Source organism: Chironomus tepperi, unplaced genomic scaffold (assembly GCF_022539635.2).
Source record: "Chironomus tepperi strain 1889 unplaced genomic scaffold, CSIRO-AGI_Ctep_v1 contig_257, whole genome shotgun sequence".
NCBI classification, from domain to species: domain Eukaryota; kingdom Metazoa; phylum Arthropoda; class Insecta; order Diptera; family Chironomidae; genus Chironomus; species Chironomus tepperi.
In genome coordinates, this window is record NW_027226379.1 from 871,090 (window position 1) to 942,352 (window position 71,263).

Genomic DNA, 71,263 nt, shown 5'->3' on the forward strand with positions numbered 1-71,263 from the left:
GAGGAGGCAAAAATACGTCAGAACTAGTCGCCAAGTGGACATTAACTTGCTTTTAATTGATTATGACGTATTTTTATCCACTCAGGCTTAATAAAATGTTTAAATTATATAGTAATAGAAAAGCCGCGGTGGCCTAGTGGCTAGAGTGTCGACATAATGACTCTAACGACCCTAGTTCGATCCCTGTGAAAGTCTAGTCGAATTCGGGTATTTTTTCGCATTATCAAGTTTTCCAACTCCCTTTGTGTGATTAGCACAAATTATGTTAAATATCCTCAGTTCCTCAGTCCCTGGGTCATGCAACTGTGTAGAACTGGAAGAAACCCAAAACGTCATTCATGACAAATCATCAAAATAATAAAATAATACTTTAATTACTAATTTAATACATCGTATACCTATGTATATAAAACGAATGCATCATCTCCTTTAATCAGTATCAAATCTTCTTTAAATTAGTGAACAATTAACTTCAAGTCTACTTAAAAAAAAAATGATTGTCAAAATCTTCATTTTAGCTGTCGCTTTTGTAGCTTATTCTAAAGCTTTTATAGCTTATTCTCTTAGTTTACCATCATTTGGAGATTTGGATAAAGATTCTCCGAAAGAAGTTGAATTTACGCAGTTTGGGAACTACAGTATGTAATTAAATCACCTTAACAGGCAAAGAACATGCATTCATGGTACAAAAATACCACTACAGTGCCTTAAAGCTGTCTCTTTGCCTGGATTGTTAACATCTTCAAAATGAATTTATCTTAAAGGTGGACAAACCGAAGAAGGCACTCAATATCAGAAGAACTATTACTTGTCAGAATCCTTCAAATCATCATGGAATGAAGCTAAAGAAATTTGTAAAGCATATGACATGGAACTAGCATCATTTGAAACATACGATGAATATCAAAGTTTTCTAAATAAAACAGATGTAATTGAATATTTTGCTGGTTTTGATGAACATTACGTTCATGTTGATGAGATGCCATCGATCCCTAATTTAAACCCAGAATGGAATTTGATAAGTTCAAATGAAGATCTTCCATACAACATGCATATTAATAGTGGAGAATCAAATTTTGATCATAAGAAGAAACAATGCTTATCAATAGGAAGAGCAAATTATACTTTAAGCATTGGATACAATGATATCAGCTGTGATGACATTAAAACTAACTTTTTATGCCAAAAAATGTCTAAAATGAATCTTTGATTTGATATCTAATAAAAATTAAACGAATTAGACAAAGAATTGTGTTTTCTATAGTTTTACAGTCCGTAGAACTGCAATGAGTCCTTGGTTGCTACATGGTGAACCAGACGTGACAATGTGACATCGCTAAAGTACAACCTGATGACTTTTATACCAATTAGCCTTCCTTTTCAGGATCAATCCGGTCAATCGATCCTTTTGCCTCTTTTCTCAGAGTCAAGTCGACTTAATGCCGAATTTAGGATTGATTTAGTGATTTGTGCAATTCTAATGGAATACTGTGAATCAGTTCTCGAACTAGACTCGATTCCATGTGAAATCCGAGTCGACTTCGAGTTCTGTATCAAGGTTTTATGCTCGTTTATGGTTTGCCAATTGAAAACATTACTTATGAGCAACGATGCAAAATTGCTGGGAATTAGAAACTGGCACATGTTATCTAGAGACCAATCCAGCTACCAATGAAATCTAAATGCGGCAATTGGCCTCCGTGCGCATTCGCCAATGAAGTTAGTAAGTAAGTAATTGAAAACTTAGTAAAATTCAAATTATCATCACTTCCTGGTCTTGTGTACCCAAATTCTCTAACTTCACACTTCCACCATTCCCCCCAACATTATCAATTTCCATCCAAACACAGCAGCAAATAGAATAAAAATTTCACATAACCATTACATTGAATACACAATAAAAAGTAGCGGAATCAAGGAAGGAAAACATTCCTATCAAATTTAACGATGTTTTTCTTCCAAATATTTGAATTGATTTGCTTCTTTATATATGCAGACAGTAAATACCTGTCAGTAAAAATGTTCATCTTACCCCCTAAAATTCACATACACTTCCCCATCCCCAGACATAACATTGAATGCAAAGAATCTCATAACATTTTCGATTCCTAATCTAACTTCCGTTTTTTATTGAAAAAAATTATCCAATTTGAAAAAAAAGGGGGAAGAATGACGACAAAAATTGTAAGGAACTCACACATCGATTTGAATTTTTATTTTTATTGCATGTGAAATTGATATTTGCTACCGTATCGATAACGATTTTATGTTGGGCATGCCGTTTTCGTGTGTTTCGTATTGGAATCGCAATAAAAAATCAAACTACTAATACAAAATAACGATACTGTGAGAAAAGCCAGGGAAAATCATTTAAATTGTTATTGGATAAATTCCTTTTGTGTCAAATAAAAGGTTCCATAAATTTTCCAATTGACTTCTTCGTGTGCTTACTATTCCGTTCCTTGATTTTTTTTATATATATATGCTTAAATATCGATATAAATGCGATGATGCTGGAGGGGAGATGTGTGATGATTTTATTTTAGGAATTGAGGGATTTGTTGAATGCTGGCTTAGTTAGGTTACTGTAAAGTCAACTGTAGGTTATAGGCTCTAGTAGGCGTAACTTTAACTTGACAATTTTGCATGCTGTTGCTTGCTAATGATCGATTTAAAGACTAAACCTGTTGCTAGCTTTAATAATTTCCTTTCCAGTCTCTGTGTTATCTAAATCAGCTCATGGAAAGAAGCTGTTGATAGAGATAGCGGCAAAAACAAGCAATAGACCCAATCTAAGGAGACGAGTTAAGGAGGTCATGAATCGCAATTGATCTGTACGACGAACAAAGTAAGTAAATAAGTTAAATTAAGCAAATTACTAAGCATTGTTTGTTAGATCTAATCTGGGACAGGTACCTGCGTCATAGTCAGAAATATTTGACTTCCGCGTGGAAAAAGGAATGCATTTTTTTAATTAATAATAAATCCAATACCAACTCACATCCTGGAGTAGCAACAACTACAGAAAATCTAAAAGTGTATCAATAAATCCCCACTGGAACCAACAACATTGAAATCGTTCCTCCAACTTAATAATTTTCTTCCTTTCACATAAAGCAAGCATTCTTATGCTAATTTTACAGCTTCTGATGTCGTGCTGTGTAAATTTTATTGTTTGAAATTTTTTTTGCACCATCTTGACTAGTAAAGGTTGAAAAATCGAGAAAAAAACAAAACATCGGAAACAGAAATGTCTAAAGATTTATCGGAAATACCTAACTCCTACCATTATATCAATATTTATTGACCTTCTCACGTCCTCTTTTGCTGAATTTCTTTAGAAAATTAATTTTGATATCAAAAAAAGGAGATTAAAAGTAGTTCGATGAGGAAGAATTCTTCCATCATGTCCATCGTTCCGCTCTTTCTCAATCGATTAATTTCCATATTTTAATTAGTTTTTTTTCTCAATTTCTTGACTTTGTCACTTTGTCTTATTGAGAGAGCAAGACCCAGAAAAGTGTAAAGATGAGGAAAAAAGAGGAAGAAATTTTTTTTTCAATTAAAACTTTTTCACTCTTTTTAATTAAAAAGGCAAAAGAGAAGCACAAAAAGAAAGTATGACAGTGAAAAACTAGCATTGATGTGGTCACACGTGACTGAAAGAAGCGCATTTTGATGATATTGGATGTTGATGGAATGTTAGGAGCAATTATTGGCTTTATTTCTAAACATTCTGCCAAGCTTGCCTACACTGGAGCTTGAACTTCTTGATATTGACAGTCTTACTTGATTTGGTTTGAACCAGTGGTCGCCAACCTGCGAACCGCGGCACATTTCTGGAGCTTGATCACTCAAGGTATTCAGCGTAAAGCGACAGCTTGGTTCAACTTTAAACAGTCTGGAGCTTGATGCCTCAAACATTCGCCAAATCAACCAGATATTACCGCTGGAGCTTGATCCCTCAAACATTCGCCAAGCAAATATTATTTGACCTTACATTTTTATCTGGAGCTTGATCCCTCAAACATTCGCCAAGCGAAGCTTGAATCTACCAGACTGACGGGCTTGAGCCTCAAACATTCGCCAAGCGAAGCAGACTGACGCTCGTCTGGAGCTTGGATCCTTCAAACGATTCGCCAAGCGAAGTTTGGCCTACCCGCTGGAGCTTGAGACCCTCAAACATTCGCCAAGCGAAGCTCGATATCCCACTGGAGCTTGATCCCTCAAACATTCGCCAAGCGAAGCTTCCTACCCGCTGGAGCCTGATCCCTCAAACATTCGCCAAGCGAAGCACCTACCCGCTGGAGCCTGATCCCTCAAACATTCGCCAAGCGAAGCTTGGCCTACCCGCGAGACTTTTTATGGGACGGTGTGAATATATCCGCATTGGGTTTCTACCCGATACACTAGTTGGGAATTAGAAACTGTCAGGAGCTATCTAGAGACAGATCCAGCTTCCAACAAAATCTAAATCGTACGCCTTCGCCAAGAAAGTAAGTAAGTAAGTAATTGAAAATCACGTAAAATTAAAATTATCGTCACTTCCTGTAGCCAAAAATAATTTGTCTACCCAAATTCTCTAACTTCTCACTTCCACCATTCCCCCCAACATTATCAATTTCATCCAAACACAGCAGCAAATAGAATAAAAATTTCACATAACCATGGACATTGAATACACAAATAAAAAGTAGCGGAATCAAGGAAGGAAAACATTCCTATCAAATTTAACGATGTTTTTCTTCCAAATATTTGAATTTATTTGCTTCTTTATGTATGCAGACAGTAAATACCTGTCAGTAACAATGTTCATCTTACCCCCTAAAATTCACATACATCCCCCCATCCCCAGACAACACATTGAATGCAAAGAATCTCATAACATTTTCGATTCCTAATCTAACTTCCGTTTTTTATTGAAAAAAATTATCCAATTTGAAAAAAAAGGGGGAAGAATGACGACAAAAATTGTAAGGAACTCACACATCGATTTGAATTTTTATTTTTATTGCATGTGAAATTGATATTTGCTACCGTATCGATAACGATTTTATGTTGGGCATGCCGTTTTTCGTGTGTTTCGTATTAGAATCGCAATAAAAAATCAAACTACTAATACAAAATAACGATACTGTGAGAAAAGCCAGGGAAAATCATTTAAATTGTTATTGGATAAATTCCTTTTGTGTCAAATAAAAGGTTCCATAAATTTTCCAATTGACTTCTTCGTGTGCTTACTATTGCTTCCTTGATTTTTTTTATATGTATATGCTTAAATATCGATATAAATGCGATGATGCTGGAGGGGAGATGTGTGATGATTTTATGTAGGGAATTGCGGGATTTGTTGAATGTTTGCTTATTAAGGTTGCTAGAGAAGTCGATTGTAGGTTGTAGGGTCTAAGAGGTGCAACTTCAGCTTAATGTTTTTGCTTACTATTGCTAGCTAATGGTCGATTTAAAGACTAAACCTGTTGCTAGCTTTAATAATTTCCTTCCAGGTCTCTGTGTAATCTAAATCAGCTCATGGAAAGAAGCTGTTGATAGAGTTAGCGGCAGAAACCATCAACAGACCCAATCTAAGGAGTCGTGTTATGGAGGTCATGGATCGCAATTGATCTGTACGACGCACAAAGCAAGTTAATATGTTAAATTGGGCAAATTACTAAGCTTTGTTTGTTAGACCTAATCTGGGACAGGTACTAGCGTCATAGTCAGAAATATTAGACTTCCGCGTGGAAAAAGGAATGCACTTTTTTAATTAATAATAAATCCAATACCAACTCACATCCTAGATTAGCAACAACTACAGCAAATCTAAAAGTGTATCAATAAATCCCCACTGGAATCAACAACATTGAAATCGTTCCTCCAACTTAATAATTTTTCTTCCTTTCACATAAAGCAAGCATTCTTATGCTAATTTTACAGCTTCTGATGTCGTGCTGTGTAAATTTTATTGTTTGAATATTTTTTCACCATCTTGACTAGTAAAGGTTGAAAAATCGAGAAAAAAACAAAACATCGGAAACAGAACCCGCTGGATGTCTAAAGATTTATCGGAAATACCTAACTCCTACCATTATTCAATATTTATTGACCTTCTCACGTCCTCTTTTGCTGAATTTCTTTAGAAAATTAATTTTGATATCAAAAAAAGGAGATTAAAAGTAGTTCGATGAGAAAGAATTCTTTCATCATGTCCATCGTTCCGCTCTTTCTCAATCGATTAATTTCCATATTTTAATTAGTTTTTTTTCTCAATTTCTTGACTTTGTCACTTTGTCTTATTGAGAGAGCAAGACCCAGAAAAGTGTAAAGATGGAAAAAAAGAGGAAGAAATTTTTTTTCAATTAAAACTTTTTCACTCTTTTTAATTAAAAAGGCAAAAGAGAAGCACAAAAAGAAAGTATGACAGTGAAAAACTAGCATTGATGTGGTCACACGTGACTGAAAGAAGCGCATTTTGATGATATTGGATGTTGATGGAATGTTAGGAGCAATTATTGGCTTTATTTCTAAATTTCTGGTATCTTGAACTTCTTGATATTGACAGTCTTACTTGATTTGGTTTGAACCAGTGGTGGGCAACCTGTGAACCGCGGCACATTTCTTAAGCTTATCACCAAGGTATGCAGCGTAAAATAACAGATTGGTTCAACTTTAAACAGTCATCAGTTTAAGTTGAATTACGAGTTTCACCTAAATCAACCAGATATTACTAAAATGAAGATGTGATCTGCCATTTGAGTGTTTGACAGCTGCAGGATTGTAATCAAATATTATTTGACCTTACATTTTTATCTGGAAAGTATACAACGTAAGGATTAGGAGGAATGATAATGAATCTGAAACCAGACCGACGTTACTATAGCCTGCAACCAGATTCGATCAAATTCGATCTCAGACCAGACTGACGCTCGTCTGTGGTTGGATTCTTCGCGATTTCTTCGAAGTTTTAGTTTCGACAAATTCTCGAGACCGAGACCGAACCAGAGAATTTCCAGGGTAGTCTCGATATCCGCATCGGCATCAGGAACCCTTACACAGTAAAAATCCCCACGCATGATCCTCATGTAGAAAATTTCAATTTAAATTTAGCAATCTTTCTAGTGACATAGCGATGTCCCAGCAACTCCGTTAAGACATTAGTTTAGTTATAAACATGAAATTTCATATAAAGCTCCTAATCATAACATTTATAATGAATTGTGGACATTATAGCTATTCATACTTCCAACAAATCGTAGTTTGTTCCATTCAAGACTAACTTCAAAGACAGTAACCCAAATTTACATCCATTTTTCCTTAAAATATCGGCTAATAAAATTCACATCGCGTTTCAACTTTACCCAGAAAGGATTTCTCATGCTATCATCATCGATCGAGTGTCAAAGTAATTAATATTCCGAAAAATAATTCCAATTTTCCATGATTTCTCACGTTTACCAATTAATATTTTTTTTTTTTTCGCTCATTTCTTATGCTGATGATTTATTAGCATTTTTCTGAACTTCCTTTTTCGTGATTTGACTTTTTTTTTTCTTCTTATTTCTTTATAAACAAAAATATGAATATTCTATTGATACATAAAGGACGATATTTGCATAGTTTGTGAAATTGTTAATTAAGAAAGTTGAAAAAAGGGGGAAAGATTTGGTTATGAATGTGGAAGTTTCCTGATTTTTTTTGGGATATCGATTGATGTTGATGCATTTTGGGATGTTAGAAGCTGTTGAGATTAGAATTATTATGGAGAGAAGCTATTGATAATGATAGGATTGTCAGAGCTTGAAGTCGATATGGTTGAAGTCGACTCGGTGTTTTCTGGTGGACTCGACTCGACTTCGAGCTCTAAGCATTGCATTTTTCATCGGTAATTGGCAAACAGAAGCCAACGATAAACCCAGCATTAAGAGACGTCTAAATGGTCCTATATGATCACAATTGATTCAATAGAGCAGCTTCAGTTGATTCTCCTTAACTTCATATCTGAAATATGATAAAAATTTAAAGATATTTTTTGTTTAAAAATTAATTTTTTTTTTTTTTTTTATTGATACTTTTACGCCAAATCTGGCACTGTTCTTATATATAACATTGTGACGACAAGTTTCAATGATTAAAATAATCTTTGAAGACATACGGATTTTTAACCGTAATTTAAAATTTAAAAAAACATATTGAAAATTAGCGGAAGTTCAAAATTTAAAATTTAAGTTCAAAATTTTTGTAAACATAAGTAAAATAATATTTAACAATTAAATATGTGAATTAGTGAAAACAATTAAACCTGTACAGCATATCCTGGTCAAATGTATTTAATTAGTCATTTATTATTTATTCATATTTATTTACTATAATGTGCTAATAATCGTTGCATATTATTGCTTAATTGCAGTCTTACGAATGTGAATATTAATATGAAGAATTAAAGCACATTTAGCCTTGAAAAATTTCGCACACAAATCACACTGAAATGATTCTTTCGGATGGACAATTCTCATATGATTGTATAAAGCCATTTTATCTCTGCAAAATTTTGGACATTTTTCGCATTTTAGTGGATTTTTCATTATTGCAAACTTTTTGTCTTGACGTTCATGAGACTTTTGATGTTTTTGGATGTGATTCTTGATATCAGTTGCAAAATCACATCGTTGACATTGAAATGATTTAACACGATTTTTAATGTGTATTCTTTGATGTTTTTTTAGATTTGATTTAGATTGAATTTCTTCCCGCAAATTTCACATGCAAAGTTTCTAACATTTTCATGAACATTATTCTTATGATAGTTAAGCATTGTTTTGAATGAAAACATTTTGTTGCATATTTCACATTTAAATTGCTTGTTATGAATTTTTTCGTGGTTGCTTAAAATTTTTTTGGATTTAAATTGTTTATCACAAATTTTGCAATTGAAGTTTTTGCCACTAGCATGGAAGTTTTTTAGATGAGAATTCATGCAACGATATTTTAGCATTTTATGACAAATTTGACATTCAACTAATGGAAGATGACATCCCATGTGACCACAAAGTTCACTTTTTGTTTTAAAAATCTTTCCATCAAAATCGCACTCAAACTTCTCAATTTGTCCATGAGGATGTTTCTTCTTCATGTAATATTCCAAATATTGTTTTTTGAAAAATCGTCCATTGCATATTCCACAGTTAATGAGATCAAATTCAGTCGGATGAATATTCTTCATGTGCTGATTCAAATTTCCTTCTGAGCTGAATTTCTTCCCACAAAACTTGCAAATATTCTTTCCATTTTTACAGCTTTTCCTTTCATTTAATGAAATTTCTTCAAATAATTCTAGCTCATCGTTACCTAGTTGATGCTTAATATCCTTTACAATCACTTGACAGTCTTTTATTTCCGGTGACTTTTGAGCTTCTTTAATTTTGTCTGCTTTTGGTTTGACTTTAAAAAAATTTGTAATTTTTGCGGACATTTTTATTGGAACTTTCTGAGATCTTACTGAGATGTTTAACTGATGATGATTAATATTTCATAAGAATTGCGAGGACATTTAAATGCTTCAATTTAGTAAACTTAAAATGAGGTTATTTCAGGTGCCTAGAACAAAAAAAAGAAACTTTTGGAAGAAGCTTAACATCTTTTACGATCTAATTAGTGATGGATAGAGTTTCAAGGAAAGATTTAATGCATTTTTGTTCTATTTTTATTATTTTCATTTAGATTTTTGATTATTTTAAATATTTTAAGTTAATTACTTGCATTTTTACGAATGTGATTATTGATATGTTGGACTAAGTTACGCTTATTTTTGATTAATTTTGCACATAAATCACACTGAAATGATTCTTTATGATGGACATATCTCATGTGGTTATATAAACTTTCTTTGTCTTTGCAAAATGTTGAACATTTTTCACATTTAAATGGATTTTTCATCGATGCAAACTTTTTGTCTTGATTTTCGTGAAATTTTAGATGGAATTTGAAACTATTTTTATAATCAGTTGCATAATCACATCGATGACATTGAAGTGATTTAGAACGATTTTTTTGGTGAATCTTTTGATGTAATTTTAAATTCGACTTTTCATTGAATTTCTTACCACAAATTTCACATTCAAAGCTTCCTGGATTTTCATGAATATTCTTCTTATGATCCTTAAGATTTGACTTGTGTAAAAACATTTTATTGCATATTTCACATTTAAATTGCTTGTTATGAGTTTTTTCGTGTATACCTAAATAATATTTGGATTTAGAATGTTTATCACAAATTTTACATTGGAATTGATTCTTAGATGCATGGACATTTGTCATATGAAAATCAATGGAACTAAATTTAAACATTTTATGACAAATTTGACATTCAACCAATGGAAAATGAGACTTCATGTGTTTACAAAGTTCACTTTTTGTTTTAAAAATCTTTCCATCAAAATCGCACTCAAACTTCTCAATTTGTCCATCAGGATGTTTATTTTTCACATGAGCTTCCATGTAGTGTTTTTTAAAAAAATTTCGATTGCATATTTCACAATTAAAAAGATTCAATTCATTCGGATGAATATTCTTCATGTGTTGCTTTAAATAAAATTTCGAACATAATTCTTTTCTACAATACTTGCAAAAAATTCTTTCTTTGTTGTCTTTCTTTTCATTTATTGAAATTTCTTCAAATAATTCTAGTTCATTACCAAATTGATGTTTAATATCCTTTAAAATCACTTTGCACTCTTGAATTTTTGGTATCTTGGAATTTAGATCTTCTTCGTCAATTTTTGACTTTTTTCCTTCGATTTTGAAAAAGTCTGTAATTTTTGCTGACATTTTTTAATGGTTTTATCGGGAACTAAGTTTGATGAGTTACTGATGATGTTTGAACTTAAAAAATTATTTTTAAGTATTTTATAATATTGACTTAATAACTTTAAATGAGATTTTCAGGTAAAATTTGAGAATTTTGACAATGTGCAACTTGTGTGCAACATGCAGAGCTATGAATCTTCAAAAAGACAACAAATAAATGACTTATAATTCCCAAAGATTCATACAATTCCATCCAAAACTATTAACACTAATTAGTCAATCCAATAAATCATAATCCATCAATTCACAACTACAAACATTCAATATCAATCAATAATTTTCTAAAAGGATTGTCCTAAAGTCATTCAACATCCTGAAATTCAACGCCGAATATTATATTCCATCATCTCCCCTTTCAAGTGCTTATCCCTAACATTATAAAAATTCAAAGAACTTCTTAAATCCTTAAAGGAAAAAAGCCACGCATTAAAAATTCACGATTTATTCTGTTTGCTCAAATCATTATCAAAAGACATGAAATAAAAAAAAGGAACTGCCTGAATGGGAGAAAGTAGGATAATTTAAATAATTAAGGTATTACGGCGTATTATGGTTAATTAATAATTAAACCTAATTTAAAGATTTATCGAAGTGATTTTTATCAACAAGACCTCAAGAAAGATTTTCATTCCTCGTTTCTATATTTAGAGCATTTTTGAAGAAAAATGGAACTTATAACTTCACTTTGACTGGATGGTTGGGTGGTTGGATGGGTGAGGTGTGAGATATCTTATTGCATGCTTTGACAGCTTAAAACAATCTCTTAATGCTATAATTAATAATTTTTGTCAAAAATTTCAATTTAATTACAAATCTCTTTGAGAATTTTCTTTCGTCATATGTTTGAATTTGTCTTGACCGTTAAATTTCAAAAATGTTTTGTCCGATAATTTTTCATACAACTTTTCACTGTTTTTTCATACAATTTTTAGTTCAATTTCATAAAATTTTTTGCACCGGTAAATTTGAATTTTTCAAAATCGTTATCCGATTAGCACAAATTACTTTGGCATCCTGTCAAATTATTCACTGTCATATGGTGTCCAAGTGACGAGATTCATGTTAACTGCCATTAAAATAGCTCCTTGGATGCCTTCTCGCCACCAGTTGACTGGTCTTGTGCGGATTGAGGTAGGAGTTTTAATTTTAAAAAAACCGTTGCTAGGCATAAATGCGCTCTAGTCCCTCCATAACACGATGACTTTCAACATTATTTTTTTGCCATTTCTTTCATTATTTCTTTTTGAGGGGAGTTGGGAAATTAAAATAAATTTTTTTCATCATGCTTCCTTAACTTTTGTGTCTTTTGCCTATTTTTTTTGCTCTTCTTCTGAATCATTTAGGATAATCTCACAAAATTAAAAGTTTTTCTGGCTTTTCATTTTATTTTTTCAGAAAAAGGATTTTTTTTACCATTCTTAAAATGCGATTCAATTGAGGCTTAAATTTTTTGGGAATTTTTGAAAATAATTCAATGGGGTGAAAATTTTCAAATGGCTTTAATTCAAGCCGTATGCTGATGATTTTCACATTTTTAAAAATCATAAATAATGTTGATGAAAAGGAAATAATTCTACGGAACAGGAAATGGAAAGCGGTCAAGTGGACATAATTGATGCAGATAATTGGCCGTCAATTATTATGAAAAAATGTATTTTGAATTATGACAAAAGATACCCGACGAGCACAATGATAGTCACTTTGGAGCTACTATGACGTTGCATCGACTGTCGTTACATTCCTATCGCACACTAACTGCTGTTTTCCTTAACAGACAAAAAGAACCCTTTTTGGTACTGTAGTATCATTACTGTTCATTGACTGTTAGGGTAGAATGTTGGGTTTCCTGAAGTCTCCAATTCTACAAATCTGGAGACTGAGACTGGGAAGTCCTTATCGCAACAGTCACATCATGTGTGCAATTGTGTGTACATATGCCCAGCTCATCTCATACGATTGACTCGAACTGATGGACTCGAGCAGGAACTGCAATGATATCAACATTCTGAATGAGTTTCGTCATTATGCCATGATTCATTCTCATTTCTTCTTTTACAGGGCCATAAAATGCTAATAATGCTCTATGATTACCGTTTATCAATACTAAATATTAAGTGCAATCATCTAACCAAAACCAGACACTCCAAATTACCGTACTATACTTACTTGACTAATATAGAAAGTACAGTAAGTACAACACAATATTTTGGAGTGTCTGACACTTCTCTTCTACTTCTAAAAAAAAAACTTTCATCCATGATATCTCCGAGTGAACAAAAAGACCTTTAGAACTAGTCATTAACTAGACAATAATTTGCCTTTAACTAGGTATACCGTATTTTTCAGAGATCGAAGTCGCTTAAGTCGGCTTAGCCGATTATTAGCCGCCGCCGACTAAAAAATCAATGGCTTCAATCTCTGGTATTTTTGTCCACTCAATATCATTTAATCGATATTTCCCCCCAGCTCCTAACCTCACTTCTTAATGTCATAGATTGTCAACTTACTATTAAAAATACCGTAATGATTGCTCCTTAAAAGCATACAACAAAAAGGAAGTTAAAACTGAAATTGATATTCAATCTCTTGAGATTCATTCGAAATTAAAAAAGTCATTAAAAAGTTGGTCGCTACCTAAAAAATCATTTACTTCCTTTTTTATTTCCATTAAATCATCCTCCCTACAAAAAAAAATCCATACATAAAATTCACGACCAAAACTTTGTTTTTATGTCTAATTTCCCATTCCATTTACCATGTTAAAGATTGCTTTAATCAAAAGTCGACAAATCGTAGCTCATTTGAATTTTTATCAACTTCCCGAAAGATTTTTTAGCGATTAATTTAATTAAGAAACTTTTTAATTCTATGTTTACCTTTTTTTTATTCGTTCCTTTCCCGTGTACCGTAAGACGAACAGCACAGCACAAAATCTTTTAATGTAATTTTTCCCTCTCTTTTTCGTCTTTCGTTCGTATTTGCACGAGTCTACCGGAACGTGGAAAAGTAGAAAGAAGAGCAAAGTAGAAAGTCAATAAAGGAAAGATGTAACGATGTGAAGGATTTCAATGAAGGAGCGTGATGGAAATTTTCTTGAATTTTGCTGATACAAGGAATTGAGAATTTTTAATTCGATTTGAATTTCTTATTGGAACATCATGGGAAAATTAAGGAGGATTTAATTAATTATTGATGAATTCTTCGTATTTAAGTTGACTTTAAAGGATTAAATTTGAAGGATTGCAAGAATTTATAGCTAATTTTGCACGATTTTTGTGGATTTTTGAGGATTTTTGAGGATCATGTACGAGACTCTGTCCTTTTGGAATCTGATGAAGTGGAAACGCATCAAAGCCCTTTTTGTAGGCTACAGTCAGTAATGTCATCAAAAGAGTGGCTCTGATGCAATTTTTACCTGTGGGTTAAGTCTCAATGATCTGAATAGTTAAAGGATTTCTTGCCAGAGCGACAGTCATCTTCGTTTGGAAGCAATAAGGTCACTAATTGGTGTTATTAATGTATTCCTTTTTTCATTTGGGTCTCTCATATTGCATGCCAACTTTATAATTTGATGTACATCATTTGCATCTGATTCGGGTTCAGGATATTCAAAATTCTTGAACGGGTTTGAACCATTCCTAGGGTTCGGTTAAAAACTGTAGATTTGCGCATATAAAACGTAGGAAACATAGAGCTCGAAGTCGACTAGGATTTTTTATGGAGTAGAGTCAATTTTTCATACTGTTTAATACAAAATTCGAGCTCTAAGTAATTTAAACCTGCCGCTTTTGGACGAATTTTCAACTAATTTTGAATGACATGCTGCAGAACATCTGATTTTTCTCAGGAACATCCAGCCATAACTCATTATGGACTCTTTTTCTAATTTAAAAATGTTTTGTTGTAAGCACTGATGCACTAGCTACCACATACTATTATTCCCATCCTAACTAATCAACCATTAAATTACGCATCAAAATATTTTCTTCATTTAGGATTTTGGCGCCAAAAATAATTCCAACAATCATCAAAATCATCAAAAGAATCTTCCCGTTCCACTCCTTTTTCGATTTTATTCTCATCAATAATTGCTCATAATGAATTCGGTTCCTTTCGATTAAGAAATATGAACAACAAAAATAAAGACATCATCATCAATAAAGAAAGGAAGAAAAAGGCAATCCAAAGAGTTTTTCATATCCATCATAATAAATATCATTCATCTATTGTTTGTAGTATGAGAAATAGAGCACATACAATAGAAACTATTAGAAGTAAGGGATTTGGGAGGTGTTTATTATGCTTGGATATAAGTAAGAGGTACATAATACATTAAATGTGTGTTTCTAGCACATACACATGAAAATTTGCTTTCCCTTCCCAAAAAATAGATAGAGTTAAACTTATGATAGAGCTGGCATATCATTCTTAATGTACCAATATTTGTTCAGACGATATTTGAACTGCAAATAGCTTTTAATGGGATAAAATTTCATATTTTTTCTCTTCTCCGGTGCTCCGGTTATGATATAAATCCATCATAAAGGGGATGCGATGCGATGACACATAAGGAATGGGTTAAATTACTTAAGAGCATTCCGTTTCATTCCTCAGTCCTTTAAGAATGGCTACCTAAAGGTTGAATGTCTTTAGATGCGGTAAAATGAAAAGACAAGGCAATTTCCCCATTTTTTACATGAATCAAAGCGTAAAAACAATCAGAAAAACACTTCAGGGTACTTTTGAATATTAATTACCTCACCCTCGAAGTTTTTATGTCTTGTAAGGAAGCATTTCTCGCTTCACTTTCACCCATAGTCCGTCAAAAACAAATAATAAAGTCATATTTTTTCAATTACTTCGCTTATTCATTGTTTTCAAAAAAACGCAATTTTCATGCAAAAGTAATGAAAAAATAATTTTTTTTCGTGCCTTAATTCTGAGGAGACAGTGTTGCTGTTGTTTGACTGTCTGCATGACGGTCTGTATGAAGAATTAATGCTGTTCTACTAGAGTAGCCGGTGGTGATAAATCTCAATGTTTGGCTGTCGAGTAGGAAAAAAACAGGATCCTAATTGCCTTCAGGAGCCGATTTCTCTGGTGGTGGTTAGGTATGGTACGATATAGCTACATCACTGGTATGGTACAGGTATACCATACCACTTTACCATACTTGGTGTATCACTGTAAAGTACCAATGATTAAAATTTACTTTACCGTAAAACTAGAGGGACAAATCGGCTTTAGGATTCAAGTAAACCAGCTTTTCATGAGTCCAGTTGTTAACATGGCGACACAACATTGCCCTGACAATTATATTCATCACTCTTGACCAGCTATAGCATCTTATGTTGCCTAATTCCCAATTTACATCATTAAACTACTAAAACTTAAGTAGCAGAAGCATCTAATCTTCTGAAAAATCATTAAGATGACAGTAGGATTCGAACCTGGGAGCTCAAATTGAACACAAACCTTCGTGTCTCCAACCTTACCCAATCAGCTATCAAAGCACATTTTCTTCTTAAACTACCTTAAAAGAATGCGCATCTTAACCTCCTTAATAACAAAAATTTATTACCAATTTTTACTGCGGTAGCTTCTTCACAGCATCTGTCACCTCTCGGCAATATTGGATAGCAGTATAATGAAAGTGATTTTCTCGAACGACGTAATTTACATTCAGTGCCAAAAAAAAAATTCCACATTTCAAGAGATTTTTTTTATTCCACTTCGTATTTTTTATGAACACCTCATTAAGTCCCCAACCCCTCAGTCGTTCCAATTTCAAGCATAACAGTAGAAAATACCCCTCAGCGTAACGATTCTATTCTCTGTATTTTTGTGAGTTTTTAAAAAAAACTGTGTAATTTATATTTACACTCGGAAAGATGGATCAACGGGAATGAATGAATGAAGTAGAAAGAATAATGGAGAATTTCAATCTCACACGTCAGTGGCGCTTTGAATAACAAATTGCAATTTCCGGAAGGCCTTATCACTGTCACTGACATTTTACATGCTACTTACTTTTACCTTATTAAATTGAGAATATCACCACAGCTTAGACTTTTCTATTAAATCTCTTGTTCCTGATTGTTTGTAATGAAATTTTTATTGAGACAGATTTCATGATGCTGATAATTTTTTTTTTTTTGAACAAATATCATTTTAATGCAAATGAATTGAGGATAACATTTCACTAGGGAGAGAATGTGGATGTGCATTGGTAATTGATGCTGCAATAAATTCAATCATTTTCATCGTTTCGAGGACTTTTTTCTTATGTATTATTATTATGTTTTCCTTATGAGATACTTGAGAAATGAGTTGAGCATGAAATGGATAAATGGAGTAAGATTAAAGTTTGGATGCGCATTTATGGAATTGTAGTTTGCTTAACTTTTAATGATCTAAATTCTAGAAGTTCAAATACCTAGTTCAAATTATTGAAAAATTGAAAATTCATCTTAATTTACCGGATTTTTCAAATTCAAAAAAATTCTGAAGCTCAAAACCAAAATGGCGGAAATTTCCTCCACTTCGAAAAGTTTTTTGCCATTTATTCATTCAAATTACATTAAAAACTGATTATTTTAGTGAATTCTTTCAGAAAAAGATGGCAAGCATCAACAAAACTCACCTTAACCTCCCAAAACTTCACTATTTCATTCCTACATCCAAAACAACATTCCATCAACTCCACTCCACACTCAAAATTCCGGCTAAATCTCATAAGTTCCTTTTAAAAAGACAAAATAATGACATTACAAATTTATTTATTTATTGGCGCGCGTACATTAAACGCGAAAGGGCTGTGCTGAATTAAAAAAACGAAAAAAATTGGGATTTATGCCAAAGCAATTTTTAATGGTTTATGATTTTATTGTTCGACATTGTTATTCATTTGCCTCTCGCTATCAACAAATTGGCTCGTCTTCTTACTCAATTTCTATCATTTCTTATTTATATTTATATTTGACTTTATATTCTTATGTCTTTCCGGAATGGAAAAAGGAAATTTTAATGGAATGAAAAATATGTCTAAGGAATTGTTACAATGAATTGCTGGCTTCTTTGGATTTTTATTGGATAGGATAAGTGCTGTGGTTGTGTTAGGTGTTGATGTTCATTATTAGGCATGACTAGGCTGTTCTTTGTTGGAATACACAAGAGAAAAAGCGTCTTGATGCTCCAAGAGCAGCATGGTGTAGGACAGTAATGAAGCTTGTATCAGTTAGGTATCATAATTGAGAATTTTCACAAGCTTTGTGATTCGGCCAGGAATAGAGTCAGATTGAAAGCATTTTGTTGCAACTTAGTGAGTTTCTTGAATCCCACTAGCAACTGTACCCACTATAAACGGTCTAAAGGGTGCTGTACAACAGATCGTTAATCGCAGTGCCTCCAGCACTTAAGATTGGACCTTTAAACATTATATATACACCCAAAGACCATAACTAGCACTAAGGGACTCATTGAACACATCATGTCAATTTCAGCCATCATAACCGCGACCAATTCATAATAAAATTCTTTTCCACATCCATTCACCCTCTCAACTCCTTCAAATGTCTTCAGCATCACATTGTTGAATCTCAACAGCAATAAAAACTAGGAAAAAAAATATTACTATAAGATTACAATAAATTTAATTGTTTCACTATAAATTCAAATTTTTATTCAACAACCCATTCATTTTTATCGCTTTTATCGCTCTCATCGCCCCTCCTTTTTATGTCTCATGAGATGGAACTGAACAGAAAAATTGACGATAATTGTTAATTTAATTTTTCCTCATCATTTTTATAATTTTTATTATAGTTAAAAAAAATCTTTTGTGTCGTGTAAATTGTGTTGCGATTAAATGAAGCGATTCCGTTTTTTTCTTTTTTAAGGATGAAAATAACAATTTGACTATGGATAATAATTATCAAGTATACAAATGACAAAATGATGATTTTTTATCTTATATCTCATTCCTTTAAGTCATAAGCAATTGTGTGATTAAATGAAACTGTTGTTCGAGTCACAATTGTCATAATTTTTATGATGATGAGACTTTTAATAAGAATTCAACTAAAAAATTCATGATGCATCATCATCATCATCATCTCACTGAATTTTCATTATTTTACGGTAATAATCACATCACAGAAAATTTAAAAATTGTTTTCTCTTTTGTTGATGTTAAAGATGAGGATGGAAAGTTCAAGTGGTCAGGATGGGATGGTTAAAGCGCATTTTATGGAAGTGCTATCATGATGAGGCTCCATTTGTAGATATGAAAGAGCTTGAAATTCATATAAATTCTTTATTACTGCCTTATCCTACTTTTGTCATTATCGTCGTGTGGATACTTTATCCTAATCATTGAATATTAATTCTTTTGATTGGACAACTTGACATAATAATTAGTTCTTCACTAGACCAGTGTAGAGTATCCTTTAGTTGTCGAATTTTGTATGGGCTCGAGTCGACTAAAGTCAACATTTCCATACAAAATTCGAATCACTTCGAACTCTGCTTTTATTTGTGTGGCACACCTTGATCAAAACCGCACACGCCAAATCGAGGTATTTCTAAAAACATTAACACACTAGTGTGTCGAGGCACACAGTTTGTCCATCACTGAACTAAAACTAACGAATTATGACTTTTTTCCATAATTTGTCATTTTTACACCTCAGGTTTAGTTGTTAACTACAGTTAACTAGGCATTATGTCAAGTAGTTTACTTGGTTCTAGTGAAAAGGGGAATATTTGGAGGTTAAGTATTAAGGGTCGAGTACTTTTTTCAAAATTATTGAGTACTAAAATGTACGAAACATTGATTTTGACTAAATTATGCATCAATTCCTTTTACGCTCCAACCTGTGAAGACAATTTCAGGATCTAACGGAATTAAGTTTTAATCAAGTAACTGTTTTCATCAAATTCCTCGTACGACTGCCAAGCCGGTGAAACTGTTTCCTGATTAAAATGTGCCAATAGCAACCTTCACGGTGCCGTGAAGTCACTTGAACTTCAGTTTTATATTTTTCCGTCGAAACGATGAACTACCGATGCTTTGTTGTACTTAAGATAATTTAAAATTAGAGGTTAGTTTCATTTATAATTCCATTATTGTCTACTTACCTCTACCTAAAATCTCTTGTCGATTCCAAGCTCTATTTATAACTAATTCAATGTGTAACTCTTTTAGATATCAACTCCAGACACTTAGTCAATCCAAATACTAACCCTCAAGCAACCACCAAACCCAAGAAAAATCCAAAAATAAAAGCAAAAAAAAAAAGTCGCGAAAAATATGTTTTGATGACGAAAAAAAGAAAAAAAGAAACAAGAAGTTACATTGAGGGGTAACAATAATAACACAGCATAAAATAAGTGAAATGATATCTCCGGATGGCAACATAGTAGCAGTAGCAGCATACGGATCAATTCACACAAGCGTCAAGTATCGTATCATCATCATTATTATAATAACGAATGATGGGTTCAAAGGACACACACAGCTACAGCTAGATGGAAAAAAAAAAGTATGACAGATTTTCTTTATGATTTTATTATTGCTCTCATCTTCGTCCAAAAAAAGTACCGCCAAAAATGTAAAGCCATTTTTTAATATTAAAAAAATACATTTTCATAGGATGTTGATGATGATTATCCATTTAAGCATCCAGGATTGCTCTCCTTTACACACAACGATAATTCATTTTTTATTATTTTATGTTCGTTGAATGTGCTGTAATTAAGGGGTTCCCGGAGAGAGTTTTGAATGATTCTTCAAAAAATAAGTTGTTGCGGATGAATAAAAAAAAAGAATTTAGATTGAAGACTTTCTGGCTCACTGAAAAGGATGCAATAAAGGAATAAACAAATTGAGGAAAGTACTTTTCTTTTGGGTGATTATGGTAAGGAATGAATTTTATTTAATTTCTTGTTTTTTATTGTTTTGACGCATTTTTTTGTGCATTTTAATTGTAGATGTAAGGGGAATTTGAAAGGGTTTTGGATGGGTTTGAGAGATAGCAATTAGGAATTCATATAATGAGATTTAAATGCACATCCATACAGTACACCGTGTTTAGTTAGGCACCGTTAACGTATTAACGGCAAGACAAGTAGTTGTCCTGACGGCCTTGTGACTGTTGATTTTGGTTCATTTTTAAGACGAAAAATTTATTCTTGATCAACACAAAGGAACTTAAATAATCCGAATGGGATTCATATGGATTCTTATATCATCGAAGAACATTAAAATTATGTCACCAAGACACTGAGGTAGCAATCATCTTAGGCTGACAAGAACAAATAGTGAGCGACAAACTTGATCATTTGAGTTTTCCGTCCCTGCTGAGTCCTCCAAATTTAGTTATTTTTGGCAATTGTCGGTAAGGTCTCTTGGGTTTAACAATTTTGCAGTCGTGGTGCTTATTTACCGTGCTGTTTTAATATAATGCCCATTTTTTGATAGTTTAACCACTATTAAGTGTTCTAGAGAATAAATAGCCCGAGTTAGACTTGAACCTATGCCATTTCGATGACATGACAAATGCTTCTACCCACTGAGCTATCAGGGAGATACTAGGAAGACTGGCACAATGCTAACTTGATTCGTGTTCGCTGAGTAGTACCAATTGCTAAGCTTCGATTGTTGTTTAGGAACAATTGCTAAATCCAGCACCGATCGGGAGTTATCTCGAAGTGGATTCGGATTTTCTATGAAAAATTCGACTCGGCCTCCTCCAAAATTCGAGTTGGCTTCGAACATTGGTATGAATTTCGAGTACTTTCCAAACAGAACCTTGTATCACCCTAGATCACAGCAGACAAACAGTTAAACCATCATTAAAACAACACTCATCTCTACCAAATCAGAGTTCACCGAAACAACCGACATTAAACTTCTCCTTGCCCAACTGGAATGACTTTTAAAAATTATTGTTTCACTTTGAAGATTCATTAACGATAAAAAATATCTGTGCATAATCTATGACTTTTTATTTTCCCATGAGATGGATATACGGTTCATATTTCCCATCCTACAGTTTCAATTATTTTGTATAACAATAAAAATATTCACTCATCTCGTTAAGACGAAAACAATTGAGTGGATTTCCCTCCTTCAGAAAATTGTAAATATGCAAATTAATTTCCTATCTATCCCCGATAAATCGACAGGAGCTTAAAAACTTTCAATTTAATTTTGCACCAATTTTATCTCGCGAAGGCCATCAATCGCAAAATTTGATTGCATTTAAATAACAGTACAGTTAAGGAAAGATTTAGTGGATTCATTGTGGATGTTATCATTATGGAGACAATTCGACAGGGATAACAATTTGTTCTAAATTGAAAACAAATTGTCATTTTGCCTTTAAAACCAAAACGAAATGATTCACAATAAAATTAGCATTTCAAAATTGAATTTTTTTTTTGGGTTAGCTTGATTTTTGGGGAATTTATTGGGAAATTAGATGCGGTGTTTTGGGTTGACTGGTTGATTGAATTGATTGATTATGGTTGTGATTGAGAGAAATGAACGAAAACTCGAATTTCAACACAAATTAACTAAAACTAACCACAGATTAACCAAAATTCACCAAAACTGAAGCAAAACTCACCAAAAATGAACCAAGTGAACTCAATTTTTCCACAATTTAGCAATAACTCAACACAAATGAACCAATACTCTCGGCAAACAACTCAAAATTCACCATAAATGAACTAATACTCCAATACACCATAAGTCGCAAAAAAAAGATCAAAACTGACCTCAATTGAACCAAAACTAACCAAAAACTAACAAGAACCCACCACAAAACAACTACAATTCAACATAAATGATTGAACAAAATTCATCAATTTCAAACTGAAATTTGCCACAAATGAACTCAACACAATTAACTAAATCAAAAAATAACAAAATTCAACAGAAATTTACAAAACTGACCACAATTGAACAAAAATTCACCATAAATAAACTCAAACTTGATCAAAACTCAACACAATTTACCTAAAGTTCACCTCAATTTAACTTAAATTCCGCATAAATGAAACAAAACTGAACACAATTGAAACAAAATTTATCATATAATAGCAAAATCAACCATAAGTTTACTACAAATGAATCCAAATTCATCAGAATTGAGTCAAAATTAACCATTTTTGAACTGAAATTTGTTTCAAGTTAATCAAAACTAAACAAAATTTAACTAAAATTCCCACAAATGATCCAAAACTCAACACAGTTCAACTAAAATTCACCAAAATTGAACGAAAATTCACCATAATTAAACTAAAATGAACCTTAAAATGCGCTCCAAAACTCAACAAAACCTTCAATCTCCAGTTCATCTCTCATTCAACGATAATTTCCTTTCAATATTGAAATCTGCTTTTAACTTCTACTCAATTTACTTTCCTTTCATTTTCTGGATTTACTTAAAAACTTCACTGAAATTGCGAATGAAGATTGTTATCTTCAAGTGATAATAAATTTCCCGTTTGATGCTTCAAAGAGCTTTCTATTGTCTTAAAATTGAACAGAATAGAATGAAAATGAGAAATAATAAGAATATTATAGCTTTGTAATATCCATTTTTATATTGTTAATTATGTGCGACATTAACGCATGGCATAATTCTTTTTACGGTCCACTCTTGACTATTCCATTTTCTCCAATAATTTTTTTAGCGAGCCAGAAAGAGATCAAAATTAATTATCTTTTATAGATTCATCATGGCCCCCCTCATAACATCATCGAAATGGACGGATAATTAAATTAGACATAAGCGTGCACTTTTTTTTAACAGATCAGTTTTTATTGAAATTTATGGCAATTAGGAATTATTGCTTTTTATTGCACACAGCGAAATACAGAAAAAATAACTTTTTATTGCTGACGAGAAAAGTCACTCATGTGACACAAAACATTCGTCCACCACTGCACTGGATGGGAGTAAGAAGAAATATCCTATAAATTTCTATATCTATGTCTTATCAATATGGCAGACAAAGAAATGTGAAGAAGTTGGTGGGAAGTTGATGTGAATTGAGGATTTAGGCGCATTTATTGGATTTGAAGGTTAGCAACTTAGGGATTTGTGACAAAATAGATCAGATTATAATGAAACTGAACTGGATGTTGTTGGAATGTTGAATAAGGTTAATTAAAGTTGAATATTACAGAAAATTGCCTCCAATTTTCATGAAAATCTCAACTAAATCAGTTAAAACTCGAATATAACCTTTTAGAGCATTTTCAATTGAATTTCAAAGCTTAATCAGTCAAATCTTCTTTTTTGATACAGCTTGACTAGTTCAGTTTGGTATCGGAAGTTAGATATTTACCTGATCTTTCGATTGACACTATATATGCACTTAAAAACTGCATAATTGCTTTCTAATGAACTTTCTAACATGGATCTCGAGCAACACAATTGAATAAGGCTCTAATGTACTAATAAAAGGTATAACGGAGTCTTTAAAGTTCCATGACGGAGGTTTCATCATTTGTGTCACTTGGGTAGGTCTACTGATTGCAGCACAAACGAGATTGACTACATCAAAGTTCCGTAAAGGCTTTCATATGGCTTATACACAGAGACATTATTGACATTAGTAAATGAATCAATCAAGGAACCCTTAACTTATTTGTGACTAAACTCGTTCGGGAGTCTATCTTGTCCTAAATTTCTCTAAATATGCTTTACATTCTTCACAATGACTTCTTCAGTCATATTAAGCTCATGACTTCATCAAACAAAACCGCATCACATCTCATCCAAACCAAACCAACGCAATCCTACAACTGCACATTCCATAATTCCAGCTCACAAAAAAGCAATCATAATTTAATATTTTTAATGTCCATTTCCATTTAATGTCCTCTCACATTTCGCTGGTGCGCGATTAATGAAAATGTTCATTAATAAATTTCATCTTTCTAACTCCAAAAACATTTACGGCAATGACCAAAAGTTTTCAATAAAATTTTATTTTTATTACAAGTGTTGTCATTTTTCCATACATTGTCGACTGTGGTAGGGTGAGGACAGTGCACATCAAACTGTCTATCTTAATTTGAACGTATAAAGTGATAAGAACCAAAAGTTGATACACACACATACGCGTATACATAAATCTAAAGAGATCAACAGTAAAATGACTCTAATTAAAGAATATTTTTTTTATTGGGCACTTTTGGATGCTTGATGGCCTCATTAAAAGTTATGTTTAGGCGATACTTGTATGACAATTTATTGGATGTGATGGAAGAAATGATCAATAAAATTTTTTATTTTATAATGCTGTTTTGTTGATATATTTTTAGATTTAGAGAGTTTATTAAAATTATGCGTTAAAATTGACATGTTTGGATGTGATTTTGTGATGAAAAAGGCAGAAAATAGCCAATTTGGTTGAAAAACTAACGGTCAAAATTTGAATTTTATAAGAAAATTGGTTTCAAAATTTTTAAAACCGTCAAATTTTGAATTGAAACGAAGTTTTCATTGAAATTCAAAATTTTGAAATTCGTTGAATTCTAAAAAGAATTTTCTTTATTATTCAAAATTTTGAAAACCGTTAAATTTTGAACAGAAACCAAAAATTCTTTAAAATTCAAAAGTTCAAAGCTTAAAACTTCAAAATATAAATAAAAGTAAAATTTTCTTCATTATTCAAAATTTTGAAAACAGTAAAAATGTCAAAAATTATTTTTTAAAAGTTCAAATTTTTGAAAACCGTTAACAATTTTGAAATTTAAAAATCCGTTACAATAACATCCAAAACTGCTCCAAAATGCTCAAATTTACATTCAGAACTAATTAAATCAACTAACCACAACACAGCACAACTAAAAAGCAACAAAAATTCCACATCCAAGTCACAACAAGTGATCCAACAGCTCAAAAAAGAAACAAACATTTTAGCTCGAAATTGTAAGCCATCATGCATTCAGAAGTTAAATAGCATTATTAAGTTAAATAAATTCGGAATCAGAAGAAGTAGCATGAAGGAATCTTCAGTCACGCGAATAAAAGTCATAAATTATAAAGTGGCTTTAAACTTTTTTTTATTTTTTCTCCTCTCATTCCTTCAACTGACAGTAGCTTTTATTCATTTCGTGTTCCTCGATGTAAGTCTTACGACATCACCGATTATTCTTTTCATGTCCGCCAAGTGGAGAATTTTTTTTTGCATTTGAGGAAAACAAATTTTCCCAGATTATGTTTCTCGTACAATTGAGAATTATGAAGACGGTAGTGATATATCATCATTGCCATCCCATCTCACGTTCACCAGTTTTATTCCATATTCCTAATCTTCGGTCTTTGTCTACTTCCTCTTCATCCTTTCGAAAAACTCAAAAAAAAAAAACTCCGATGAGAGGAATAAGAGTGAGTGTGAGGAATAAAAAAACATAATTCTTTCGTATATTTGGTTTGTTTTAGGCAATTTTTTCGGATTGGGAAATGTAGGATGAATGTCACTTTGGGCTCATAAGCAGGCAATTGAGTGTAAATTTGCAATTTTTTCAAATTTTCTAAAATAACTCAAAATTTTGAATTTTTAAAATCTGTTAATAAGTTTGAAATTTTGAATACCGTTACAATTTTGAATTTTTGAAAACCGTTACAATTTTGAATTGTTTAAAACCGTTACAAAGGCTGTGTTTTCAAAAAACATTCAAAAATTTGAAATTTTGAAAACCGTTGAAAAGTTTGAATTTTTAAAAACCTCCAAAAAGCTATGCATTTTTGAAAACCGTTACAATTCTAAATTTTTGAAAACCGTTAAGAATTTGAACATTTGAAAACCGTTACAATTTTGAATTTTTGAAAACCGTTAAGAGTTTGAACTTTGGAAATCTGTTAAAAAGTTTGAATTTTCGAAATCCGTCACAATTTTGAATTTTTGAAAACCGTTAAAAAGTTTAAATTTTTCAAAACCGTTAAAAAGTTTGAATTTTTGAAAACCGTTACAATTTTTGAATTTTTGAAAACCGTTACAAATTTTGAATTTTTGAAAACCGGTACAAAAGCTGTTTTCAAAAACCGTTTAAAAATGTGAAATTTTTAAAACCGTTACAATTCTGAATTTTTGAAAACCGATAAGAAATTGAACTTTTGAAAAACGTTAAAAGAGTTTGAATTTCTGAAAATAGTAACAAAGTTTGAATTTCTGAAATCCGTTACAATTTTGAATTTTTGACAAGCGTTACAACGAAAACCGTTGAAAAAGTGTGAATTTTTTACACCAAGATTAAAAATGCGTTTGTGCCCATAACTCAGCATTACCATCACCAAACCAAAAACATTAGTTTTGAAAATAAAACAGTTGAATAAAAAAAGAATATTTTCCTCACCCCAACCATGCCTTGATTCTGCAACATACAGATTTCCACATTTTTGAACATGCACACAAAATTTTCAGTACTGAAAACATTAGAAAATTGGCAAAAATTGCCAACGGTGAAGGGAATGAATAAGAAGAAGAATTGTGAAACAATATATGCATGAATAACAAAGAGCATGATGCGGTTTGGTACAAAAATGCCATCAAAACACTTAATAACAGAACAAAATGCAGAAAAATGATAAAATGAAGGAACAAAAAATTTTATTTCCGAGTTAAAAACTTTTCTTATTATAAAATTTCATGTGTGTGTATTCAGATATGATACATGAAAATTAATTTCTATATTATGCATTCATGCAGGCTTTGTGAAATAGAAAAGAAATAATAATAACATAATGATTCTACGTTCAATTTTATAGTTTATGAGATATGAAAAAGGAGTTTAATGGATTTTTAGTTTTGTTTTGTTTTGTGGATGAGGAAAAAGTTTCATTTTTTAATCAAAATAGGCTTTGGAATTTTATGTGTCTTTTAAACTTTTGGATTTAAAATTTGATGTTTTAAGAACTTTTATAGACTGTATTGCAAATTTTAATCTTCAACCTGACAAAATAGTGAGTAGATCAGAAATTGATTTACTTTATCTAGCCGAGACTCGTTGTTCGGTTTCTACGATTCAATCAACGGTTCCGAAAAATTCAAATTTTAGTTCCTAAATCTCCCGTTAATGCTCACTTGTCTCAATAGATGGAACAGTTTTAAGAAAAGAGAAAGGCCTGTAATTGTGTCTTTGCTGAAAATGTGTATTGGCTGTGAGTAAAGTGTCATTACTAACGTGTCTTTGCTAGAATTTTGTGCTCAAATGTGTACTGACTAAGAGAATATGTCTTAGATTTGGATAGAAACTTCACTATTGAGTCTTCTCTTATATTTCTGAATTTAATGAGTTTATGTGAACACTGAAGCTAGTTTAGAATAAGGATGTGATTATGCAGAACTGTAATTATATTCTGAGTATGGAAATGTGGCATTAATTAATGCAGGAATCCTCATTCTCCTCTCATCAAGTTTATCGTTTATTCTTGCCGAGTGTTGTTTGTGCTGACTTATTACCACTGAGAACAACAAATGCACTCTGTGTTTCCTTCTGTTTCTGTTGCAGCATAAGTAATGTGTTCAATGGAGTGTCTGATGATGACATTTTCTTCATAAGCTAAAATACATTAAAAATATGATAAAATTAGTGGAATTGAAATTTAAAATTGAATAATTTCAGAGCTTCAATACTGCTGTTAAAGATTATAATATAACGGCCGTTTCAAATTTGAATTTGAAAAACTATTAAAGTTCAATTTTAAAAAGCCGTTGAAGTTCAATTTTCAAAAATTGCTTGAATTCAAATTTTTGAAAACCGTTAAAATTCAAATTATTAAAAACCGTTTAAATTCAAAATATCCCTAACTCACCCCTTCTTGTTCCTGTTTCTTCAATCTCTTCTCAATCTTATTCTTGCCAGGTCCTTTACCATGGAACTTGTGTGACAAATATCTGAAAGCCTCTTTTGGCGTCAATTTCAAATTATTATCGTCAATATATTCCAATTTAACATTCGGTTTATATCCAGACTTTTCACGGAACTCTGAAAGTGGACCATTTTGGAATCCACCGCCACCATGTCCTCGTCTGCTGTACTTGTCATCTTCACCATATGCTTTATCCTCAATTGAATAATGTTTAGCTTGCAAATGTGCAAATCTTGTATTACTTGGTCGATTTGATTCCTCTTTTTCGAGATATCCTTTAGACATGGCAAGTTTAAGAGCGTTTGCCATACCAACTGCAATATCTGGTTCCTCATCTAATACTACAACATCGTCTGGTTCAGCTGCTTGCGGAATTCCTTCAACTAATTTTGGTTCCTCATTTGGATCAACTTGATTCCATTTTCCACGTTTTTCTGGCAGTTCTTCATCTCCTGAGTGATCTTCTAAGTCCATCATGTCTGTGGCTTCATCACGATTACCAGCCATTCCATATGTTGGAATGTCACCTAAAGTTCTACAAAATTCAGCAGTTTGATCCAAAATGATGTTAGTTAGTGGACCGTCGTCATCAGAATCTTCAGTTTCCATTTTTATTTCGGTTTTAATCATTTCAATTGGCAGTTCCTTCTTAATTATTTCTTTCTGCTTAATTCTTCGTGCTTTTGATAAGATGTGTTCAAGGTCTTCATCATCTGGTTCAATTTTTAATTCTGAAAGGTCTTCAGATGTTGTTTGAGGAGGCAGCATCTCAGCATTTAATTTGACTGACTTTGGCTTGTCTTCGCGTTTCTTTCGACTACCTAAATCCTTATTTTGATCAGTATTGTCGCCTGTAATCTCAAGTAACTCGTCTGCCTTTAATTTCTGTCTCAGCTTCTTGACTTTTCTTTTAGGCTTTTTGAATTTCGTCAGTTCCTCTTCTGTGTAATGATCTGATGCCAATCTTAGTGGATTTTCATTTAAACTTTCGAGAGTTTTGCCTTGCAACTTCGCCTTTACTTCCATTGCTTTTCTTTGTTGTTCTCTAATTAGTTCCTTACTTTCACCAATGACAAATGATGACTTTTTAGCACTTCCATCAATATCGTCGTCGTATTTGGACAAAACACCACGATCGATAAAGTTACCAAATTCATCATATTGATCCTCATAGACATCATATCCATAATGTTCTGGATTTAACTTCCTGTTGTCGACATTCTTCTTGTATCGTTCATCATCCTTCATATTGACATTCATAAGAACATCTTCGTCTTCTGCTAGAACATCCTTATCCTCTAATGTCAATATTACTTGACGTTCTTCCCTAAATGTGTCAATATCGTGAGCTACTTTCAATCCTGCAAGATCTTTTTCGCCATATTTACTACTTTTGGGTTTTTGAGGACGTTTACGAACGACTGTAACTTGATCCATATTTTCATCAAGTTCCTCAAACTGTTTGGCACGATTTTTTGCCTTTTTCTTCTCTTCCTCAATTTTACGACTTTTATCGACCCAGGATGTAATGTCATCTTCAGAATCTGACTCGCCTAATGTCTTAATTCTTGCTAATTTATGCTCAATCTTCCTCTTGTCACGTTTCGATTGAATTTTCTCACGAAGTAATTCCATTTCCGTTTTCTCATTGAACTGTCCAGCAGGTTTGTGATAGAATTCACCCCAATCATCCTTGAGCTTTTTTAAATCAGCAACTGATTCATCTCTTTCCTCTTTCTCATCGTTTTTATTGCTACTCGTTGATTGAGGAACTTCTGATGGACCAACTTCTAATGGCTTTAAACCAAGTTTAGCTCTGAGTTTATTTGTTGCTTCTATTGACAAACAATCACCGGCACCATCAGCTGGAATTGGAGACATTGATCTCGACTTCCTTTGCTGTCTAGAAGATGGTTTTGATGACTCAGAAATGACTGGAGGTGCTGGAACATCCAATGGAACTTCGACTACATCTGAACCTGTTAATATGGTATATTTTAGTGCTGGATTAAGATTTATTAATTGGATTAACTTACTGTCACTGTGATACGAACGTTCTCGTTCTGAACTTTTCCTTTTGTGCCTCCTTTCCTTTTCACGGTCGCGATTTTTCTTGCTCTTTTTCTTTTCCCTATATTCCTCACTTCTTGAACGTGATCTGCTTCGTCTACGTGAGCTAACATCACGATCTTTCTTATGCTTTTTAGATGAACCCATAGTGTATTTAATTAATTAAATTAGATTTGAAATAATTTGTTGAAATTTTCTATGTTTACGTTTTGAATCGTCCGACAATTTCCCCTTGTTTATCGAATAGTTGATGTCCCTTTGATTTTTGAATTTTAAAAAACCGGTAATTTTTCTTGAGTTTCTTTTGTTTGCAATTTTATGAATTTTAATTAAATTAATGGATGAGTGATGATTTTTAGACAACAATCTGAAAAATAAACTTAACAAGCATTAAAATACACAAAAAGAAACTAGATCCGACACGTAGTTTTCTTAAATAAATATGACTTTAGTTTTCATTCCTTTTTAATAGTCTATACAAATTTACAAATCAGCTTTTTGTGACAATGGAATATAAAGAGGTATCTCTTTCATCTCCTCGCGCATACATAAATATTCAGAAGTAACACACATAATGACTAAACACGTAGAATTTAACAGCCAGAAAGATAATGACGGAAGTTCAAATTCGTAAAAATAGCATACGATGAAATGAACAAAGTGATACGTGCAACTGGAAGTGATAAATCGTGATTAATTGAATATAACTATTGCGAAATGGACAAGCTTACCAAAAATCTAAGCACATCTTTCTCCGTTTCACGAAATACCACAGAAAAATTGCTCCAAATAGTGAATTTGTTATAAAACATGATATAATTAAAATTCCTTCTGTATCTGTGACATTGATTTGCTGTAATAGACATTTAATTAGTTAAGCTACATGACTAGATCCTTAATATACTTACTCTAAAGTCAAATATTGCTGATAATGATAAATTAATTTCTAAGAAATTTAAGCCAATAACTAAAAGTGATGTTAATGTGAAATACATGAAACTCTGTTGTGCCACAATCTGTGATATTAGTAGAATAGGGTCGAATTTAGACACCTGAAAGCTTCCCGTCTTTGCCATATTGTTAGATTCTCTGTTTATTAATTAGTTTATATTATTTTCATTTTGTAAACAAAACGTGGGGTTTGGTACTAAGTCGATGAACTCTGACGTTGTGCAATTATTTTGAATTTTAAATAACCGTTATTTTTGTGTACATTTTTATGCAAATTTCAAGGATGTTAGCCGGTGAAATTATGTCCAAAATACGATTTAGTACTGCACAATAGATGAGTAATCTGGAAAATCCATAGAATGATACAAAAATAGTTAAAAAGCCATATATTTTCTATAAAAATCACTCATTTTAGTTCTGTTAACTAACTTAATTCTATCCATAGACTTCTTTTATCCTATACAAATAAACTATAACTATTTACAATCTATATTTACATTAATATATTAAAATTATTTTACAATTAATTAACTCGTCTTGTTTGATAAAAAAATATTCTTAAAATATGTGTTCTTAATGCTTTATCAAATGCAGAGGTACAAATGAGTTTCATTCCAAGACGTGGACAGTGTTTAGTTAGTGGATATTTTATGAAATAAATTTTAGCGGAAAAATAGAATTTCAACGGTTTTTTTAGAATTTGAATTTTTTGATGCAAAAAAAGAGTTTTGCGTCTTTTCAGAGTTTGAACTTAAAAGATTCGTTGAAAATGTGTAAACGGAAAATTGTACTTTTTGGTGTGAGTCCTGATTATGGAAATGAATTAGTAAATTTCTTAAAAATGCTAGGAATGAATGTCCACAACTTGGTTTGTTCAATATGCTAAATTTGTACTTAAATCTCTTGCTATGTGATCTTATTTTTAAATGAGTAGAAACAGCACCAATTATTAGAAATCAGAATATGTAGAGTTCTGTGAAAAATAACCGGACGATGCCTGCGATAATATTCGCATACTGTCGTCTGTATTGTCGATAACACTTTGACTTGAATTAGGAGAGTTAAAGTTCAACGGTTCGTTTGGTAATGAACGTTTTGCGGGTGTTGATGTCTGAATTTTCAAATTTCCTTTTCTTTTCGCTGTGACTTTATTAAGCTCCTCAGTTTCAAATTGCTGACCCATTTGATCGAATTTATCTTTATGCACGACTTTTGATTTTAATGTTAATTTTATATTTTCTAAGGCTGTTGGCTCACGAATTGTTTTATCAGTGAAACTGATGTCTATGTTGCGGTTATTGGTCTAAAATTAAGCAATAGATATTAGAACTAGTCATAAGGTATGAATGTTTGTAACTCACCAGTTGTAGCATCGTAAAGAAATAGGCAGGCATCTGTTCAGGTTCAGAAATTTCTCTTAAAGTCTTTGAATCATTCACATCTCCGATTTTATGGATCACTTTCAGTCCATATTCATGCATGTCTATCTTACTTCGCTTCTCAGAATTGGCAAGAATTGGTTTAAGGAATTCTTTCCATTTTGCTACCTAAAATTAGACAGAAATTTGATAAATTAGCAAAACTGTTTGATTTTTGTCAATCATGATTCTGTAAAGTTTTAACGTATTTCTAAAATTTGAAATTTATGAACATTATTTGCATCTTTTTTCTTGCTTCAGCTTTTGAATTTTAGAAATTCGTTAAATTTTGCATCTTTTTCAGCGTCAAATTTTCAAATTTTAAAATATGTTAGAACTCTTTCTGAAGCATAAATTTCAAATTTTACAAAACTGTTAAAATTTAAATATAAATTCAACTCACATTAATCGCCGACTGTCTCATCAGTTGTATCCTTTCCTCCGATTCTAACGATGTTAGTTCCTGTTCCTTATCATTACTTAATTCTAATTCATTTTCGGTACTGTTTCCAACTTTATAATCGTCAATAAATGACGAAGCATTATTATTAATCGTCGAATTATCGTCATTACCGGATTGACCCGATGCAAGTGACTGATAACACGAATCTGTTCCACTTATATTTAAATTTCTCTGTTCACTATCATCCTGTTCATCGATACTATTAAGTCTACTTGATATTTCATTGTCGTTATTAAATGCCGAATCGTCAAGTTCATTAGATGAATTTATGCACTCACTGGTATATCCTGAATCATTTGATACTTTTCTAAGTAGGGTTTGTGGATTTTCATTAATTAAGCTATTGTCTGTTGTGGTTTGGTGGGAATTAATTGTTGCATTAGTTTTTTTACTATTGTACGTAGGTATTAGGAATCGAGATTCATTTTGTTCATCTTTTGTAAAGCCTAAGAACGGAGTGTCTTCATCTTCATCATCATGATTAATTGAGCTATTTAGGCTCGGGACATTACAATTCTTTAATAAATCTAATATTTTAAAAACTCGACTTTGTCGATGTTCGGGTTGGTCAACAACTGTTGATTTATGCTGATCAAGTTTCCTCCTCTTTAACTCTCTAAATTCACTGTCGGGCAAGTCAAATAGGCATTTATGCTTGAGCCTTTTTATTGGAATCATGAAAATATTTTTCATTCTACTTTCTCCAACTTCTGCCTTGATTTTGTCAGGTAATGTGAAATCACTAGCACTGTCTTTAATTTTATCAAGCACTGTCAGGATGGATCTTGTGAAATTCATGACTACATAATCATTTACATTCATATCTGAGAATAAACCTGGACTTTGTCTCATTATGTCATTAATTTTGATAATTGGTTGCGGCGGAAGCAGAAGACTCGACTGATCAATGTCCATTTCTATGCCTTCATCTAAATTTAAATTAATTGGGGTAACTTTTCCGGAAAGCGGTAGATTTGGGGTTGGCGGGGTTGCGGGAGGCGTAAAATCACTAATTTCATTGCAATCTTCATTAACTAAGTCAGTTTCATCATTAATTAAATCATCTGTTGTATTAGTTATAGTAGTAGTATTGCTGGTCATTAAAGCGTCATCATTACTATGACTAATTATTGCATTATCATTAACTAGACTAGTTACATCCTTTTGTGACTGATGTTCGTGGTCAATTACGAGATAATCGTTGGTTTTAGTTTGTTTTGAGAAATTCAAATCATTTTGAAGCTCGCCTGTACAGCTATTGATGTAAAATGAAAATGATGTGAAATCCCGCCTACTTCCAACAATATCTTTATAGTCATCATAGTCGTATATCTGTGTACTACCAAAATTTGTCACTGCTGTTTCATTTGTGAGCAGCATACTTTTTGGAATTGCAATTTTTCCTGATTTCTCCTTGTTCCTTGCGAAGAAGTCCTTCATTTTTTGCAGCCTGGATATTTTACATGGCATTGCTAGCTCCTTATTGATGTCATCCTTAACTGATATGATTATTTCCTTTTCCTCAAATAATATTTTATCGATATTAACTCCATCCTTAATATTATACTTCTTCTGACGTGTCTTTTTTGCCGCTTCCTTAGGTTCCTTGTCCTTTCCATCGCTCGTTTCTGCCTCAACGCGTTCAAAATTTTTAGCCACGCCAATAATTTCCTGTTCAAGGCAATCGACCTTCCTGCCAAATATTTTCGCTGCAGCATAAATTAAAACACCCGAAAGTACGAAATTTGGACAATCCTGTTCGTCTTGTTGTCTGCAAATTATAATATAAACATACAAGAAGAAAAAGTTAAAATGGCATCGTTTATTATTGTTTACTTATGAAATGTGCGCTAAAAATGCTTTAACTTACTTCATAAATGCCGCAAGTTTATCTCCAATTGCATAATTAATGCATTTATCAGCATCATCTGAGATCCTTTGGATCTCATCGGCTATAGAACTCATTATCTTATAAGAACGTTTTATGCTTTATTTTTGTTTGTTTGTTGTGAAACTGGAACTTAAAAAATTATGCTGTTGCTTAATTAAACATAATTTTTGACACTAAATTCACTAAACTTTTTATTTTCTTCTCGTTAATTCACTTATAAACACTTTTAACTTTGTTATTATCGTCTTATCCATTAGTTTTATGCTAAATTTGACTGTTTTCATTGATATTTAATTTTTGCTGTTTGGGGTTATTCAACGCGTCAGTCACTTAATAAAAATGGATACGCTCAGAGTTGGTGATCCAGTTGCTGCATGAAATGAATTTTTTGTAAAATTTCTCATCCACAAAACTCATTCCTCATGTATAAATCATGCTCCTTCTTCATAAGATCCAGAAATTATGAATTAAATTACCAAAACCATTAATTACCAACAAAATCATCCGAAATACCAACTCTGAATTTCCCCTACTATTTTCCCCTAATTCAATAACGGTCAAGATAAATTTGAAATTCTCACAAAAAGTTTTTCATAGTTTCACAACCCGTTTGTTGACATTTTTCTTCGGTCTACAATATTTATTAATTTTAATGACTTGTTAAGGACTTTTAAACTATAAAAACTAATTATTCATAATAAGTACCAACTAGTTCATCTGGAGACATCAAAATATTCATCAATATATGAATATATCATTAGAAAATTAAGAATATGGAAAATTCAGATATTCGTGTAGCACATCAATTATCAAATGAAGTGCAAAAGGCTATCGAGCAGGTCCTTGAGAGCGATGATCCACTTATTAAGCCTGATTTCAATCCAGCCGACTATATTAATAGTCTATTTCCAACAGAACAGTCGCTAAATTCAAATTCTTCAATCGATGACGTCATTTTGAAAATGGAAGTGGAAATTCAAGTGATAGATGATAATATTAGGGATGTTGTGAGAGGTGTGTCGACATCCAGTAATGAAGGCAAGCAAGCACTCGATGAAGCCAAAAAGACAATTCAACAGCTGTTCTCACAAATTGGTGACATTAAGACGAGAGCTGAAATCACTGAAGACGTTGTACAGTCCATAACAAGTAACATCAAACAGCTGGATTGTGCTAAGAAGAATCTTACAGCAGCGATAACTACTTTGAATCATCTCCATATGCTTGTTGGTGGCGTTGAGAAGTTAAAAGTGATGACTGAAAAAAGACTTTACGGTGATATCAGTAATCCTCTGCAGGCAATAACAGAAGTAAACCAGCACTTTACACAATACAATGAGATTCCGCAAATTAAGGAATTGTCAAATAATGTAGCAGAAATTCATAAAATCTTAGCTGCACAGATTACTGAGGAATTTAAAAATACATTTAGTTTGACGCCAAATAATAGCAACAAAATGTCACTTTCTAAGTTAAAAGATGCATGCCTGGTCATTTCTGTTCTTGACAGTAAAGTGAGGAAGGAGCTGATCAAGTTTTTCATAAGTAAGTTCTATAAAATAACCATAAGAATGTATTTGAAATTTAACGGTCAAAATTTCTTTGAAAAATAACTCACTTTTGAAATTAAATCCAAGGTTTTAAAATTTAATCTTCAGATTAAAAATTAAAACTAATCCATTCTTAATTTTTGCTTCCACAGACTACCAGTTAGAAGAGTACATCCAGTTATTCAGTGAAGATCAAGACATTTCATGGCTAGACAAAATTGACAAAAGATATGCATGGATTAAGCGTCGACTACTAGATTTTGAGAATCAATATGGCACTGCTTTTCCTGAGAATTGGGAAGTATCTGAAAGAATTGCTGTAGAATTTTGCAACATTACTAAAACAGAATTAAGTAAAATCATGTCACGTAGACGAACTGAAATTGATGTTAAGCTATTGCTGTTCTCAATAAATAAGACATCACAATTTGAAGATTTGCTTGGAAAAAGGTTTACAGGATGTACGCTAGGTGAAAGCGTAAAGCAAACAAACCAAGTCGACAGGAGAGTATTTTTGGAAGCATCTGACAAAGAACAGTCATCAGATGAAAGATCGCAAGCTGGCGAGGAATACAGCTCAACATCACCATTCCGAAATCTCATAAGTGACTGCTTCAAGCCTTACTTGGACATTTATACTGAAAGCATTGACAGAAATTTGAATGAATTAATTGACAAGTTCCTTCAAGTTGCCAAACAACAGTCAGTTCATGCGTCACTCGAAAGCTGTGCTGAACTTTTTATTTTCTATAAGAAAAGTTTAGTCCAATGTACACAATTAAGCAACGGAAAGACACTGTTTGACCTAGTTCAGGTCTTTAAAAAATATTTACGGGAATATGCAATTAAAGTTCTCGAAAATCAAATTCCAAAAGTGGCAGTTCCATCGAGCACATCGTCAATATCATCAAGTATGTCTCTTTTAAAGCAAAAAGATTTCCAAAATCTTCAAACAGCTGCAAATCAAGTCATTCACAGCTTCTTAAAGGAAGGTGAAGTTCCAAGATACACAAAAGAGGAACGAATTTTGGTCTGCAAAATTCTAACAACAGCTGAATATTGTCTAGAAACTGTGCAGCAACTAGAAGAGAAATTAAAGGAAAAGATTGAGGCTTCATATGTTGAGAATGTAGACTTGTCAGAAGAAAAGGACGTCTTTCATCGCGTCATATCCCATTGCATTCAGCTTCTCGTTCAAGACATTGAGAATCTTTGTGAATCCTCGTTAACAGTCATGACAAAAATGCAATGGCAAAGCATCAGCAATGTCGGCGATCAAAGTCCATATGTTAATTCTATTATTTCACATTTTAAACAGACCATTCCAGTCATTCGTGATAATTTGGCAACATCCAGAAAATATTATACACAATTTTGTCATAAATTCATCAGTTCCTTCATTCCAAAATTTATTAATAATTTATACAAGTGCCGGCCGACAAATAGTGAAGGTGTTGGTAATATTATGGGATGTGAGCAGCTGCTGCTTGATACACACAGTCTTAAAACAGTTCTGTTGGAACTTCCAACAATTGAATCTCAAGTTAATCGAAAAGCACCGGCAAGTTACTCAAAGACAGTCATTAAAGGCATGACAAAGGCTGAAATGATAATAAAGATTGTTATGGCCAATATTAATCCACATGCACTGTTCATAGAACAATATTTAAAGCTTCTACCCGAAAATACACTGGCTGAGTTCCATAAAATTTGTGAAATGAAAGGAATTAAGCGAGCTGATCAGGCACAATTGATTGATGTCTATAAAAGAATGATTCCTGATAATGGAAGTAGCAAAAGTGCTGAAATTGACTTGAATGAACCGGATGACAAGGGACGGATTAAGAAATTAGAAAATATGATTAAGAAACGTTTACCCAACTAAGATTTGGGGATGTAGCCACATAATATGTTTGTACTAATTTAATAAAATTTAAATTAATTATCTTATGAACTATTAAGTATGACTAGTTACTTACTTACTGGAAGCAAACTCTGACTTGGAGTCTAGGTTGCTACAAAAGTCTTTCCAGTTGACTTTATTGCAGGCCGAATCACAAAGCTTGTATAAATTGTCAGTTTTGACATGTAACTGCCATTCCTTCATTACCGTCCTACTTCATGTTGCTAATTATGACTAGTTAATGTCCAGTCGATGTCTAGATCTAAGGGAATTCTATTGATCATTTTTGAACGTCCATCAACACATATCGTGCATCCCAACACACAGTACGTCCATCCCTAACGTCCTTTTGTCCACTCACCTACATAGCCACCTACCCTAGCTCCTCTAAACTACCGAATTTACTCCACTTAATTAATTAATGACTAATTAAACACTCAAAATTTTCAAAAGCATGTGATGCGATATCATCGACTTTATCTTTATTAGGCACTTAACTTCTGTATTAAAGGCTTAAAATCGAGTACAATCGTTTTAGTCTTTGAGTGGTATTTTGGCAGCTGAGATGGAAACGAAGAGCTTGTAAGTTGGTTTATTTTAATAATTGTTTATAATGCTTAATGTAGCTTAGTAATTTGGAGGAAACTCTCGTGTTGAGGTAGGAAAAGACGTGTTGTGACGTAGAAATGTGGAATCAATGGTGTTGACTCATAGGCAAGTGATTGTTTTGGTTGTGAAAACGTCGGATAGATTCTCAATGAATATATAGTGCTTGAAAAGCCCAGACATATGAGCTGGAGGCACTGCGATTAAACATCTGTTGTACCAAACTCTTTAGATTTACAACTTATAGTTGGATCCGAACCACTAGCAAGCCACCCACCGAATAGTATGACGAGAGTTCTCGCAATGTTTACGATACCACAGGAAGTTCAATTAGTTTTTATAGTGTGGTGAAGTGTATTATCAAGCTGTTGGTGACCATGCATTGACAAATCTGACAACGAATTGATTCTTATCGAAATATCATCAAACTAGATGTGCTCGATCTGAAGAATACTTTTGTGTGTTGTTAAATCATAGTGCGCCGATCTTGAGAATGAAACCTGGTAACCTTAGTTTTGGTTGATTGGGAAATGTCTAGCCTTTCATGCACGAACAAGCAAACAACATGCTTTCATGATGAAGCCCAATTACGGTCCTTAAACGAAGTCTGTTTACCTGTTTGGAATGTTGACAAAATACAAAGAACATATGGAATCTTATTGACCTAGTCACCTTAATACTAACTACTGTTCCTTAAAATTATCTTATATCAAACAAAACTTTATTCTCAATCAGACAATTGCTGTCATAAAAAGATAACATTAAACAATTGAACTTTGTTGCCATGTTCATGCATTAATCTTGTGGGTTCGTTTCCTTGATAATTCTTTAATCAGTAATTATAATTCAGACTAATACGTATTTGTGGAAATTTTTTTGTCACGCTGTTTGCAATCACATAATTTATTGTTGGTTCCATTTTTACCTCGTTTTTCTTTATCAGTCAATTAGGCCACTTGAGAACCTTCTCCAAAAATCTTTTTCTGATTAAAGCTACCGAATTGTCTTGACAATTGACTTACTTATGTGACTTGCAGGGACCGTATCATCTTCAAGAAAGGCAAAGTCAATACAGCAAAACATAATGTAGGCAGGCTTTTCGGACGGTATATCAACGATGGATTCACGACATTCATTGACGCTAGCTGGGGATGGACTATTTTGTTATTTGTGTGCCTGTTCGTTAGTTCTTGGACCATTTATGCTTCTTTATGGTATTCGATGGCTGTTTCACATGGAGATATTGAATATTACAGTCGATGGATGGATGCTGTAGACAGAGATGCTTTTGAGCAAGAGAATCGATACACACCTTGTATTAGAAATCTTTATACGTTCACATCTGCTTTCCTGTATTCAATGGAGACACAACAGTCGATTGGATATGGATTTCGACATATAACTGAGGGATGCAAAATTGCTCCTGTTCTCCTCGCTACTCAAAGGTAAACAAAACCTCAAAATCTGTCTTTAAAAATTCAACAACTAATAAATACATTCTTGCAGCATGACTGGAACTCTTTTAACTTGTGTAAGTATTCAATCAATCATATTCCCGTCAAGCTTTATCACATTTACTTCATCCAACAGTTCCTAATGGGCGGAATCATTGCAAAATTAGCACGCCCAAAAACAAGAGCTCAAAACATTATTTTCTCAAAAAAGGCTGTAATTTCTCATCGTAATAGAGTTCCTTATCTCATGTTTCGCGTGGCTGACACACGAGAAAGTCATATCATTCGTGCAACTATAAAAGCTCGAATTGTTAAAAAAACAATGACAGAAGAAGGCGAATTGATTGACTTTTATCAACAAGATTTGAAGCTAATGACGGACGAATGTGATGATCGTGTCTTGTTGATGTGGCCAACAGTGTTAGCACATAAAATTGACGAGAGCAGTCCTTTGTATGGGCTTTCATCGATTGACCTGCTGCGTGAGAAATTTGAGATCATCGTGATTTTGGAAGGTGGTGTTGAGTCAACAGGACTTGCTACTCAAGCAAGAACATCCTATTTATCATCGGAGATTCTTTGGGGTCATCGATTCCAAAATATTGTCACACATGATGAAAATACAAATGAATATCATGTAAATTACTTGAAATCAGAACTTAATATTTGACATTAATCTATTATTATTTGCAGATTGACTATAACTTATTCCACAATACAATTTGGGTAGAAACATCACCAACATCTTCACCAAAACAACTCGAGAGAAACAGAAACTTTAATGTTAACATCACTCAAACATCTAATAATGATGAGTTAGTTCTTAAGCCAGCTATTCAACTTAATGGAAATGCCAAAGCTCTGTAACAAAAGCTCATCTGGGCTATAAGTTCAGAGATGTAGTTTTGAATAATAATTTCGGATTTTTCTTGAATTTCATATGTATAACTTCTCATAAATTAAATAGTAAGAGTAGCTGGATGTTAGAATTAAATCTTTAGAATGTAAAGTATAGCTAATAAAGTTATGGTTTTAGTTTTTAAGGAACAATAAATGACGTTTTCTTTCTTAGTTGCTTTCTGCAGACAACTCTCATTGTAATCTTATAAGATCTTCTTAATAAACTAGTTCCTGCTTCAATTTTTCAAGTAGATCACAACGGAATCAGGTAATCTGAAGCTGTTCCAATATGTAACATCTGTTCCATAAGAATCCTTTGACTGTCTATCATATCCTCATATGGCATTGAGGAGTTCCCATTTAATCTAGAAACCATACAGACTAGTTGATATAGTTTTGATCATTTTATGGATCTTTTCTGAAATCGATGACCTGAATTGTTTAGCTTTTACCATGTAGATTCATACCATATCTTTATATATAAATTCTAATAATCTTAATTAATTTTATTCATCATCCTCTTCTTCATCATTTAAATGTGATAATCGAAGCTGTTTTGCAGATCCGGAATTTTTGTCTCTTGGCACTTCCTTCTTCTGTTTTTGCTTTTTTTCGCCTACAACATATTCCTTCATGACAAATTTATTTCCTTGGATCTTTTCCTTCTTGTCTGTATCTACTTCCTTTGGTTTTAATTTTGTTGAGTTTTTAAATACAATTTTGGATGTTCCCGAATCATTATTTTCATCTTCCTGTTGCTTTCTCTGCTCCATTTCTCTAAGAAATGAAAATGCGGCCGATGCATTCATGCGATCTGATGTATCACTGACATCCGATAATGTGTAATGTTGATATCGTTGAGGATTTTTCTGTTAATTAATTTAATATTTAATAAATGACTTAATTTTATTGACTGTATTAATACCTCATAATCTGGACGTTGTCTAACACTCAAACACTTGTTAATAGGCAGTGCAGGTCGCTTGAAAATACTCTCTTTCTTCTTATATCTCTCAATACTTTCATCTCTGTCCCTTTTTGTATTAAATTGTCTTTTTCTTGAATTTTCTTCGTTCCTTTGTAAAAGACATGACCCTTCAAGCTTCTTTTCTTCAGCATCGAGGATGTCAAACAGTGCCTTCTTCTTATTTTCGTATTCCATGGCTGATAAACCTTAATATTATTAATTATTAAAATTTTCAAAGGAATTCAAGGTTTGTTATTGTTTATATTCGTAGGGCGCCAACGACTTCGGAGAAAAGTCATGGCCAACTATGAATTTTTGAAAATTTAAATTAACGGCCATTTTAAAGGGGTATGAAAACCAATTAGAATTTTTTATTCTTTTCGTACTGAACGATTACAAAAAAATCCACACTGGACGTACTTTGAACGTGTTTTTGTAAATAAAATTGGAAAATAAAATATAAAGTTCATAAAAAGTAGATTTAATTGAATAATGTCGAAAGGAGCGAAGAATAACCATTTAAAGTCCAATGTGAATGAATTTCTTAGTAATAAGAGGAACATAGAGGCATTAACGAATGTTATAGACAGCTTTAAGGTATGAATACTAGCTAAAATGATCGATAAGATGGAAATTTAAGAACAAAAAATTTTTCAGAATGCACTTGAGAGACAAATTCCTGTAACTTCAATTCTTTTATCATGCGAGACGATTTTTGTGGAGCTTCTGCGATCCCGTGACATGACTATTCAAATTAAATCACTTCAGGGAAAAGGTATGTAATCAATATCAAGTTACAGACAAAATTTTCAGACATTTTTTATTTTCCCATACAGAAAACACACCAGAAAATAATTACAAGCAGTTCCTACAGGAACGATATATTGAAACATTTAATCTTATTGTCGAGTGTCTTGGCAGCGACAAACAATCAGATGCAAATCAGGCACTCAGTACATGCATGAAATTTATAGCCATAGAAGGAACATTTCCTTTGGAAATTCATGATAATAATCAGACTGAATTTCCAATCGTGCATTTGAACAAAGTAATTAGTAAATTATTACTCTCGCAACGCATTATGAAAAATGTCATCGTTAAGCTATCGGAATATACAATGTTTGATGATTTTTGCTACTTTGTATGGAAATTGCTGCTTAAAAATCTAATTCCAACAACTAAAAATGACTTGACAAATGAATTTGTTCAGAATTATTTGGAATTATTAAATGTTTTGATTCCGGCATCGCCCAATAATAATCAAAAGAATGCAGAACAAGATGATGATGATGAAAAGAGATTTTTATGTCGACAAGTGAAGTTCGATCAGCAATTATTGAGGAAAAATGTCAATAAAATCTGGAATTTCATTGTACAATGGCCACACAATGACGTAACACAACGTCAATTGCTTGTTTTGCTATTGGAAAAAGTTCTAATCTATCTGGATAAACCTGCACTTCTTACTGACTATTTAATGGACACACTTGATGTTGGAGGACAAGTCTCGCTGCTTGCATTACAAGGTATATTCATATTAATCCACAAGTACAATATGTCGTATCCAAATATTTACGAGAAACTTTATGCCATGTTTGAGCCAGAAATATTTCATATGAAATTTAAGCCACGATTATTTCATCTTGCTGACATTTTTCTGTCGTCAACTTACCTACCCGAAACACTTGTTGCTGCATTTGCAAAACGTTTAGCACGACTCTCGCTCGTTGCTCCGCCACAAGATATCATTATTATCTTATATTTCATTGGAAATTTAATCATTCGACATCCTGGATTAAAACGTTTAATTTGTGATGCAAATGGAGGACACGAAATCTCAAATGATCCATTCTTGATGGACGAATGTGATCCAAACAAATCGTTTGCGCTGCAGAGTTCACTTTGGGAAATTCAGTTACTTAAGAGTCATATGTTACCGTATATATCACAAACAGCTAAGAATATCACATCACAGCCACTACCAAATCGTGAATGGGATCTTGGAGAGTACTTGGAAGTTAAGGAAAATGATGTAAGTTGCTATACTTTTTCTAAATTTTTGTACCTAGAGCTATGAATCTTTAACGTATTCTAAAGTTTTGAATAGTTGAGATTCAAACCATGTTTGTTCCAAAATTTTGAGCGAAGACACATTTTTTGAATTTTCCAAAATTGCTAAATTTGAATTTTTGAACCTGTTTAAATTTCAAATCTTTAAAATTCGTTAATTTTCAAAATTCTAATAACCGTTAAATTTAATATCTTTTTATTCCAGCTTTTTGATCAAGAAATATCAAAGAAAGCAAAGGAATATGCATTGACATTTGAACGACCAATGACGGAAACAAAGAATCAACATACAGCTATTTCAAAATATTGGAAGTTTTAAACACAAAACACATTTTTCTTGCTAACAATTTCCAGTTTTCCCATACCTATTTTTTCTGTTCTTTAATAAGTGATATGAAATAATAGATAATACTGTTAAGAATGTTTTATGTGGCTTCTATATAATTTTAATGATTATGGCTAAGTCATGAATCTATTATTAGATTTTTCAATAAAAAAGTAACTGTAGAAGAAAAATTCATTAAATTTTATTAATTAAAATGCTTTTTTATATTTTCAACAATTTGTTTGAGTGCTGTTACTGCTGTACTGTCTTCACATTCAGTCACAAAGTTCTTTCCTTCATCACAGCAACGTGTCAGGCGTGGATCAAGTGGAACGCTTCCTAAAAATTCAACATTCATTTCCTTACACATTATTTGTGTTGAATTTTGAACGTCGGAATTGCTTGGGAAGATTTTTGATTCCGTTGTGCATTTTGGACACACAAATGAGGACATATTCTCAACAACTCCAATAATTGGAATGTTCATCTTCTTACAGAATGAAATTTGTTTCCGTACGTCTAAAAGGGATACTTCTTGTGGCGTTGAAATCAGCACAGCACCCCAACTTCCACCGGAAGTAGATAAATAAGTTGATACACTCAAATGTTCATCACTAGTTCCGGGCGGCGAATCAATAATTAAATAATCTAAAGTACCCCAATCAACTTCACTTAAAAATTGCCTAATCATTCCATTCTTCTTTGGTCCACGCCATATTATGGCATCGTCTGGCGTATCTAGTAAGAATCCAATTGACATTAATGACAAATTATCTTCAATAAATACAGGCGACCATCCAGATCCGGATTGATGAACTTGTTCGCCAATAACACCAAACATTCGTGGCTGGGAAGGACCACAGATGTCAATATCAAGTACCCCAAAATTCTCATTATTGTTCATGTGTGCGAATGTACGTGAGATAAGATTAGTTAAACTTGATTTTCCAACACCACCTTTTCCTGACAATATCATCAATTTATTCTTAACATCCACTAATCTGTTCTTTACTAGCTCAATTCCTGGATCAACACCTTTTGTCTGTCCTGTTGAATGAATATAATTAAGTCGAATTTCATAATAAAATTTTAATTCAGTTTACCTGACGAGCAGATTTGTTGATTTGGACATCCTGCACATGCTGATGCTTTGCCAGCATTGTCACTTTCAGTTCCAGGACAATGTTCTGGTGCATTCTCTGGATTTCCTGACATTTTAATTAATTTTAATCAGACGATTGAATAGTAAACAAAAAGTCGTGTTCTATACATGAAATTTTGAATTTTTGACGACCGTTATGGAAATTTTGACAGTTTGAATTTAAAATGGCGGTTATTAACTTCTCAAATTTTTAATTTAATTATTCGACTAAATGCAGGTTTATTATTAATAATTTTAGCATTTTATTTTATTATTGTATATATTATTGAAAAACATTCAATGAAGTACCGAAAAAATTGACAAAAAGCGTACAAAAAAACATTATTTTTGATAAATATGAGTAATCTTCGAGTTTTCGATTATTAAGGCAACATTAATAAGATTCATAACAATTAAATAGGTCTTATTATGAGCTGTAGATACTCATATTGAGATTCGTAATACTAAATATTAACTGCCAGTGCAGTTTAGTGCAATAACCTTGAGATTTCCATGTGATGTCAATAATTAATTAATTAATATACTTTAAGCATGCATATTTCCGCCAACCATTGGACCAAAATTAAACTGTCCACCAGCTGTCTCCTTCAATTCACTCATAATCTTCATGAGACCTTCCGACATGTAGTATGGCTTAGAATCACCATCATTTTCCTCACAATCCTCACAGAAGCAGATGAAAATTGTATCGACAGTCATCTCGAAGACACTTACGAAGCAGTGGGCGATAAGGAAGGCAAAGATAATTGCAATCAACATTGGGACGAAGATTAATTTAATTTCTGGCTTATTCTGTAATTATAAAAATTCAAATCATTAATTATGTCCTTTAATTATTGAAAATCACAATCATACCATCAATTCATATCCAATGAAGCCTGCAATACCGACAACAAAGAGTCGACCGATAACAAGGACGATATCTCCGAAATTATTCAATGCAATAACATCCATAAGATTTCTAAATAGCAATCCGAATGCCTTCTTTCCTGACTCAAAGAATGGTGTACCGTCCTTGGCAACAATAATGTAGGCATTTCTGATGAGATATTGTAAAAATTGTTCGAGTTGTTCAACTAACCATTCACAACAACCTGCAATGCATTGTGCGGCTGGATTGTTTGATTCTCTGGCTTGTTGCTGAAAGACAAAAATTGATTTAAATTTTAACGGTCAAAAATATTTTGAATTTTTAACGAAATTTTGGAATGTGGATTTTTAATCCAAGGATTTAATTTTAATCCGAGGATTTATTGTCTATCCAATTTTACTCACCTTAATAGCATTCATGATCATCTTAATGATCTTGACAACAGTTATAATCAATGAGCCCAAGCAGACACTACCCAAATGGAAGAACACTAAATGATGGAAGGTCTTCATGATTGGTGAGTCCAACTTTGTCTTGTCACGTGCAAAATACCATTTACTGATAGTTCCGGCAATAACAAAATGTTGACATCCAAAAATAAATTGTGTGAACCAAATAAATGCAATGATATTCAAATATCGAGCAGCATAGACACCAAAATTGTGTTGGTATGTGGCTTGAAATTGTCCATCAAGTGCTTGGCCTTTTTCAAGCTTTCCGGATGTTTCAATAATAATTGCGAAATACAAAAATGGTGCAAATGCAAGCATTAAAGCTAAGAATGTCAAAACCGGTTCAAATAGAATTGTTGGAATGTCAATTAATGCTTTTGATGCTTCCTTAAAGAGTTGGGCAACAAGACGAATTCTTTTTCTGAACCAGTAGAGCAGAATGATTGCAAGTATTGTCATTATTGTGAACAGAATTGCTGGAATTAAGAATCCGCTTTTAGTTTCTGGCTTGCCAACAAAATATCCAACCCAGCATCCAATAGCTCCTGCACCAATAAGGACAACAAATCCAATATAAATGATCCAAATGATGTATTTGATGGCATAACGGAAGAGAATCAAAAGGATGTATGAGAAGATGAATGCAACCACACAGACAAGAGCAATTGATGGCCAAGTAAGGATCAAGTCTTGTGAAATCTCTTGGAAGATTGTTGATAATTCGGTAGTGTCAGAATTGTCAGTTCCATTTGTCTTCCAGCAGCGATTAAAGATCAATGCATAGTCTTTTTTACACTTATCGACGCATGTATAATGCATGATTGTGTCGTTTCCTTTTTTTGTCATATCAACTTGTAAATTAGGCAGCAGACGTTTGTCATGAGCCTAAAAATGGGCAAGTTAATCGATTGTTTTTTAGTGAATTTATAAATTATAATATTAAACTTACTCCGCAGTTATCAAATGGATTTCCATCATTCATTTGACCACAAACGTTGCCACAGTCATCATATCCCTTAGTTAAACGATTCAAATTAGCATTCCCGATGCTATAGAACACGAATATGAACTGTAAATAAATATTATGTAATACATGTCTAACAGCTGATAACAATAAGCATTACTCACCATCACAACAACGAATCCAATGCAAAAATAAAGCGATGATAAGTTTGTGCATTTTCGTCCACTTTCTTCGCTGCGTACAGCCCACTAAAAATAGATTGAATGTTTATTTGAGACTTTTGTAAATAATAGTGATCAAATTAAACATTGTAAGTAATAAGTGCAATTGTGCTGACCTAAGAAATCGTTTCAAATAACAGATAAATATTCAATGAGTCATATACATGCTAGCCCTGATTAATAATTAAATATAGATCAGTTGTATTATAACGGAATTTGACATTTTGAAACTTCACCGGTTTTTTGGAATTCAAATTAAATTATTGATTCATAGTCAATGATGGAAATTAATTTATTCAATGAAAATCATTTAATTAATTGAATTAACGTTGTTAGCAAGTGTAAAAGTGTCAGAATTAACTACTTACAATAGAGATGTCAATAACTCATAACATCCAATCAACAAATTGAATTCAAATGAACTGATCAAATAACCATTGGAAAATTGCAGAATATTTTCATTCAAAATAAATTTAACGGAATTTACCTAAAAGCGTGTCATTAAATTTAATTAAATTTGATAAGTGTTTTTATAATACAATTTGATAGACAGTTCAGTAGTGCACATTGTATTTCAAATAATAAAATACTAGTTAATTTAATTTGTGAAAAATAAGATTTGTTAATACAGTAAAGTGTGAATTAAATTAAAAATTCAAAACATCTATCAAGTTCTCAAGAAATCACATTCAAGTAAGTTGAAATATGTCAATATTGTTATATTTGGTGATCCCCTGTTATTAGAAAACATTAAAAAAGAAGAATACGCCTGTTGCGTATTATTTTCATTCGGTTGTTTTTTTACGCTTAAGAATTTTTTATGGCCGGCATAAAACATGTTATGTAGTGTTAGTTTTGTAAGCCTGCTTCTTCTTCATTCTATTTATATACATAGGCGACTTATTGATTTATTCATAAATCCAGATGTTAATTTAACTTTTCTACGAATATCTTAATTCAACATAAAAACTGCATATTTTATTGCTGATTTCATCTTGTTATCAGTTCTTGTAAACCACAATCTACATATCAATTGCACAAATCAACACAAACAAGTGCAAAATAAGTACTTACCATTGCAATGTTTTGGTTATTTTACAACTTAAAAGCGCAATATGTATTTTTGTTGATTTCTTCTTTAATCCACGATTCAGCTGATATACTTAATATTACACTAATTAGTGACCGGACTTAATGTTCCAATGCGACAACTTTACTTACTTAAACTTAAAATATAACTGAGAGAAAAAATCGAATTAAATATTTGTGTTTTGAGCTGCCAACACTAAAAATATTCTCACTAACACATACAAACAATAATCCCGAGTTACATCATGTAAAGTTAAAGCATGTACAGTAAATGAGTTAGTCATAATTCGTTACATGCGATGAGCGGGAAGTGTTCTATGTTGAACTAAGAACTATGAGAATGTGTAGCTCGGGATTCTTAGTTTGTATTAAGTAAATAAATGTTTAACACACGTTTGATCATATGGATGAGCAGAAACATCTTGAATATATTCTTAGCTTGCTGACAAAGAATACGTTAATGAATAATGTCAATCAAGCATGATTTTTGTCCACCTGTTCTACAAAGCATTAATACATATTGCGTACATACAAATAGACTTTTATACATGTATTCTGACTATTGTGTTTAATGCGTAGTCGTTGCTTAACATAAAGCAATTATAGAGCATAGCCTCATCGCACACTAAAGTTAATCGTCATTTATAAATGACCCCGCCCAAGCTATTCGACGTTTTTCTATTGATTTTCTCAAGAATTTCCAATTGTATGATTCACAATGATACTAATATAATTCACATGCAACTTGATAAGGCGTAAATAAGAATGTACTGTACCTAATGTGTTATATAATTAGCGCGAAAAATCCATTAAAATTTTTGTTTTTTTCTCTTTCTTAATTTTATATTTTTACGTGATTTATTTAACTAATTTATACGATGATAATAAAAATATGGTGCTGATGTCATCTTAATCATGTTTTTTCACTCTTTTCTTATGCTTTTATCTGGGTTGATGTAAATGGGAGAAATTAGAAGGAAACATTGGGTGGGAAAGTCCATGAAATGGATTTTATAGGAATTTAAGATGATCAGAAGCATTAATTTCTTGTTATTCTGACGTATTAAAGTATAACAAGTTATTTCTATAGGACGCGGCTACGTCATTAACGGCAAGGCGTGCGACAATGCCCTGACGGTATCGTGACGTCTGATTTTGATTCATTTTTACGATGAACAATGTTTGTCGCATCGTGACGCTCGGGTAAAACTGGGTTAAATAATGACAAAGGCTATAGGCTATATATGAATCATTAATGCCGTTCATAATAAAAAAATAACTCTATGAATAATTTATAACCTCAAAAATTTAATGATTAGTAGATTACGTGTATTAAATTATAATACTATCTGTAAAACATTTACAATTTTGATATTTCCGTTATAAGTAGTAACTAATTTTTTTTAGACTTCCGAGAGTTTTTGCTGCTGATAAAGAATCCGAAAATGCTTACTTAATCATATTGATGTTGAAATTGTGGAATAACCGGAAATATTTATTCTTAGAATTTAGATGCAATCGCTAGCTGATTATAATTTGTTTTACCATACAAGCTAAGTCAGGGGCGCTGCAAGTAACTTTTGAGGAGAGGCGCTACAGGATTGTTAATAAACTGGTACATTCGGGTATGCTTTAGTCAAAACTTCCTTTTGTGCAAACCTAACCTACAAATGATTTTTGGAAGGAACATGATTTTAATCCCTAACAGACAAATTGCAAGCTATTAGTATACTTACTTTTGTAAGCATAATCGTTTGCATGAAAAAACATGCTTTGAGTATGCTCATTAATGTGAGCATGCTCTTTGTGTGTTAGGTTAAAGTAAGTAAGCAAGTAAGCAAGTCAAAACTTTAAATTAACAAAATCCCTGAATCTAAAGTTATACGATCTGACACTGCTGTTCAAAACACACATTCCTCATCAACAAAAACATCTATAACATTTGTTATATTCCGTAGATTCACCAAAATACATTAAAGCCTGTTAATAAACATTTATGACTTATTCGTGAATCTTAAACAAGGTGTTATTTTATGAAGTGATACTGCCGACATTACTATACCCACCCCATCTCCACCCACCTACCAAGAACAAATAATATAAAAAGAGAATTCTGAAACTGAATCTGAAAAGAGTTTTATGTTTACTGTTGATTAATGCTCATAAAAATATTAAAAGTATATATATGCCTTATTGTATTCCCATTCACGAGTGACTAAAGGTGGCCTCGAAACTCATCCTTTATGTCTTGATGCTCTCCAGTTTGGTGTTTGCCAAAATAACGAACATAAGAAAAATTCATATGAGATTTTAGACATAAATTAGGCTCAATTAGCTTCACGGAAACTTCATATATTTCGTGATTTATGGTTGAGAGATGAAGTGAGAATGAATGGGTTGAAATTGGACAAAGTAAAGGAATTATCTTAACCATGATAATAAATTTATGTATACATATACGTGTTACTTACATATTCATTTGATACAAGGCGGAGAAGATTTTTTTTTTTTTGTTTAATGTGAATTAAAGGAAAATTTCTTAATCGCATAGAAGGGGTTGCGTTAAAATTATTCATTTATTCTAAAAAAATCGGCGGAAGTTTGTTATGAGGGGGGCCGATAAATGAAATTTTTAAAATAATTTTTTTTGGTTTAAAATGATTAAAATTAACGAAAAGTTGATAATTTTTAAATAAAAAAAAAAATAATTTTTGTGATTTTAAGTGAAGTTTTGTATTGAATTTTTTGAATTTTCAAAGATTTGGCTGATCTAATACAAGACTTCAATGATCACTCATACAAAAGATTCGCAAATACTGATCTAATACAATACTGATGCAAATATTGATCTAATACAAGGCTATAGTGATCCCTTAAATAAAAAATCCGCGAAAACAGTCTAATACAAAATTGGACTGATATCTTGTACAAAACATCATAATCTGAAATACTGATCTAATACAATACAATACGGATGAGAAGATTGATCTAATACATGACTATAATGATTCTTTATACTAAAGATCCATGAATACTAATCTAAAAATAAAAGATCAATGATCGAATTTTTTCACAAAATTTTACTCAAATCAAATCACTAAAATTGATTTTTAATTACAAATTATCAATTTTTTCTCCTTTCCGAATCATTTTGAACCAAATAAAAATTTCATATATTGGCCCCCCTTAACCCTTTTACCAAAAAAATCCTTCCACCTTGCCCTTACCACTGCTATATCTTTCATTTAATCCCACCAGAAAAGTGTTTTTTCTTGTTACCGTGAAAAATATGAAAAAATTTTCCTGCTTTAAAAAAATAAGAAAAATAACAGTTAAAAATAATGATATGTGTAAGGCGCGGTAAGATGTACAAAAGGCATAAATGAAATGAAAATCGGTAGTACCTGATGCAAGTCATGTATGATTATTATTAATTTAAATTTTAGTAACGTAAAAATTGTGAAAAATTAAGCATATATGTATACGATTGAATGAGACTAAGACTTTACTTAACCCTTCTGAAATCTGCTGTTATTTCTTTTAAGAATTTTTTTTTGCCTTCTTATTATTCATATTTAAGTGTTTTTAGAGAAGGTTGATTTGTGGAGGGTGCAGATTGTCTTGTGGGAATTGATGCTTTATTTAAGAATGAAGAATAAAGGTTTAGTGTCTTTAGTTTAGAGTTCCTAAGTTCTTGATTAGAACAAGTCAGTTAATCGATCTAAAATCCGAAACTAAGTCGGAGTCACGTTTGCTCGGGGCCTGATTTTTAATCGATTAGCCGAACTATGCTATTCGAGGTTATCTCTATTAATTATTAGGACTCTTTGTTATAACGTTCATTTGAGATTTGAATAATATTTATTGTACATAGTTGAAAACCCCTTTTCATGCAAAAGTTTATTTTGTTTTTGAATTCCAAAGAATAAACATCATTTAAGTAAAATCCGTAAGAAGCTCTTAATTACATTTACATCCAACTGGCGTAAAACCACAATTACGAAAGGTTTTTAACAAAGCTTGAGTCTAGTTTGAACTATCTTAACTTAGTTGTGCCAAAAATTCAGTTTTTAACAAAATCCAAAGTAGAAATGGTAGCTTTACTGACTAATTCCAGCCAAGTTCAATGTTTGATTCATAACCACTCATAAACACAATTAGATCTCAAAGAGTTTCTATTACTTGATTATCCTTTTTCATCAAAAATTCAAGAATTTAATGCTTTGAAAAATCACATGTAAAAGAATTCATCTAATTCCACTTTTTATGCTGACAGCAACTTTTTTTTAACGGTGAAAAAATGTTTTTTTCCTACTTCATCGTGAAAATTTTTACCATTCAGAAAAAAATTTTGTTTCCTTCAAAGAATTCATTAGCATTCATTTGAAATAAATATGCACAGAGGAATTTCTTTGTATCATAATAATTTTTTATATACGATATTTTTTGCTGTTTTGTATCTTTTTTTTAAAAGCGTGGTACACATACATGATTTTTTTGTTGCTGCCTTTTTGAATGTAGGAAAAACAAAACAAAAAAAAAAGTTCTTTAAAATGCCTCATGATAATAACACGCAATCGGAAAAATATCCAAAAATTGTGATGCGAGTTGAGTGAAAAACATGTTTAAAAGATATTGGAAGTGGGAAGTTTAGAGCGAATTTTTGGTTTGACAATTGAAATTTCAGTCATTATTTTTAATTAAACATTCAACTTTCTTGGAATAATCTACTTGATGTCCTAGAGCTCCAATTCAATCTTAATCATTACTTTGCTGGATGTGCTTTAGATGATACCTGATACTGGTTCAATCCTTGATTGTTTTCTATTGTCAATGTAAATTCAAACAGTTGAAATGAACTCAAGTCGGCATGATTACTAATATGCAAAAATTAACTGATAAAATGAGCGACAATAAGGTTCAAACTGACGATATGACGACTTAGTACTGACTTTCAGCATTTATTGCATAAGCTATTCAACTAATGATATGGTGTCCTTAGTAGTTTGTCTTCTTGTAAGCTTAAAAAATCGATCATCACTATTGTATTTTATTCAAAATTTCCATTAAATTGAATTTATTTCGTAACTTAAAATCAAATATTCATAAAATCTTATATGTGGTGATACCTCATACCATGTGGGCATACCTCATATCATGCAGGTTAACATAAAACACATGCATTTCTAAACCAACTAGTTCCTTGACCAATCATAGACAATCGTAGTTAGTCCAGTGACAATGATTTCCAGAAAGACAAAAACAAAAGGCCAAAGTGAACGACAGAAATTCTCAATTTCTTGATAAAATCACATTAAAAAGTGTGATGCGTTATCAACAGTGACAGCAAGCTATCAATGATGATGCCATGGGTAAATGGTTGAGTCAAAAAAAAAGGGTTGAAAATGAGAAGAAATATGAAAATATTATGAATAATTTTATGATAATGCGTTTAATATGTTGATTTTAGCTTCCCTCATCCATTCGCCTTCCTTTTTTTCGGAACGTGTTTTAAGCTTTGAATTCATTTTAGAGGCATAAAAATAACTGCTATAATGCTCAGCTACTATTTCTTTTTAAAAAAATGAAATCTGTAAAATAATAATAATAATTTTTGCTGCGTACTGAAAATTTTCAAAAAAGTCATTTAATTTTTTGCTTCCCATTGGTTGATTCCTGTGTGTATATCTCGACTCGAAGATATTCAAATCGCTCGAGTATAATTCTTGAGTTTTAATAACTTTAATTAACATTCTAAGTGTCGCTTCTTAGCTGCAAAGAAGGCAAAAAAAATCGGAAATTACCTCTTATTTCATCCGACAATGATTCTCATCAAAGATTTTTTTGATACGACAAACGCAGGTTGAAGATGAACAAAAAATTTGCATAAAATAACTTTTTTTAATCCTTGTGAGCAATAAAAATGTATCAGCAGCATGAAAAAAGCAAGCCAATTTATATTATAATCACAAGATTATTTACAGTCGCACAGCGAGTTGGTAGTCCAATCTAGAATAATTTTCGATTTGCCAGCATCAGCTACTTATCCTTTTAGATATTATATACACACTAATTACATTTTCATTGCCTTTTTTTTTGTTACTATCTTACCAGCCAAAGACCATGCCATAGTAAAACTTTTCAAATATTTTTCGCGCTTTGAATAATAATTTTATCGTTCATCTTTTGCTGATTATGTTGATTACTTTAGTTTAGATATATTTTTTATGTTAGTTAGTTTATTTTTTGTTTTTGTGTCGCTGTCTATTTTTTGGAATGAAAATTTTTCATCTATGATGATGATGGCCCTTTTGAGATGATGACTTCATTATTATTTTGTGCGTTTCTTAATGGGAAATTTTTTTAATCTTTAAGAAAGTTGTGAAGATTTTTGAGGAATGTAAGATGAAGATTTAGAAGATTTTTAACTTGACTGCAAAGTATAGCGTGTTATGAAAATTATTAAATCTACAGCGATTGCTAGTTATATTAATAACATCCCTATGATGTTGGAAGCATTGTGTTGATTCTTGTCACATCGACAATCCTCTTTTTAACAATTGAGAGATCGGGACTTTTGATGAGAATCGAGCCTATGCTCTCAAAAAGTAGAAAATTACAAAATGCTAATCTGTTGCTTAATCACTCGACTACAGAATCTTTACTTGATCCAGCTTAATATTTCGAATTCCACTTAACTATGAAATTACAGTTATTAAGTTGTTTGTCCTGCTGAGATAAAAAGTCTAGAAACCAATTCCAGCTTGTCATCCAAAATTTCGTACGACTTTCCATATTGCGTAACCAGTCTAACCTCAAACAACCAAAAAAACCTTCAAAATTTACCTTAATAATTAGTCAAAGTCCCTTTCCATATTTAACATAGACAAAATGATTTAATAAACAAAAATGTCCATATTTAAATTCCTTAAAATAAAACATTATGCAGCACAAAATAGTAGGAAATAATTATGTAACGCAATTAAATTCTTGAAATTACAGCATTCGTTTGACGTTGACAGCAAATAATTAAAAATAATTTCTGTTACATTTTACAGGATGTGAAAAAGAGTGCGAGAAGTATTGAAATTATGCAATCGAATGAAGTAAAAAAAATGTAAAAATTTTTGCTTGCTAAAAAATGAAACAATAAGGGCATGAAAGGAAGTAAAGTAAAATGTTGAGTAATATTTTACTGGTGGAACTGTTTTGAATATAAGAGAATTACAACATAGTACAGCATATTTTTAGCGATGTAATATTTAGAAACTGTTTATAACTTTTTGAAACTTATTATTGTTACACAAATAGGAATTTAGAGTTATTTCTGTAACTTTGCATAATATCAATTCATTCTAAATTTCATAATTTTTGGAATTAAGTTGATGTAAGAATAGCGCTGTAAAAATGAAAATTTCATAAGATTTTAATTTAAAAACTCGAATTTTATCAAGTTTTGAGTAACACGGTTGTGTAATGGATGGAAATTTTGGTACTATTAGATGTAAAACTAACTGGATTTGTATTCAATAACTAACCTCTAATCAGAGCTTTGAAGATAAGTCGACTCGAGTTGATTTAATTTTATTTAATAGACTTTTAGTCGACTCCAGTTGATTTGGTTTGAGTCAAGTCGAGTTGACTAAAGTCGATTCCAAGTATATCGACTTCGATCTGCCTCTAATTATTAAACCTAATAATGTTATGTAAATCATCTGAGTCTGGCTTCAAATTAATCTGACGTCGACCTGTTTCCAGATTTCTATCATTTGAAATTTCTTAAATAATTTACCTCAATTTAAAATGTCCATGGTTCATCTAAAGCGCTTCATTACAATTTTACATCAATTCTATCACATTTTCACCTTTACAAAAACCCTCAATGATCCACTTGAACTCTGAAATCCCCAACATTATATTCCACCATCAACAACACTTGACATTTTTTGAAACGAAAATTTAATTTGTGCGTGATTATAGAATATAAAACATAATCATCAGTAATAATAATAAATAAGAGCAAAATAATGGGACAAAAAAAAAACTCTCAGAAAACAAAAAAAATGAGATTATTTTGTGTCATTATTGTGAGGAGTAATTCATGGTAAACAATGTTCTACGATTGCTTGCGATTGAAATCACGAGAACATAATGACAATATGTTCAAAGGGCAATAAATCTCTCAAGGCGTTCATTTTTTTTTCATCATCATCTCAGCCACAACAATAATGGAACAAAACTGAGTGTATTAGATTGAATTTTTCTTCCTTTTTTTCTGCCATCATCCATTCACTTTTGGATATAACCTTCAAGTGGATTTATAAATCATATGACAATAGCATAAACTCATAAATCTGTTGGATTCTACACAAGAGTTTTCATTCTGTGTGTTTTTCTTTCATGAGAAGAACAAGAAAAAAATATATGAAATATTTTATATGAAAAAAGAAGAAGAAAGAGATAAAGTCTTTTGATTTTTCGTCCCATTCAATGGTCCTTTTGTCCACAACTTATATCATATGATGAAGTTAAATGACAGTTAATTAAAGTTGTTTCTTTTCTGGATAATATATTTTTTTTTGGGTTATGGGCTGAAAATCTCGTGTTTAGGAGGAAATTAGATTGAATGAATGCAAAGGATGATTGATGGTTGTTGCTTAAGCTAGTGATAATGGCAATTGGTTGTGTTTTAGTTTGGAAAATTGTCTTTTAAACATGCAATGACACTGATTAGTATTAGAAACAAACTAGAGTGCCCGAAATTCCAATAAAATGTTTTAAACAGTTGTTCAATCTACTTAATGTTTTTTTCAATGCTTGAAAGGATCCTTAAGGACTTTATGAGTTGGAGGCACTAGGATTAATAATCAGTTGTACTATATCCTTTAGAACAACAGTTTATAATGAATTCCGAATCACTTGCAAACACTGCACATTGCATACACAAGACTACGTCTGCTGTATCCTGTAATATACCAAATTACAATCGTGAGTGCAAGATTTCGCAAAGAAAATCATTCAGATACTAATATATCCATGTATATTTAGCTGTGGAGACACATTATGTGCAAAATACCTCAAAAACTACACCCAATACATTAACCGAGTTTTGTTCTGCTACAAAAATTAGACATGACCTGGATTTGAACCCAAAATCTTTGGAATTAAAGCCCCACGCTCTACCTTTTAGGCCATTGATGCCATTTCACAGCTTTAACAACAATCGCAAATTTTAGCTTATTTAAAGACAGTCGACTAAACGAAGCCTGCTTAACTCGGGCTATTTTAAGATTGAAAACTCCAAAAAATTATGAAAAATTTCCACCATTTTTATTTCACAATTTAATAGATGAATATTAAAATTAATATTCAACATCACCGTAAAACAATTTAATCCATTTTAAGTACCGTGAAATGTGCGTTGATACAATTGATACTTTATTAACCAATTTGTTTCCATTTCTTCTTTTAAAAACAGTAACAACAGCTCACTCATCATTCAAACTTTTTATTCATTGTACGATGATAAATTTGAAATAATTCACAAAAATAATAATTTTTTATAGTGTTTTACATTTAAAAACCTGGTTATATTTCACATTCTTATTCTTAGTTCCATCATCAACATCGCGAAAATATAAAAAGGAGAAAAATTGATGATTCTAACGAACATTAAAAAATTAATTTTTCAAATGGATGTTCTTTTTATGAAAATGACAAATTTTAATACATTTTCTTATTTTAAATTTTCTCCCATTAACCTGTAAATGGATCATACCTTAATGTCTCTTTACTCGAAGACACGAATTATTCCTTCTTGTTTGTTGATGACTAAAATTCATCAAATTAATTGCTTTACATCATGTATTGTGTTTATGTTGACTATGGAAAATCATTAAGGAATCATAATTAATATTATTTTTGTTTCCCAAAAAAAGCAACGTGAAGTAAAAAAAATTAATAATATTTTTCGATATGGGTGTGCGTTTTGGAGTGACATAAATGACATATCGGAAAATCATGAACGCAATTTTTGGTAGTTTCGGACAAAGGTGCGGTCTTAGATACAATAGATAATGGTCTTCTGATTCAAAGTAATTAATCAACTAATACGTATGAATGTGTGGTGGATGGGTGAATTTGGGGGACTGGAAGAAGTTAGGCGATGTGTTTGGTAAGCCATTTGTAGAAACTTGTTTAATTGGTGATGAATTTTAATGGAATTTTGGTTTATATTAGTATTGTCGAGGATTTGTAATGATATTTTGAATTATATTGGTCAATATTGACTTCGATCATGAGATTTGATCAAGATATGCTACCCATCTCTAGCAGACAATGAGTATACACCTAAATGAGCATATTCAAGAGTATACTATATATTGATTATTATTAATTTTACGAGTATTCTCTTAGACTGCTCGGGTATGTAGCTCTACGGCTTCCCAAAGCTTAGTTTTTGACATATTTTTGAGACTCAGACGAGGCTAAATGAGAATTTATCAAAATCTCGTTCTTGTAAACCTTTATTTAGCTCTCTTGAAGATATTCATGTTCATATGACAGTCCAGTAGATGTTTCATCGATCTAATCCATAGTAGATCCTTAATCGATCTAATCATGACATAAACCATTCACTAGTAACTCACAGCTATAAAGCAATCCTTAATTTCACAAACAACAATAAAAAAAAAGTTATTTTTTCTCATTTTTCTTTAATTTTCTTCGCTCAAACGTTATAATTCATTTCCGGGGAGAGTAAAAATCGTAAGTTTCTTTATTCCCATTCATTTATAATATTTTTTATTGCAATATCACATAAGGATTTTATTGCCAGAGAAGATTGGGTCGTTGATAAGATGTTACCCTTGGTTGGATTCAACTCTGCACCATCCAAAACCATTTCTTATTTGCTTTCCTGCCATCTAACTTCTCGCTCATTTTTCGTTTCTCACAAATAAAAAGCCATTAAAAATTTCTTTTCCTTTCAAACACATAATTTTCCAACTTGCAAAAATGATCCCTTGGGGTGGGTTTTGTCAGGTTTTTGATCTTTGTTCCTAGGATTTGGTGTGGCATGACCCTGTCACTATGGAGTTCAGAGATACTTCAAAAGATGCCAGAATGCAAGGTAGAACTATTAATCTGCTCTGAAATGCATATTTGGAGTTATTCTTGATGTGACTTAAATTAGCAGTTTCTAACAGGTATCGGTTGCATGATACACCCAAGGTTATGTACCCACCTTGTGTATGTAGTGTATTTCATACGTATAAAGCCTATTGGTGCCCTTCCCTTCAACGCTGGCCATAATTCATGAACGATACCTAAACAGATCATCCATCTAAGCCGTTTTCTAGCTCAACATTCCCCCTAAGGGAATAACAAAAGAAATAAAAATTGTGAAATAAAATATGAAAATTGGAATGAGAAGCGAAGAAGTACTTAAGGATGATAATATGAAAAAATATTTTTTAATCACAACAATTTTTACAATAATAATGACTTATCACTATAATTATGGCAGTTAATGTTAATATAATCTTGAAATATGGCAAACAGTTGGTCTTTTAAGGAAGCAAAAAAAAAAAAATATAAAGGAACAATTTTTTTTGTGTTCTTCCTTTTTTATGTCGCGAGCATAAAAAAGAAAGTTAGAAGATGTGAAAAAATAGCTGGGAGAAGCGAAAAGAGAATTCATTCGAGTAGATAAATATGGATGATTGCTTGCTAATTAATCTCATGGTTTGTTCAAAAATGCACTTTTATTTATGGCTTGAGGGTTGATTCAGGAATTTTTATTTATTTCTACGGTTTTATTACTTTTTATAGTGAATTATGGATGGTATTTGAAGAACTGTGGACTTGTGGAAGTAGACAGAATAATGAATAAATTAGAAGTTGAATTAGGAGAAGATTGTAAATGAAATTTAGTTTGTCTTTGAAGGATTTTTGGGGAGTTCTGTTAGAAAATTACATTTTAGGTAAGGAACTTAAGTTCTTGAGTAAGTTCAAGGTTGATTTTTGTGAATTATTTGATTCAGACAATATGGAAAACTTCACTAACGAAGCCGACTCATAGCTTACAATTGTGAAATTTATACTAAATCTAAACTGACGGAAAAGTCAATGATAAGACCGTCAACCGACACCATAGAACAGGATTCGATCAGAGTAAAGTTCAACACAGTTTTCAGGCTCTTTTTCGCTAATACACACACATTTTCCACACAAATCCACACATTTTTATAGTGACACCTTTTTAAAACACGTCAGATTCCAGTTTATAACAACCTGGTTCATACTATTCAGAACTGTACCATACTATTGAACAATACTAGCTTAGTTTATGTTCACGTGACACATATTTTGTGTGGGATAGATACCGTGAGTCATGCGACTGTGAAGAATTATGAATTCATTGTCTTCAATGGCAAAGTCTTAGTTTTCCTTGTCGAGTCTAGAATTCCATATCACTGTGTCCTTGCTCATCATTCACATCTTCTAAAGTCCTTGACCACTGCATCATTAAATCACTCCAGTTAACTCAAATAACATGAATCTAGTGACATTTCAACATCTCAGTTACTTCCAACTACATATATATTTTTAACCTGCAGAATACTAAATTGACTTTTCCATTCTGTCATGAAATAAAAATGAAAAAAGAGCAAATTTTTTTCATTCGTAAGTCAATTTAATTTGATGCAACTTTTTTTTTGTTCTTTTATTTTATTTTTACTCTCTTTGTGAAACTTCATTTAACTTTGTGACATTTCAATTTCACCTTTTTTCTGTGTTCTTTTGTGCATGTTGCACTTTCCATCAACATATACGTGCATAGTGTTTTCATTTTAGAATTCATATGTCAGAAATATATGAATATTTCTGTAATTTATAAGCGTAAAAAATATTGCAACTGACATGAAAAAAAAAAATTCGCGATATGACTTTTTTTTTCAGAATTCGAGTATAGAACTGTAAATTTAGCGTCAATTTGTTGCAATAGATTATGTAGAAAATTGCATATCATTCATTTTAATGCTTACAATTTTCTTTGTAAAAAGTTTTTCCTTTCATTTTTTTTTTTCATTTCGAGATGTGACAATGAAAAGCTAGAAATAATTTTCATGAAGAAAATTGCATTAAATTTATTTCTGTGTCATAAATTTTCGTCTCCTTTTGCACTCACGACTTTCAATTTATTTCTCCTTTTTTTTATTCTTCTTCTTACTTTGCCATTTTCTTTTTTCTTTTCTTTGCTATTTCATTATTAAAACGTTGTTGAATTGTGAAAAAAAGTAAAGTAAAAATTATAAATTTGATGATGAAGTTTCATGTACCTTCATTGAAATTGCAATATGTAATTTAAAATATAAAATTTATTCTGTTTTTTGGATGAAGGTGTGTTGAGAATAACTTCTGGTTATGTTGTAACTTCTGGGTAGATCAGGGATGATAAAATTAAACAAAATTGTGAAAATAATTACGATTTTAGATCATTAACTGGTTGAATTGTTAGAGTTTAACTGGTTCGTGTAGCACAAATCAGTTAATTGATCAAAAATCCTCCTCTAGACTGACAAGACTCTAACTTAGTGTCTAATTCGGTTTTACGCCGGCCTAGTGCTTTTTGGATGGACTTATGCCATAGTTGATAAAAAAAGGTAGAAAAAGTCATCAACCGGACTTTAACTTGTCATCAACTAGTTATAACGTATTTTTGTTCACTCATGATGCTATTCGTGTTGGTATAAGCTGTAAGAATGAAGACTCAATTTGGATAGCTTATTTGATGACAGGACACTTAAGATTCTAAAATATCAAGCTTTTATGCACTAATCAGACGTGACAAAGTACCGTAGCCAAGTAATTAAACAGCATAATCATTTCTTATGAGCACTTCTTTGTTTGAACGTCTTATTAGACCATCAGAAATTTAAATTTGAGTTAATCATACAGAATTCCTGAAGATGATATAGATTTCTGTAATATAAATCACACTTAGACTCTCATTTAGTCTAAATCTCTTAATTATAGCAAGTTATGATTGATCAAATGATTTCTAATAATATTGATCAAAATCACCTAAAACATTCTAAAACAGTCCATATAAACCAAAATGCCCATCCACTCTTCAGATTCCACCCTCGACAATACTCTCTTAAATATAAAACGAACAAAAAAAAAGGTATTTAAGTCACTAAACATATTTAAAAAGTTTTACATAAAATTTTATTGCCATAATTTTTGATCCTTACTTGTTTCGATATTTTAATTGCTTTTGTTTCTCATTCCTTCTTCGAGTCCAATTGTTGCAAGTTTTCTTTTTGGCTTCTTTATTAATGTGTAAATAAAACATTAGTGAACATAAAATGCTTAATAGACTTGTGAAATGAATAAATATACCATTCAGCTCCTGTTTTTTTATTCTGCTGCTCTATGTTGCTCTTAAAATAGTTGCGGCACCAGCTTGAGAAATTATTTGCCATTAAAAAGATTAAAATTGAATAAAAAGGTATTTAAATAATTTACCAAACAAAGGAAGACATTCAGAGTATGAAAAAGTATGTAGACATGCTCATATAAAGTCACAGTCTATGAGCAAGTTAGCATCAGGGACGTTTATGGAATTCATTACAATGAATTATTTCTAGTGATTTTAAAAGTTATTTAGAAATGTTTGCATTTTTTTTTCGGTGGAGGAAATGTAATGAAGAAAGTTTTTACTAAGAAATTTGAAAATATGGTCGATTTTAGGCAGTTTGTAAAAGATTGAATTATAAAAAAACCACGTGGTTTAGATTTTTTAATTGAATTTTGAGAGATTGTTGGTAAATTTCACTAATTTATGAATTCCATTCAACTTTTGCCATGCTTAACATTAATTTTAGCCAAAACTTCATTGTAAAATATGAATTTAAACTAAAATAAATTGAGAAAAATTTTTCGAGGTGAGAAAATTTTATTTCTTAAAAAAAAAAATGGCGGAACGAATCTAAGATAAATGTGTCTTGGATAAATTTGTCAATATCGACAATCTGTGCCAAGGAATGCGCTGAATTAATCAATTTTAAACAATTTTTAACTTCCAACATCTTACAATTTTAAAATATCCTCACCATAATAAGTCTTGGAAAAATCTCTGAGCAATTAACTTCAAACTATTTAACATTTTTTTTAATGAGAAACGGAAATAAATTTCATGACTCAAAATCTTTATAACAATAATTAATTGTACTAATTAGCCAATCACATTTTAATAATCTCATAAGTTTGGTGGCTTTTAAAAATAAATTTTCCGAAAAAAAAATAAGAAAGTCATCCACTTAGTTTTGTTTCCCATCCAACCTTATGACTCAATTAATAATGTGAAAAATATGATAAAACTTTATGAACTCTAATGTCTTTTCAAGTACCTTTTTGTGTTATCATATTTTATAATATTATGTCTTAAATTATAATTTAAAATCAGCAATCTGCTGTTCTTTAGAAGTTGTGCGAGATGTTAACTCAAATGGTCACAAGTTTTTCTAATTTTTATATTCCTGGTCGTGGAAAATCTTATAATGATGAAGGTGAAGAAGTGGAATCTGGCGATATCATCCCATATTGTTACACATATCCAACAGTGTTAAAGTTCAAAGCTAAGTACATCCAACTAAAAATCGTAAAGGCAAAAGTTTGACTCTCATTCATCAAGATTTATTAAAATTACCAAATTCAGTGTCAAATTGACCAAGCAAAACTCACCGCTCCACCAAAAGTCAATACAAAATCACCCAAAAAAATTACCCCCATCTCAGTAAAAATTATGCTAAACTAAGAAAATTATTTGCCATATTAACAATTACTGAAGGATATGTGTTCGAAAAAAAAGGGTTATTCGTTCACCATTCATGTGGATAAAAATGAGGTTGAAAATTAACTTTACTCGGAGAGAAAATTTATTTTACTTAACATTAGGAGCCTCCTTTTCCTTTTTACTGCATCAATATTAGAAGGCAGCGATACCGACACAGAAATAATAATACAAAATACACAAAAAATTTGAATGAATAAAAATTTTCCATTTAAGGCAGTTGTGGACAACCATTTATTTTTTTAGGCACACTTTGGCATGGGGCGTAGCTAGACAATTTTACTAAGGAGCCCAACAGTTTTTTTTTTGGATTTTTATAAAAAGACAAACAAAAAATTTAAAATTAAAAAAACGTTACAAAATAAACGGTTTTTAAATCCGAGTGCCCCCAATACCTCCCTGGGTACACCATTGCACCTTGGTGGTAATACTTGACCGAAGGTGCACACGGCATTCAGTTTATGGCATTTCCAATTATTTTATGCAACCATCAGTTTGCTTTGTCTGGGCCGCATAACACAGGTTGTTCACCACTGATTTAAAGGATGAGAATCATTTTATATATGATAAAAAAAGTAAAAGTTGTGAGTGGGAGGGAAATTTGTAATAATTAAATAAATATTTCCATGGGCATCCATGGAACTCTCACTTCACTCCTTTTTCACAATTTCTAATAAAAAAGAAAAGAAAATTGTGTGTATAGGATATTTAAAAAAATTTCGTGTATGTCGATTTTTCGACCTCTATTAAGCAAAAAAAAAAAAGTTCAAAAAATATGTATTTTTACTCGGTCATATCAGAAAAGGGTTAAACAAACTATATTTACACATACACACACATTTTTTTCTCTGTAAATGGGATTTATTTATGAAATGTGTTTAATAATCATTAAATATTTAACCTCAAATTTTTTTATATTTCAACATCTCCATCCTGGTTTATTCATTATGTAGATTCTCTTATTTCTCCTTCTTTTTCGGCAATAATTTATGACGCTTTATTTTATTGGAAGGAAAAAATAAATTTTCTGGGTGGATTTTTCATAGTTTGAATAGTTTTAAAGTAATTTGAAGCTGGAATAGCATAATATGATTTACAATGTCACTAGGCCGACTGACTAACGCGGTGGCAGATTTAAGCTGAATCAAAAGTTAAATTAAAGCGTAACACTAAAACAGAATCATGCCGACCTATGGTTGAATTTTCGAGTCAATTATTCGATTTGTAAAAATGAAAACTAGAGTTCAAAATTCCAGTCATTTTTTAGTTTCAATGACAAAACAGATCCATAATTGATAAATTTTCATTTTTAAATTCGTCCTTAAATTTATTACTTTTCATTCTAAAACAAACAGCAATTCATGTTAACTTCCCCATATTTTCTGTTCCATTTTACTGAATTTTCCGATCTAAAATTAAGAAATGCTCAGTCATTGACCACTCAAACAAAAGAAAATTTCTTACTTATTCATTTCCACATTGAGAAATTCATTCATATTTACAAATATACTTAAATAAAGGCATATCATCATTGCTGGCATTTTTCAAAAAATTATCGAATCCTTTTTTTCCTGAATGGTAAATATGAAGATCTGTGAGGTACCACAAATGTACATATGTACACAAATATGAATGTATTTCACTCCCAAGAGATCATACCTTGTTTTTATTAGCTGAACAGAAAAAAATCTCTGTATGAAATGCAAATATATTTGAAAAAGGAAATTTTTGAGAAAAAAATCCTCATTATTTTTAACCCAAAATCTCTCATATATTTATAAACCACCCCGTGTGCTGGCCAAAGAGACGAGAGAAAAAAAAATGAAACAAATGAAAGGCAATTTTATTATTATGAAATAAAAAGAAATTTAATTTTCTGCGTCCGGTAGAAATTTTTTTTTTATAATAAATAAATTTTACGTCTCGTTTTCGCTCTCAATCCTTTCCTTCCTGCTGCCGTTTGCTGCTTAGTTTATTTTTTTTTCGGTAATAAATTTGAAATCATCATGAAATATTCAAATTTATATATTACAACATTTACTTATATCCTTTTTTTTTGTATTGTACTGCTTATTCGCATTTCTAAGGGTTGACGGGGTAATAAAAAATTATTTTATTTTATTTTTTTTTCTGTTTTGAGGCTTTGAGGTGAAAATTAATAATATATGGAACATGCATACGAATGAGATTTCGCTTTTGCTGATGAAATTCCTTTTGGTTCTGCTTAATATAAAGGAGGAGATTTTGAAAATTTTGTTTTTAGAGGTGGATGGAGCGCATTTTATTAGGAATTTTATGAATTTTTAAGATTTTGAAGCTAAAGTTCTTGAAAAAACTGATTTGAATAGAATTTTTAGCATTTCAATATGATTGCTAGATTAGATAGTTGGGAACCTAGACATTTGTGTCAAGAATCCAGAAAAAAGACGGTTCTAAAGGTTCAAATTTTAATTTCAGATGAGTCTTTGACATCAATTCCAACTCAAAATCTCTCAAAATGTCAACCTAAATGTTCAATCCCATCTCAAAATCCAGCTAACAATCCATAGACTCCCACACTCCAATTTTCTTTTCAGTCTCATTTTTGTGTGTGTAATCTAATTATAATTTTTTTTTATTCATACATCAAAAAAATATCGTCCGTAATGACCAAATATAAGGAACGACTGAAACAATGAATGAATATAATGTAGTAAAAATATCAATTAATTTTTTATAAATTGCAGACGTGGCGTGGCATTATTTTAATTTGTACTGTAAAAAAAATTATTTCTACTTCGGTTGGCCATTATTAAAATATGAAATTATTGCGTGGATTTTTTTGTTCCTTTGTTTGTTGAGCCTTTGAGGGAATTTTGGGAGATTTTTTTGGGGAAGTTTAGGTTGGAAATTAATAATTTTGAAGGTTTCAGAGACTAGACTAGTTTGAGAATTTATTAGATTAGGGTTTTAGGGGTCTTAGTGCTTTAGGTGCCATCTGAGAGAGGTAATGAATCACAATTGATCTGTAAGACCAGTGAAGTAAGTCAATTCCAATTTTTCTTGACTAGTTGAATCGCATTTTCACTAAAAATGCTACTCAAGTCGCTTTATTTTGTCATATTTATGTCTAAACTCATAAAACTTAATTCAATTCATCATAAATTTCAATATTTAACCAAAAATTCTTAAATTTCACTTTTAAAATTACCAATAATTCAAAATTTAACCAAAAAATCTTCAATTTTTCATCTCAAAACTCCAAAAACTCAAAATTTAACCAAAAAATTCTCAATAAGACTCCTCAAATCACCTCAATTTCAAATCCAATTCCACCACAAGGACAATATCTAAAAATAAATTATTAAAAAATTCTGAAACCCCTTTTTTTGTGCGCATTCATTTATATCATTTGAAGTCACCGAATATATTTTTTTTATATACATTATCTCCAAGTAATTATCAATATGCATAGAAGCATAGTCCAAGAGATGAATTAAAAATAAGCAAAATCATCTACAAAAAGAAATAAATAAATAAATGAAAATTTTTTGCCAAAGCATCGAATGAGATTCGCTGTGTCGCTCAAAAAGAAAACCTTTTTTTATTTTATCTCGTCGAGATGTAAAAAAGCAGCTAGTACATTGGAAATGGACATCCTCAAATACATTAATATGCAAAAAAAGAGAGTAAATGGATAGAGATTGTGGTGCTGCTTTAGAATCCTTTCCTTCATATGTTACAGGATCGCGTCTTTATGTTTATGTCTATACATACATAAAAACAGGATGAAAATATATGAGCGACTAGCGACTGGATTAAAAATAAAAAAAACGATTAATGGTTTTTTCATACACAAGGACAGCAAACACAAATGACTAAGTCGGTGTCCTTTCACGGAGTTTTTAAGAGACGTCGACTAATGGCTGGAAAGAGAAGCTCGCAAGAGACAACAAAAAGAATGAGAAAAAGGGTTCATGAAAGCGGATTGAGTATACGGATAGCGAAATGTTTCATCTCCTCCGCCAAATGTGTGGTTTCTCTGTGCAAAAAAATAACAATCGACAGGAAGGATTCGAACAGATTAAAATCTTTCGCCAAAAAAAAGGAAAAGAAATGACAACAAAAAAAAAATTTAAATATTTTTTTTTTCCTCTTTGGCTATTCATATGTGGAAACTTATGGCTGTATATTTCATGCATAAACAATGATATTTTACTTCTTGTGTGGTTTGAGAAGATTTTTTTATATTTTGGACTTATGGCTTCGGGTTATATAGTAGGAAAAAAAATTAAGTTGAGGATTTGGATGAAAAACTTTAAGAGATGAAAAGTTGAAGGATAAAGGATGTCAAAAGAAGGAAAAGATTTAGAATTGAGGATAGTTAAGTTGATGATGAAGTGAGGTGCATGATACATGATTGCATCTTATTGTGTCAATGAGTCAGTTGATACTTAAAATACACCATACTCAAATAAAGGACACAAGGTTCATTGTTCACATGAAAATTGACGATATCATTTGTCACTCAGCTGTCAGAGCACGTCACTCTCTCAGAGCATCACTTGTCCGTCAGGACACGTCACTCGTTCGTCAGGACACGTCACTTGTCCGTCAGGACACGTCACTTGTCCGTCAGGACACGTCACTTGTCCGTCAGGACACGTCACTCGTCCGTCATGACACGTCACTCGTCCGTCATGACACGTCACTCGTCCGTCGATATATTGCCGTCAACATGTGGAAGCAACAGTGCCTTACCGATTGAATTGTGCTGTTCTGCTGTTCTGGTGTTTAGTGATGATTTTTGGTGACTTTCCTTAAATACTCTAGAAATTTCACATTAAGAAAGCTCAAAGACTCCAAAAAAACCCTTTTGGAACCACTCCTGATTTACTCAGCTAAGCACACAGTACAGCTGCCATGTCATGCCATACCATTTACCCATAATTGCTCAACTGAGACTACAAAAGACTCCATCTCATAACTAATTATTCCATTTAACTTATACATGAAAAAATTATTAAAAATGACAAAAGAAAATTACAGAAATGAACTTCAATTGCATTGCAATTTTACTTCCGTTTTTTATTCTTATTTTTTTATTTTTCCATCTGAGAATGCGCCAAAAAATCCATTTTAATTTAACTTTTTAAAAAAGAGCATACACATAAATGAGAAAAATGAACAAGTAAGATAGAAATAAGAAATGGAATTGAATCATGCAATTGATGAAACTTTTCTTTAATTAAAAAGTATAATTGAATAAAGTTAAACAAATTATGATAGGAACGTGAACGCGATTTGTCATTCTGCCAATTGGAATGGAATTTAAAATGAG

At 31.7% G+C, this 71,263-nt stretch overlaps 9 protein-coding genes across 9 annotated transcripts; 3 read left to right on the top strand and 6 right to left on the bottom strand.

Annotated features, from left to right (window-relative positions):
- Positions 1–28,149: 28,149 nt before the first annotated feature.
- LOC139091673 (U4/U6.U5 tri-snRNP-associated protein 1) lies at positions 28,150–31,049 on the bottom strand. Its single transcript, XM_070641818.1, has 3 exons — positions 30,791–31,049; positions 28,698–30,733; positions 28,150–28,444 (listed from the first exon to the last, which is right to left on the bottom strand). The coding sequence occupies exons 1-3, from the start codon at positions 30,969–30,971 to the stop codon at positions 28,301–28,303; spliced, it is 2,361 nt and encodes a 786-aa protein (XP_070497919.1). The 5' UTR covers positions 30,972–31,049; the 3' UTR covers positions 28,150–28,300.
- Positions 31,050–31,248: 199 nt separating this feature from the next.
- Sys1 (Sys1 golgi trafficking protein) lies at positions 31,249–31,974 on the bottom strand. The gene is made up of 3 exons (XM_070641815.1): positions 31,733–31,974; positions 31,556–31,677; positions 31,249–31,497 (listed from the first exon to the last, which is right to left on the bottom strand). The coding sequence occupies exons 1-3, from the start codon at positions 31,898–31,900 to the stop codon at positions 31,308–31,310; spliced, it is 480 nt and encodes a 159-aa protein (XP_070497916.1). The 5' UTR covers positions 31,901–31,974; the 3' UTR covers positions 31,249–31,307.
- Positions 31,975–32,445: 471 nt separating this feature from the next.
- Positions 32,446–35,862, bottom strand: LOC139091629 (uncharacterized). The gene is made up of 4 exons (XM_070641779.1): positions 35,527–35,862; positions 33,597–35,427; positions 33,137–33,322; positions 32,446–33,078 (listed from the first exon to the last, which is right to left on the bottom strand). The coding sequence occupies exons 1-4, from the start codon at positions 35,619–35,621 to the stop codon at positions 32,725–32,727; spliced, it is 2,466 nt and encodes an 821-aa protein (XP_070497880.1). The 5' UTR covers positions 35,622–35,862; the 3' UTR covers positions 32,446–32,724.
- Positions 35,863–36,050: 188 nt separating this feature from the next.
- Positions 36,051–39,058, top strand: Vps53 (vacuolar protein sorting 53). Its single transcript, XM_070641778.1, has 2 exons — positions 36,051–37,092; positions 37,250–39,058. Exons 1-2 carry the CDS (start codon positions 36,321–36,323, stop codon positions 38,980–38,982), a joined length of 2,505 nt encoding a protein of 834 aa, XP_070497879.1. The 5' UTR covers positions 36,051–36,320; the 3' UTR covers positions 38,983–39,058.
- A 411-nt stretch (positions 39,059–39,469) lies between these two features.
- LOC139091618 (inward rectifier potassium channel 18-like) lies at positions 39,470–42,114 on the top strand. The gene is made up of 5 exons (XM_070641761.1): positions 39,470–39,582; positions 40,644–41,051; positions 41,113–41,137; positions 41,197–41,697; positions 41,754–42,114. The coding sequence occupies exons 1-5, from the start codon at positions 39,566–39,568 to the stop codon at positions 41,925–41,927; spliced, it is 1,125 nt and encodes a 374-aa protein (XP_070497862.1). The 5' UTR covers positions 39,470–39,565; the 3' UTR covers positions 41,928–42,114.
- A 319-nt stretch (positions 42,115–42,433) lies between these two features.
- LOC139091620 (U5 small nuclear ribonucleoprotein TSSC4) lies at positions 42,434–43,219 on the bottom strand. The gene is made up of 2 exons (XM_070641763.1): positions 42,886–43,219; positions 42,434–42,829 (listed from the first exon to the last, which is right to left on the bottom strand). The coding sequence occupies exons 1-2, from the start codon at positions 43,120–43,122 to the stop codon at positions 42,467–42,469; spliced, it is 600 nt and encodes a 199-aa protein (XP_070497864.1). The 5' UTR covers positions 43,123–43,219; the 3' UTR covers positions 42,434–42,466.
- A 107-nt stretch (positions 43,220–43,326) lies between these two features.
- On the top strand, positions 43,327–45,513 carry LOC139091617 (nucleolar complex protein 4 homolog A). The gene is made up of 4 exons (XM_070641760.1): positions 43,327–43,524; positions 43,585–43,702; positions 43,764–44,959; positions 45,203–45,513. The coding sequence occupies exons 1-4, from the start codon at positions 43,420–43,422 to the stop codon at positions 45,314–45,316; spliced, it is 1,533 nt and encodes a 510-aa protein (XP_070497861.1). The 5' UTR covers positions 43,327–43,419; the 3' UTR covers positions 45,317–45,513.
- Nubp1 (NUBP iron-sulfur cluster assembly factor 1) lies at positions 45,481–46,588 on the bottom strand. Its single transcript, XM_070641762.1, has 2 exons — positions 46,426–46,588; positions 45,481–46,369 (listed from the first exon to the last, which is right to left on the bottom strand). Exons 1-2 carry the CDS (start codon positions 46,535–46,537, stop codon positions 45,528–45,530), a joined length of 954 nt encoding a protein of 317 aa, XP_070497863.1. The 5' UTR covers positions 46,538–46,588; the 3' UTR covers positions 45,481–45,527.
- Positions 46,589–46,702: 114 nt separating this feature from the next.
- LOC139091664 (choline transporter-like protein 1) lies at positions 46,703–50,287 on the bottom strand. The gene is made up of 6 exons (XM_070641810.1): positions 50,067–50,287; positions 48,936–49,019; positions 48,757–48,876; positions 47,760–48,692; positions 47,340–47,624; positions 46,703–47,276 (listed from the first exon to the last, which is right to left on the bottom strand). The coding sequence occupies exons 1-6, from the start codon at positions 50,067–50,069 to the stop codon at positions 47,010–47,012; spliced, it is 1,692 nt and encodes a 563-aa protein (XP_070497911.1). The 5' UTR covers positions 50,070–50,287; the 3' UTR covers positions 46,703–47,009.
- Positions 50,288–71,263: the final 20,976 nt, after the last annotated feature.

Coding starts and splice junctions, on each gene's coding strand:
- LOC139091673 (XM_070641818.1), bottom strand. CDS start 30,971: ATGGGTTCATCTAAAAAGCATAAGAAAGATCGTGATGTTAGCTCACGT. Junction 30,734..30,790: donor ACGTTCGTATCACAGTGACA/GTAAGTTAATCC, acceptor CCATATTAACAG/GTTCAGATGTAGTCGAAGTT. Junction 28,445..28,697: donor AGAAACAGGAACAAGAAGGG/GTGAGTTAGGGA, acceptor AATGTATTTTAG/CTTATGAAGAAAATGTCATC.
- Vps53 (XM_070641778.1), top strand. CDS start 36,321: ATGGAAAATTCAGATATTCGTGTAGCACATCAATTATCAAATGAAGTG. Junction 37,093..37,249: donor GCTGATCAAGTTTTTCATAA/GTAAGTTCTATA, acceptor TTGCTTCCACAG/ACTACCAGTTAGAAGAGTAC.
- LOC139091618 (XM_070641761.1), top strand. Junction 41,138..41,196: donor CTGGAACTCTTTTAACTTGT/GTAAGTATTCAA, acceptor TTCATCCAACAG/TTCCTAATGGGCGGAATCAT. Junction 41,698..41,753: donor AAAATACAAATGAATATCAT/GTAAATTACTTG, acceptor TATTATTTGCAG/ATTGACTATAACTTATTCCA.
- LOC139091629 (XM_070641779.1), bottom strand. CDS start 35,621: ATGAGTTCTATAGCCGATGAGATCCAAAGGATCTCAGATGATGCTGAT. Junction 35,428..35,526: donor AAACTTGCGGCATTTATGAA/GTAAGTTAAAGC, acceptor TATAATTTGCAG/ACAACAAGACGAACAGGATT. Junction 33,323..33,596: donor TGAGACAGTCGGCGATTAAT/GTGAGTTGAATT, acceptor GTCTAATTTTAG/GTAGCAAAATGGAAAGAATT.
- LOC139091620 (XM_070641763.1), bottom strand. CDS start 43,122: ATGGAATACGAAAATAAGAAGAAGGCACTGTTTGACATCCTCGATGCT. Junction 42,830..42,885: donor GACAACGTCCAGATTATGAG/GTATTAATACAG, acceptor ATTAATTAACAG/AAAAATCCTCAACGATATCA.
- LOC139091617 (XM_070641760.1), top strand. CDS start 43,420: ATGTCGAAAGGAGCGAAGAATAACCATTTAAAGTCCAATGTGAATGAA. Junction 43,525..43,584: donor ATGTTATAGACAGCTTTAAG/GTATGAATACTA, acceptor AAAATTTTTCAG/AATGCACTTGAGAGACAAAT. Junction 43,703..43,763: donor TAAATCACTTCAGGGAAAAG/GTATGTAATCAA, acceptor TTTCCCATACAG/AAAACACACCAGAAAATAAT.
- LOC139091664 (XM_070641810.1), bottom strand. Junction 47,625..47,759: donor TGATCATGAATGCTATTAAG/GTGAGTAAAATT, acceptor TTTGTCTTTCAG/CAACAAGCCAGAGAATCAAA. Junction 47,277..47,339: donor TCATTGGATATGAATTGATG/GTATGATTGTGA, acceptor TTATAATTACAG/AATAAGCCAGAAATTAAATT.
- Nubp1 (XM_070641762.1), bottom strand. CDS start 46,537: ATGTCAGGAAATCCAGAGAATGCACCAGAACATTGTCCTGGAACTGAA. Junction 46,370..46,425: donor TCAACAAATCTGCTCGTCAG/GTAAACTGAATT, acceptor TTCATTCAACAG/GACAGACAAAAGGTGTTGAT.
- Sys1 (XM_070641815.1), bottom strand. CDS start 31,900: ATGGCAAAGACGGGAAGCTTTCAGGTGTCTAAATTCGACCCTATTCTA. Junction 31,678..31,732: donor CAGCAATATTTGACTTTAGA/GTAAGTATATTA, acceptor TGTCTATTACAG/CAAATCAATGTCACAGATAC. Junction 31,498..31,555: donor AAGATGTGCTTAGATTTTTG/GTAAGCTTGTCC, acceptor TATCACTTCCAG/TTGCACGTATCACTTTGTTC.